At 34.7% G+C, this 72,089-nt stretch overlaps 1 protein-coding gene, 1 non-coding gene and 1 pseudogene across 2 annotated transcripts; 2 read left to right on the top strand and 1 right to left on the bottom strand.

The window, feature by feature from the left end:
* The first annotated feature begins 18,889 nt into the window (after window positions 1-18,889).
* LOC128041034 (aquaporin PIP1-2-like) lies at window positions 18,890-20,052 on the top strand (annotated as a pseudogene).
* Window positions 20,053-26,168: 6,116 nt separating this feature from the next.
* Window positions 26,169-26,241, top strand: TRNAR-CCU (transfer RNA arginine (anticodon CCU)). The gene has a single exon. It is a non-coding gene; the product is annotated as a tRNA-Arg (tRNA).
* Window positions 26,242-26,340: 99 nt separating this feature from the next.
* On the bottom strand, window positions 26,341-30,258 carry LOC105765798 (laccase-22). The gene is made up of 6 exons (XM_012585048.2): window positions 29,981-30,258; window positions 29,757-29,908; window positions 29,410-29,654; window positions 29,204-29,332; window positions 26,766-27,686; window positions 26,341-26,668 (listed from the first exon to the last, which is right to left on the bottom strand). The coding sequence occupies exons 1-6, from the start codon at window positions 30,068-30,070 to the stop codon at window positions 26,538-26,540; spliced, it is 1,668 nt and encodes a 555-aa protein (XP_012440502.1). The 5' UTR covers window positions 30,071-30,258; the 3' UTR covers window positions 26,341-26,537.
* Window positions 30,259-72,089: the final 41,831 nt, after the last annotated feature.

The raw sequence follows: 72,089 nt of genomic DNA, 5'->3' as shown, positions 1-72,089 counted from the left end.
CCGTCAGTAGCATAGATACATGAAATACATTATGAATTTTGTCGAGTTCCGTGGTAAAGCCAATCGGTAAGCAACTGGTCCAATTCTTTCTATAATCTCATATGGTCCGATAAATCTTGGACTCAATTTACCCTTTCGACCGAACCGGAGAACTTTCTTCCAAGGAGACACTTTTAAGAATACTTTATCACCCACCTGAAATTCAATCTCCCTTCGTTTAAGATCGGCGTATGACTTCTGACGATCGGAAGCTGCTTTTAAACTATCTCGAATCAGCCTTACTTTTTCTTCTGTTTCCCGAATCAAATCAACCCCGTGTATTTTCTTTTCACTGAGCTCTGTCCAATATAACGGTGTTCTACATTTTCTACCATACAAAGCTTCATACGGAGCCATTTTAATACTAGACTGATAACTGTTATTGTAAGCAAATTCAATCAAAGGTAGATACATTTCCCAATTACCTTGCAACTCTAATACGCAACATCGGAGCATATCTTCCAATACCTGAATTACACGCTCAGATTGGCCATCTGTCTGAGGATGAAATGCAGTACTGAAATACAACTGAGTACCCAAAGCTTCTTGTAATTTGTTCCAGAAACGAGATGTAAATCGGGGATCTCTGTCTGATATAATGGAGACAGGCACTCCATGTAGTCTAACAATCTCAGATATATACAATTCAGCCAATTTATCTAAAGAATAATCCATACATACTGGGATAAAGTGCGGACTTTGTCAATCGATCGACAATTACCCAAATGGCATCTTTCTTCTTTGGAGACATCGGCAACCCGGATACAAAATCCATAGTGACTCTTTCCCATTTCCATTCCTAGTATAGTGATTGGTTGAAGCAACCCCAAAGGTACCGATGTTCACTTTAACTCACGACATACTAAACATCTTGATACAAACTCGTAGATATCACGTTTCATACCCGCCACCAATACATCTTTTTCAAGTCATTATACATTTTATTACTCCCGGATGTACGACATAGTACCGCTATGGGCCTCGTAGAATCTTTCAGATAAGCTCGAATTCTTCTAGACACATACTCTACCTCTAAATAATAAACAACCATCGGCCCAATCAAATTTCAATCATTACGACTCACAATGCACCCGCTTAGCTGTAATTTCTCATCATTCCTCCGAGCTTCACATATTTGTTGACGAAATGTCGATTTAGCTCTCAATTCAGCTATGATTGAACCATCATTAGACAAAGGACAACCGGGTATTCATAACTCGTAAAGCAAATAGAGATTTTCGGCTCAAAGCATCGCCTACCACGTTAGCCTTACCGGATGGTAATCAATAACCAAATCATAATCCTTTATCAATTCAAGCCACTGCGTTGTCTCAAATTCAAATCTTTCGTGTCATCAAATATTTCAAGCTTTTGTGATCGGTATAAATATGACACTTTTCACCATACAAATAATGCCGCCATATTTTCAATGCAAATACAATAGCGACTAACTCGAGATCATGTACCGGTAGTTTCTTTCATGTGGCTTAAGTTGTCTTGAAGCATAGGCTATTACTTTATCTTCTTGCATCAAGACACAACCCAAACCATTTAATGATGCATCACTATAAATAATAAATTCCTTACCCGATTCATTTGTACCAACACAAAAGCTTAGTCAACAATTTCTTCAATCGGTCAAAACTTTCTTGGCATTTATCATCCATTCAAATTTAACATCTTTTCGTAATAAACGAGTCATTGGAGAAGCTATCATAGAAAACCCCTGTACAAATCTCCGATAATACCCAGCTAATCCCAAGAAACTTCTAACTTCAGATACATTTTTCGGTGGACTCCAATTGACAATAGCTGAGATTTTACTTGGATCTACCCTGATGCCTTCTGCAGATACAATATGTCCGAGAAAACCCACCTCTTGAAGCCAAAATTCACATTTCTTGAATTTAGCATAAAGCTTCTTTTTCGCAGAATTTGCAACACTATTTTCAAATGTTCGCATGCTCAGTTTCATCCCGAGAATAAACTAAAATGTCATCAATAAAAACTACTACAAACCTATCTAGATACGGTCTGAATATCCGGTTCATCAAATCCATGAATACTGCAGGTGCATTAGTCAACCCAAACGGCATAACCGAAACTCATAATGCCCATACCGGTTCGAAAGTCGTCTTTGGCACATCGACTCTTTTACCGTGCATCGGTAATAACCCGATCGGAGATCAATCTTTGAAAATACTTGTGGCACCTTTCAGGTTGATCAAATAAGTCATCAATTCGAGGCAATGGGTACTTATTCTTTATAGTTACCTTATTGAGTGTCGATAGTCGATACACAATCTCAAAGACCCGTCTTTCTTTTTCACAAATGTAATGGAGCACCCCAAGGTGAATGACTTGACGAACAAAACCTCATCAACAAGTTCCTATAACTGTACCTTTAACTCTTTTAACTCGCTTGAGCCATACGATACGGAGCTATAGAAATTGGGGTAGTTCCTAATCGATCTATAGAAAATTCCACTTCTCTTTCGGTGGCAACCGGTAATTCCTCCGAAACACATCGGAAAATTCACATACAACCGGTAATCGCTCAGATCTTTGACTCGAGATACTTTAGTATCCAACACATACGCCAAATAAACATCATACCTTTTTCGACACACCTCGAAGTGACATCATCGAAATTACATCAGATAATTCATCTGTCTGATCGATTTAACCCGAAGTAATTCTCCATTCTGGCACTTCAGTACAACATATTTCTGTCTACAGTTTACTACTGCGTCATGCTGAGTTAACCAATCCATGCCCAATATCACATCAAACTCATCAAAAGGCAATAACATCAAGTCAACGGGAAACAAATACCTTTTATCATCAGTGGACAATTTTTACAAACTTTATCCACCATCACAAACTGGCCCAGGGGGTTAGAGACTTTAACCATAAATTCAGTAGGTTCAACAGACAAATTTTTAACAAATACTAATTTCGTGCATATATATGAATGTGTAGAGCCAGGATCAATTAATGCAATAACATTAGTGTCATAAAGAGAAAATGTACCGTAATTATATCAGAGAGGACGCCTCTTCACGAGCTCGAATAGCATATGATCTTGCGGGTGCTCTAACATCCGATCTAACCGCCGAATCTCTGGATGCACCCTATTACTCGCCCCCACTCTCGGTTTCTCTGCGGTCTACCTCGGTAGGAGCATTACCGATCTCGCACTCGTTATTTCTTCTCTTTAGTTGTTTCAGACAATCCCGAATAAAGTGATCGGATGTCGCACATCTAAAACAAACATTTTCACCGCTCTACACTCTCGGGGTGGCGTCTCCCACATCGAGAACATTCGTGCCTAGGAGGTCGAGTAACGCCTGCATTTTGCAACCTGTAGTGGTTTGAGCTCTAAAACCCTCGAATCTTCTACTCGCTTGACCGTAATATATATGTGGAAAATGTGATCCGCTAGAGAGCTCCCTAGGCCTCTTAGATGTAGATGAAATGATTTACTCATTTGCCTCTTCTTTGTATCCTGCGCTCCGACTTGACTTTGCTCTTCTCTTTTCTTTTAACAAGTCTTCTACTTTACAAGCTCTTTCTACCGAACAACAAACTCTCGATTTCCAATACACCCATCGATAGTCGGATGTCATCATTAAGCCCATCTTCAAATCTCTTGCACATGTTAGCTTCGTGGATACAAATTCCGAGCATACTTACTAAGTCCGACAAATTCGCGTTCATATTCAAATACAGACATTTTACCTTGTTTTAGCTCAAGAAACTCCTTCCTTTTCGATCTATAAATCTGGCCGATGTACTTCTTTCAAACTCCTCCGAAAGAAATCCCTGTAACCCTCTCACTCGGTACTATTGACACGAGGGTCTTCCACCAATGGTAAGTCAATCTCAAGAAGTGAAACAACACACTTTATACATTCTTCCGAGTACAAGATAATTATTCAAAACCCCGATTGTATTCTCAAGCCGCACTCGCTTTTCGCATCATCATCTTTGGTAGCCCGAAATTCTTCACCCCTTGCTTCCTAATCTTATCAACGGTGGTCTCTCCTCGATAACTATACCGCAATGGGAAGCTACATGGGGAACCTGTGATTCTTGAGGGGTGGAGGTCTTATAGCCGGATTCGTGACGAACGAACTCAAGAAACCAATCACCATGGCTTGTAAGAAGGCTTCTAGCTCCTCCTCCCCGCTCTATCTCGATGCGTGTCTTTCACTAACATTAACATCGATGGCACCGCCCTTCAAGGGAATAGGCGCATTACTCTCTACTTCATCTGTACTAGCTCGTTCGGGATCCATAACTATAAAAGAAAACATTTTAAAATCGTGTGAGTCGTCACACTATCAAAATATATAAGTATGGCATGTATAGGTAGACTCTTATTCATCTTGCATATTTCCGAGAATCGACTAAACCTGCTCGATACCAATAAAATGTAACACCCTTACCCGAGACCGCTTCCGAGTCGAGCACGAGGCATTACTTAGCTTATCTTACCAATTGAGCATAAAACTAGGTTTGAAAATTTATTTCACTATTTATAGCAAATCTGTCCAATCGCGCAGCAGTTACTAAATTAATTATAACTTGAGCTACAGAACTCGAAATTTAATTCCGTAAATTTTCCTAAAACTAGACTCATATATCTACTCACCATAAAATTTTTAGAATTTTGGTTTAGCCAATTAGTACATTTTATTAGTTAAAGTCTCCCTGTTTCACCATTCGACTATTCTGACCTCTTGTTACTAAAAATAACTTTTCTCGTTATAGGATTTTCATATGCTATTCCCACTTGTTCCTACAGAAAATAGACTCATTAAGGAATCTAAGCATGTAAATTTCAACTCATAACCATTTTTGTACAATTTTAATTATTTTCTAAACTCAGAACAGGGACTCCAAAACTGTTCTGACCCTGTCTCACGAAAATTCACATATCTTAAAATATAAATTTCATTTTCTACACCGTTATTTTTCTATGAAAATAGACTCAACAAGCTTCAATTCCATATATCATTCACCCTCTAATTCATTTTATACTATCTTGGGTGATTTTTCAAATTCACGTCACTGTGCTGCCTGAATTCTGTTTCTTTGCAAAATTTTATCCTTTCATGATTTCCATGCATAATTTATCACCTAATCTTTCATAACAACAAACACCTTCATCCTTAACCATTTTAATGACCATACATCATCAAATACTTACACATCACTCATTAGCAAAATCATCATTACAAACATACAAAAAACTAAATCCCTATACATGCCATAACTCAAACGTGTTTCGATATAAAATATGAAGCGCTTGTAGTTGATAGTGTGGACGATCTCCGACTTCTTTAGGATCCTTGAAGTAGCTTTGCAATACTATAAGAGAAAGAGAAATAAAAGAAGTAAGCATAAAGCTTAGTAAGTTTACTAGCAAATAAATAACAATATTTAACTTAAATAATTAAACTCAATGTCTATATCTCTAGTTTACTCTTTAGTTAATCTCATACTAGTTCTCTTACTTGTTTACTTAGAATACTTGTGTGCATAACTTACTCAATCCTTGCTGCATCGTTGAACATCAATTGATAGTATAATAAGTTCTTAAGTCTTACAACTTACCGAGCTTGCCATTTATGCTTTAAACCGAACTTTCATGAACATGATTCATTTACAAGCCCGTTGAGCTACATTGGAATAATAAGGATACTCGGGTCTCTTCTCGATAATAACATGCCAAAGCCATGTCCTGCATATGGTCTTACATGGGATGTTCTCATGTTGGTGCCCATGCCATGTCCTGCACATGGTCTTATAGGGACCTCTCATCTCGGTACAACGCCATGTCCTGACATGGTCTTACATGGGACCTCTCGTCTCGGTGCCCATGCCATGTCCTGCACATGGTCTTACAGGGACCTCTTATGATCTTAAGGATGCCAATGCCATGTCCCGGACATGGTCTTACATGGGATCTCTTTACCCAAATGTCATGACATTCGTATCCAGTAACATCCTTATGTATCAACGGGACTTTTAAATTTTAACTCTCTATCATTTCATGCTTAGATCATCATCAAATAAATTCATAAAATAAATTCATAGTTGCTGGAAAATAACAGCATTGATAATAAATATGGAAATATTGCATTTATTTACCGTAAACTTACCTCGGTACCAATTATAGCCAAATTCACCAACTTAGTCTTCAACTTTATTCTTCCCTTTGTCTAACCTCGAGTTTCAGTACTTCTTGATCTAAAATAGTAAATTTAACTTATTTAATACTCACATTCAACAAAACAGCCCTTGACTCTAACTTTTCAAAATTACAATTTTGCCCCTAAACTTTACATAATTACATTTTTGCCCCAAGGCTCGGAAATTAAACTTCATCTCTTATTCTTATATTTTATAACATTATGAACATTTTTCCTTCTATGGCAACATCAAATTCCCACTCTAACATGTACTTATGAACATTAGGTATTTTTACCGATTATGTCGTTTTACTCGTTTTCACTTAAAATCGCTTAGCAAAGTTGTTTAACATAATTTCTAGCTTCATATTCTATCATAAAACATCAAAATAAACACTTTTCACCTATGGGTATTTTTCCAAATATAAACCCTAGGTTAAATTATTGCTAGAATAAGCTAAATTAAGCTAAGGGATCTCAAAACGTAAAGAACATTAAAAACGGGTTTGGGATCACTTACTATGGAGCTTGGAAGCTTGAAAACCCTAACTATGGCTTCCCCTTGCTGATTTCGTTCATATGAAGAAGATGATGATTTTGCCATCTTTTCCCTTTTAATTCATTTTAATTACTAGATTACCAAATTGCCCCTAACTTAAAAATTTTCTATTTCACTTATCTCATGTCCATTTTGTCTACCAAGTTACCAATGGTATAATTACCATATAAGGACCTCCAATTTAAAGTTTCATAACAATTGGACACCTCTAACAGTAGAACTCAACTTTTGCACTTTCACAATTTAGTCCTTTTGACTAAATTGAGTGCCCAAACGTCGAAATTTTCGAACGAAATTTTCACGAAATCATTTTGTGAAATTGTAGACCATAAAAATATAAGAAAAATAAAATTTTTCTCATCGGATTTGTGGTCCCGAAACCACTGTTCCGATAACCTCAAATTTGGGCCATTACACCTGTGTTCTCCAAAATAGACTTACGTTTTGGGTATCATCAGTTGAGGGTTAATGCATAAGATGGCATTTAGGACTTGTTATGGTCACTATGAGTTCCTAGTGATGCCATTTGGACTGACTAATGCACCGCAAGGTTTCATAGGTCTGATGAACCAAGTGTTTGAGCCCTACCTGGATTGGTTTGTAGTGGTGTTCATCGATGACATATTGGTTTATTCGAGGACTGAGGATGAGCATGATAAGCACCTTAGGATTGTTCTTCAGATTTTGAGGGAAAAACAGCTCTATGCTCAGTTTAGGAAGTGCGGTGTTTGGTTACGTGAAGTAACATTTCTGGGTCATTAGGTGTCTGTTGAGGGGATTCGAGTCGATCCTCGAAAAATTAAGGCTGTATCAGATTGGAAGCAACCTAAGAATGTGTCTGAAATCCGCAGCTTTTTGGGGCTGGCAGGTTCTTACCGACAGTTTGTGGAAGGATTTTCACTAATCCCAGCACCCCTGACTAAGTTGCTACGTAAAGGTGTACCGTTTGACTGGACTAATGCGCAGCAAGAGAGCTTTGAGAAGTTTAAGACTGTACTGACTGAGGCTCTTGTTTTGGTACAACCTGAACCTGGAAAGGAGTTCACAGTTTATAGTGATGCATCACATGTCGGTTTGGGATGTGTGTTGATGCAGGATGGTAAGGTGGTTGCATATGCTTTTCATCAGCTTAAGACACACGAGGCGAACTATCCGACGCATGATTTAGATTTGGCCGCCGTGGTCTTTGCATTGAAAATCTGGAGGCATTATCTGTATGGTGAGAAGGGTATTATCCACACTGATCACAAAAGCCTCAAGTATCTCCTTACTCAGAAGGAGCTGAATCTAATGCAACGAAGATGAGTTGAACTGCTTAAGGATTACGACTGTACCATTGAGTACCATCATGGCAAGGCCAATATGGTGGCCGATGCATTGAGCCGTAGGGCTATGACTGATCTGAGAGCGATGTTCGCTCGACTTAGCTTGTTTGATGATAGGAGTTTGTCGGTTGAGCTTCAAGTCAAGCTAACTTGGATCGAGTAGATTAAGGGTAGGCAGCTGGAGGATGAGTCTTTGGGTCTTCAGTTCCGATAGATTGAGAGTGGTAGCACTACGGACTTTGGCTTGAACTCTGAGGGTGTGTTGTGTTTCTGAGGCCGGATACGTGTACCGAATCATTCAGACTTGAGGTAGTCTATTTTGAGAGAAACGCATAGTAGCCCGTATGCTATGGACCCTGGCAGAAATAATATGTATCAAGATCTTCGAAAGTTGTATTGGTGGCCAGGGTTGAAGCGAGAGGTTACAGATTTTGTGGTTAGATGCCTAACTTGCAAGTAGGTTAAGGCTGAACATTAGTTGCCTTTGGGATTACTTCAGCCGATTAAGATTCCGCTATGGAAGTGGAAGCGTGTAACGATGGATTTTGTTAGTGGGTTGCCTTTAACACCCATTAAAAAAGACTCAGTGTGGGTCACCCTGAATTGATTGACTAAGTCTGCACACTTCATCTCAGTTAGGACAAATTATTCTTTGCAGATGCTGGCGAAGCTCTATATTTCTGAGATAGTGAGACTGCATGGGGTACCGGTTTCAATCATCTCTTATAAAGATCCTCGTTTCACGTCTTGGTTTTGGAAAAATGTTTATAAGACTCTCGATTCAAGGTTGGACTTCAGTACTACATTCTATCTTTAGACCGATGGTCAGTTAGAGAGGGTGATTCAGGTACTGAAGGATATGTTGAGGAGCTGCGCTATTGATTTCCGAGGTGAGGATTATTTGCCGTTAGCGGAGTTTGCCTATAATAATAACTTCCAGTTTAACATCCAGATGATACCTTACAAGGCACTGTACGGTCTTAAGGGTCGCACTCCTTTATGTTGGACTGAGTTGGGCGAGTGACGTGTTCTAGGTCCTGAGTTGGTCTCTGAGAAATAGTATAATGTTAGATTGATTAGGGATCATTTGAAAGTGGCTTCTGACAGGAAAAAGTCTTATGTAGATTTGAAGAGGCGTGAGATCTAGTATTTTGTGGGGGACTTTGTTTTTCTCAAGGTCTTACCACAGAAGAAAGTACTGAGGTTTTGTCGTAAGGGCAAGTTGAGCCTTAGGTTTATTAGACCTTACCGTATTCTGAAGCGAGTGAGATCAGTTGCTTATTGGTTTGAACTACCTCCGGCGTTGGATCGTATCCATGATGAGTTCCATGTCTCTATGTTAAGGCGTTATCGCTCAGATCCTACTCATATTGTCCCTGTTGAGGAGATTGAGGTTAGGTCAGACTTGACCTTTGAGGAGGAGCCTGTCCAGATTCTGGATCGTGACTAAAGGTTCTGAGGAAGAAGTTTATTCCTTTGGTGGGAGCCTGAGGATGCGATACGTCAGCAGTATCCTTATTTTTTCTGATCAGATAAATTTAGATGTCGAAATTTTCTTTTAGGGGGTAGAGTTGTAACGCCCCAGAATTTTTATTTTTGTTCTTGCGAATGTGTGACACAACTGTGTATTTGCTTCAGTGGTTAAGTGTTCTGGGTGTGTGAGAGGTCCCATGTTCAAGCCAAGACTTGGACACATTTTGGTATTTTTATGAAAAAAGTCTTATCTTTGGTTAGTAGGCTTTTAAGTAAAAGTTGGCAAAAAATTAATAGAATGGACCTGTTGGTCTGGTGGATAAGTGGAGTGTTGGTGTGAAGGAGGTCCTGTGTTCAATTCTCTGTGATGGCATGGAGACAGTATTTTTGCTCCAATTTCGGCTATGAGTTGTGTTGGGGATAAAATTCTGAGTAGTTGTGTTTTAGTGTGTTAATAATGAGTGATTTTAGGAGATAATGGGGGAGAGGTTATCAGAAAATAATCTGATTATCCTTTTGTTGCAGAAAAAAAAGTAGAGTTTCAGTTTTCTCTCCAATTACCCAAACTTTTTCTGACGTTTTCTTCTCCTTTTTTTCCCTCCTCTGTCGATTCTTTCCCCTAGTTGTTGTCGAAATTTCCATTAGTTTTTTCCCTTTCGTTTCTTTCATTGTTTTCAAATTTATTTGGTTGCTAGTCGTTCTTAGTTAATCTCTGAAAGAGGGATTCCTTTTTGGTGTTTAGGAGTTAATCAAAGGGCTGGTGGTTTTGAATAGACGCTGTAATTGTGCGAAGTCGTGGTTACTCAAGCAAGGTAAGGGTTTTTTTAGGTTTTTAGTCGAGTTCCTTCCAAAATTGGTTGATTAAAAACAAATTAAGTGATTAATTTAGAGATTTGTTGGTCGATTTTTAGGTTCTGGATGCTTAGGAGTGCTTACGCATCAGAAATGACACCAGGTGTGTACCCAAAACGCAGAAAATGGGATTTGGTGAATAGCCGAAATTGCCTGCTGTCGAGAAATAAGAGAAAATGATGCAAAAAATTGTAGAGAAAGGAAATAAGGGTGTTATAAACTTGGAAATCAACATTCTCCACTAAAATGGTTTTGGACAGCAGCAGTAGTCTAACTTTGAAAAATCATCAAAAATAGTGGAAATTGAGTTAGAGGTTGAATAAAATACGAAATTAAATTTTATTGAGTGTAGTTTTTCATGGAAGAAACAGTGTAAGTGATGAAATTGTAAGTTATGAGATATAATGAATTTTGTGAGAATAGGTCAGACTGGGTTCGAATTCCCCTGTTCTGACTTTGGAAAAATCATCGAAAATTGTAAAAAAATAATTAAAGGCTTACATTTATATGTTTAAATCCTTAACGAGTCTATTTTCAAGAGAAACAAACAGAAACATCATCCGAATTTCGTACTAAGAGATAAATAACTTTTAGTAAGGAAAGATTGAAGCTATCAAACAACAGAATCGGGTAGATTTGAAGATTTTACTGTACTTATTTGATAAAATATAAAATCTAAAAATTTTACGGTAGAAAGGTATTTGAGTCTAGTTTCGAAAACATCAAGCGGATCTTAATTTGGAATTCTGTAGCTCAAGATATAAATAATTTATAGACAAAGACTCAAGTAGACATCTTTTAATGAACATATAAGTAAATAGTGAAAACATATATGAATATTTAGCTAGCATGGGTTACATTAAAAATGGATCACACGGCCAAAGCCAATTTGGGCCGAGTGGGCCACACAGGTACACACGGGCGTGTGGGCCCATTTTTACTGGAATGTTTCTAAGGTTGCACGGGTTGCCCAAGTCGACTGTGAAGCTACTGTAAGGTCGGCAAGCACTACTTAAACCCCTAAATGTGAAATTGACTGAATGATATTTGTACTGAGCATTTTAATACCTGAACCGAATATATGTACTGAAATTGCATAATAGCATATCATCCATTGTATGTTGCATTGTATTGGGCTGGGGGTTGTTATTTGGAGGAAGTGTACTGAAAGACTTTAAGTCTAATTTACTGGAAGGTCAGCTGCAAACTACTATTTTGTGCCGCATTCAGTACTACTTAGAGTGTAGGGATGGGTGGGTTGATTATATCCCCACATGGAACGTAGGGTTGGACGGAGATGGTGTGTAGAGGCCGGATGGGTAGGATTTTGCTCTTGCATAATCATATTCCATCGGTAATTGTGATGGGCTAAGGCCCTATTGCATTTTTGACATTGTACTAAGATGGGCTAAAGCCCAAACTGTCACTGATACTGAAAAGGGCTTATGCCCAAGCTGTTCAATTGTACACTATGAACACTGATTATTTGCTTGTTTCTGCGGAATTACACACTGAGTTTACGTAAACTCACCCTTTTTTTTAATGTGCACAGGTAATCCCCAGAATTAGACGGATCGGTGCGACGGAGGACTCAACGGTGACCACAGAAATTTTTGGACTTCATGGTTTTCAATTTACGTTTTATGATTTAATTATTATTGATTATTTGAGTTATAATTTAAGGACCCTCTGTGACTTTGGTTTTAAATTTTGGGTTTTTATTTATTTATTTTACGTTATGGATTTCTACCTGCTAGTCGTTGGAAATTTGGTTTTCAAAAAGTTAAAGTAGTTTCTAAACGCATGATCACTTAAAATATTTTACTAAAGCTTCCGCAACGAGGGATGTTTCAAAACAAATGTTTTAAATGAATAAAGACGACTTCCTAAGTTCTAACAAAGGTTTACTAAAGATAATAACATGAAATGTTTTCAACGTAACAACAAGGTTTCAAAAACACTATTGTATGACATTGCCATAACATCTAGGCTGGGTCTGGGGTGTTACACCTTCTTCCTATCTATACGAGGTGATTCGAAGGCTTAGTCGGTTTCTTCTTTTCCTTAGCTTTCTGTTTCCTCTTAAAGGTCGAGGAGCCCATAGTTAAGTTTGCCTCAGGTTTCTCCTGAACTAGTTTACCACCATTCAACATCAACTCATAGGATTGTAATTCCTTTATGAGTTGAGTCCAGGTAAGTGTCTTGTTCCCCAAGTTGTAAGCAGCCCTAAAACCAATTAACACTTTGGTTAAGGATTTGAACACTATTTCAATTTGAGTGTATACATCTAGTTCAACCCCATTGTCTTCCACTTTCACAAAGAATCAGATAAGCTTAAGCATATCTTCTTTGAACGAAGTGTCGATTTTCTATTGAGAATTCATTAAATTTGTAGTAGCGGATTATAGAGCCAATGTGACTTGGCCTCCGAGCAAATCCCTCAAAATTGTCATGATCTCTTTAGCAGTACGAAAATTCTCGTGTTGCTTTTGCAACACACTACTCATGCTTACTAACATATAACAGCGAGCAATCCAGTTAGAATCTCTCCAGCAATTTCTCGCTTTGGGCTGAGCTTCAGGAGGGCACGTTTTGTCAAGAACGAAATTTTTTTCTCACAGCTAAGAACTATCAGCAAGTTCTGCTTTCACTCTTGAAAGTTATCCCCATTTAATTTATTCTCAGTAAGAATGCTAATAAGAAGAGTAGGAGATATATTTGAATTGAAAAAAATAAAGATTTCACTAATTACTATATTTGTATTAGGCAAATATTTTTCATTTCAGCAACATATCAAGAATGCAGTATAATGCATGCATCTTGTATTAAAACCTTGAAAAAAAATCCATTGCTACAATCATTCTCACACCCATCAACCATGTCGCCTTGGGGTCCCATGATTAACTAGCAAGAACATGGATTACATCGAATTAGTTCATGTATCTTAATTCTCAAAACTCCATACGAACTAATAACCTTTAACGTTTGGCTATCATCTCTAGGTTAAATATCATTTCTTGGGAAAATATTTAATAAGAGAGGATCTTGAGTGTCTAACCATTGACTCAACATCCATCATGAACATACTTCATTTGTGAGTCATCTTGGGACAATCTCTCTAAAAGTCATGCATGACTAGTTGTCCTTAAAAGGAAATCCCATCTAGTGAACCCACGTGACAAAGTTTACCTTGGGGTGTAGCCAAAGTAGGAATCAGCTTGAAATTTTATCATGCTATCACTTAGGGACCATCAATGAAGGCTATAGGTCTTGTTCAAGGACTTTCTCTCACTCAATATTTTAAAAACATACAAGGTTTTTTATCTCAAATTTCAAGAATGATCATACAATTGTCCTAACGGCATTCTTACCTAGTCTAAATGACACGCTTCCAATATATGCATGACATGCTATGACAATTTTATAATATTCACATTCATTCACAAGAATCAATCAATCATAAAAAAAATGATTCTCCATAGTTTTTCTTTTAAGGGAAAAATCGAAGAAGTGAATGCGAACCGTGCACCAGGTAGGGTCCTAGGAAAGGGAGGTGAGTCAAATTTGACCACTTAAAAATCAAGTCTTTCCTAGCCAGAGTCAATCCTAGACATGCACCTTTTCATTACCATACTTCTCACAGTTATCGAATAACCTAAAGAAGTGAATAGAACAATACAACATATGTATTTCTTATTACCACACTTCTTATTTTTAATCGATCAACTATGGATCATCTCATATATATATTACAATTATAACATTACATAATATAAATGTCATAAACAATTATAAAACAAATATATAATGAGATAGATAATTAAAATAAAATTGCCAGCCAAGGTTTCTATGGTGTTATTTCTAGAAAATAAATTGAAAAATAAAATTATATAATTTTTCACCATAAGGCATTCCTTGGGTCTTCAACTGTCATCGCATCTTTTCCTCGTCATGGACTCCTTTTGGAAAAATTATATTTAAGTCCTATATTCATTTCTGGCTCACAAGAATTCTATGAATTTTTAAAAAATATATCTCTACATAGAGATGAAAGTCTGCAGTCTATTTCTTAAGAACCAAAAAACAATTATATAACAAATTATAATATCGCATCCATTCTCATATATAACTCAAAACATGCATAAGATCTAAAGAATGTCACTTTCTATGTAATCAAATCATTTAAGAAGAAGAGAAATTTACTTTGATTATCTGCTTATACTTATAAATAGAACACAATGTGGCTCGATATCAATTGTTCAAAAACAAGTTTAGAAAACGCAGCAGAAAATAAATTTAGGGAAAAACCAAAGTTTTTAATTTTTTCCAAAACAAGATATTGTTTATGATATCTAAAGTAATAAACACTTAATCAAAATTTTACCTTTTCGATTCGTTTAGAATAAGCGCTTTGACCAAGTACTCTTCTCCAATATCCCAATATCCTCAAGCTCACGTCTGCCGACTATGAGCTCGCTTCGAATTAGAAAATTTTTCACAAAAATTACCAGTGGGGTAATTTTATAATTTCTCTAAAATTTTGGGTCAAGTTGTAAATCAGAAAAATATCTCTAGAAATTTTCTAGAATAATCTCTTTAGAGAATTTTCTCTCTACAACTTTCTCTTGAATTCAAGTGTGTGTAAATTACCCAAGGCTCTTTTTATATTGGGAGTGTTTAGAGAGTTCAACTATGATTAAACTTAATTACTTTAATATAAAATTAATATAATATTTATCAATATAAATATTAAATTAAATTTAATATTAAGATAATCGATTTAATATTAAATTAATAAAATATTATTCAGATAAGCATTAAATTAAATTTAATATTAAACTATTAAAATAATATTATTTTTGGAATCGTTAATCTGAAATCAAATTCTTTGGTAGAGTCCCAGTAGGAGTGTAACTCTTCCACTACTCAACCACCGATGACCAACCGTCGGCATCGTCGTGTCCGGTAATGCAGGTGCGACACCCTTATGGCACCCCGAGTTGATTCAACTACTGTCGATTATGCCCGGGTTAATGATGACTCGATCGATTTGGTTTAGCCACCGATTGCACCTTCAGCCCGGTTTGATCAGTTTTTAGGTCTTGGTCTCAGTTTTGGGCTCCGGCCCAATTTACGATCTCAGGTCCAATTTTCAAATTCAATTACCCATTAGGTCAATTGTCTAACTTGAAAATTAACTACCAAAAATATCATATTAATTTTAATTGATTTGATTCATTTAATTTTACTTGATCAAAATTAATTTTTCCAAAAGTCACTTAGATTTTCCAAATTAATATTTCAAGAAAATTCTTTAATCAAATTCTCTAGTTGAACAATTCTTACGACCACCTAATTTAATTCCACATTGAAAAAATCGACTCAATTAAATTATTCTCAAAGTAGTAGGATTTTCTTCTGATTCAAATACAGTTCGATCAAGCTTTTGTTGAGCTAGCGAAAGGACCAGTCGGATATATAAAATTAGGCTCTAGCGATTGCAATTATGTCCAGAAGCATTGTTCTGATAATTCACAATTACTTAATCATTGATTCAGTCCACAATAAGTACCATGATTGAAAACTCCTTATTATATACTCTTTACGAAAGCAATTCATCAAACTACTTTGTCCAATAACCTCGTCATGTGTGTGTTACCCTCATATGATATCCTTGATTCCTTTGAGTTAAATTTTTTCACTCAATACAATCTTATTTTGTCTTATTGTCAGCATTGTGTCTTCCTAATGATTAATATGATCACTGTTAACAAATGACTTTGATAAATTGCTCGTTTGAGAACTAGCAACCCATGGTCGCATTCCATATTTATCAATCGACGCAATGCCGATGAGAGGATATCATTAACTCTTTAATTGAGCTATGAATTCCACTGTTGTTAGTAAAACCATGCCATACACAAGTTGTGTACCTAACATACTGGCTATAGGCTCGATCATCCTTAGAGCATAAGCCTTCACTTATTTCAAAGTACATGAGTTGCATACGAGCGGTCAATGACTAACTCAGGATTTAGGTAAATCACACCATGAACGTCATAAGTGAATAAACTCACAAACGGATTTAGAATTAATTTTTCTTGGGTTCAGTCCAATATATCATTCTACTAATGAATACATCTATGCCTCTACTCGTGGAGTCAACTACTCCGATAGCCAAGACTAGCCATCTCCCCAATTGGAATTGTAGACAACATAATAATCCTTCTCAATATTTGAACCAAATGCTTACTTCGATTCTTTTACAAGATTACAAACTCATTTAGATTATCTACTAAAGTAAGTTGTCTTTCTTGTAATGTAAACGTTCTTTACAATGCCACTTATCTTCAGTTTGAACTTTAGACAATCAATGAGCTAATATTTTCTTATCACAATTTCGTTATACATGCAAAATATATAAGACATAAATACAAAAGACATAATAGTGAAATGTAATATTAACTTTATTTATTAATCGTTCAAATAAATTGAAAATAGTTGCATGTTTACTACAATATGGTGCAGATCTTCGATGTCTTGGGGTGTCGATGGAATCGTTTGCCTAAACCTGAACTTCCGCAGCACTCTTTCCAACTCGTGCATCTCCACCGTAACATACACTACCAATGGCTCCTTCACGTGCCATATATTAGGATTCGGCAAGAATTTAGACAGGATGCATTCTTGAATTCTCGGATCAGAGTATAACATCCATTCAAACTATATTAAAACAATAAAAATTTTAGTTATATATACCATTTATTTTTTAATCAACTATGTCACCATTATATAATTCAAATTTAAAAAATACATACCTCTGATTCCGATCATTGGTCTAACAGATGCCGTATATCTCGAATCTCATCCGGTAGTCTCATGTAACTCGGCCTATAGTTCCACCTATTGAAATAATATGTTAACACAATAATTTAAAATTTTAAAATTTTTTTATCGTAAATGTATTATATAATGAATTTTACCTTGTTAAGAGTGGGAATATATAAGGGTGGTCTGCCCGAGGACTTAAAAATGACAGTCGGTACCACGACCATGATTACAGTAGTATGCAACTACCAATTTTAAATTTTTGTGGTTCCATCGCCCAACACATCTCCTGGTATAACATCGCCAACATGGTTGACCCCTAACTGAGTCCGTCCTCTTCTCTAAAGTCGACGAGTTTTAGCAACCGCCTTAAATGGACAAGATTTCATGACTTATCGAGCATTAGGAGACCCTCCATGATTATAAGAATGTATGCCCAAACATGTTGTTCTCTTTCGACTTCTGTCAAATCTGCATCGAGCCTACCAAAATTTATTATTAATGAATTCATATCTATCTAGGCTCTATAAATCATTTGTGGAGCCCTCCCCAAAAGTTGCTTGCTTACGTCTCTCAAATCGGCTCCAACAACTAACCCATTCACTACCAGCCCATCTATCGATAACATGAGCTATAAACGTACATCCTCGAGAGTGATAGTACACTCACCGCATGAAAGATGGAATGTGTGTGTCTCGGGTCTCTACCTTTCCACCGATGCGCTTACAAGTGTGGAGTCCAATTTACACCCCTTACCCATAAAAGCCTCATGCAAAAATCCCGCATCTCTCATCTAAGGTTCGATTAAAGGTGATGGAGGAGTTGGTAGATTATGAATATACGTCTCCAAAATCCGATATTCTAGTTATATGAAAAAAAATACAAAATATTAAATTTCAATATAACAAGAAAATATTTAAATTAAATTAGATTAAATATAAAAAATATTCTTACCATTTGCAATTGATCGACTGAAATGTACTTGTCAACCAAATGGATTAGAGATTTTTTTCATTACTAATTTCGAAAAACAGGAAATAAATTGTAATAGAAAAAGTAATTTAAGAAAATCTTAATACAATTTTAATAAAAAAAATAGTTAAGAGAAATTAAGAGAGAAATTTGAGAGAGATTTGAGAATGTGAGAGAGAGATAGTTGAGATTGAATTGAAAAAAATAAGAAAATTGTATGGGTTTATATAGAAAAGAGAAATGAGTCATTAAAGGGGGAGTAGCCATTGGGAGAGGTGACCGTTGGGGAAAACGTTTCCAACTGGAAGCATTTTCATGCAAATCAACTGAAAGCGTTTCTCGCTGAAAGCGTTTTCATTGTTTTGGCCCATTACCATAACTTTAAAAAAAAACGATCTAATCTAATAAATTTTTTAAAAAATTGGGTATTCTTCAAAATTTTAGTAAAAAAAATTTTGGCGTAAATTGGATAACTTTTGGTACTCATTTTTTCAAAGATCCCCTACTCTCCATTTTTGCATCCAGTTTAGGCCTAAAACAAGATCGCGTCGTTGACTCAAGAAACATGGAGTCTTCCTTATTTAGCTTATAGTATTTGGTTTTTAGAGTCTAATTCTAAAGATGAACTAAGAAGAAGGAGAATGTAGGGCAAAGAAGAGGATGTTAGATTGAGAGCCAACAAGTTTTTAGAGAGGCAACCTATTGAGACTGCAGCTCAGACCCAAGATGATAGAAAAGCCTACACCGAAACAGTGGCAACGACATTTTAGGATCCTCATGAGTTGACCTCTTGGTCTTCTTACAGTGAGGGGATTGCTGAGTTCATGGCTACTTTCCTTCTCTTGTTTATCTCCATTTTTACTATTTTGGGAATTTTTTAGAAAACAAATAGGTGTTCAACTGTGGGGTTTGAAGGCATCGCTTGGGCTTTTGGTGGTACCATCTTCGTTCTTGTTTTCTATAGTTCTAGAATTTTAGGTAACCACCTATCTCTTTATGTCTGTCTTTCTTTCCTTTGTTTGATGCAGTACGGTGACGGTGGTGGATAGGCGATCACATCAACCTGGCGGTGACATTTGGGCTGTTCTTAGCAAGGAAACTAACCATGACAACTGTAGTTTTCTACATGGTGATGCAATACTTGGGAGCCGTATGCAGTGCTGGTGCGGTTAAAAGGATTCATGGGGAACACATTCGATTTATATGGTGGTGAAGTCAACGTTGTTTCTCCTAGTTACACCAAAGGAGATGGGCTTGGTTTTAAAATTATGGGCACCTTTATTCTGGTTTACACCATCTTGTCAGCCACAGATGGCAAGCGCAGTGCCAGAGACTCCCACGTCCCTGTAAGCAATGAATGATATGAGTGGTTAATGCTAAATTTATAGGATTGTGTAAAGGAGTGTGAGTGTAATTAACTTTGTGTTAGTGATGCTAGATTTTGGCACCCTTGTCAATTAGGTTCGCGGTGCTCTTGGTACACTTAGCCACCATCCCAATTATTGCAACAAGTATTAACCCTGCTCGTAGTCTTGTTACAACATTGTTGTACAACATGGAGTATGCTTGGAAAGACCAAGTAAAGCCCAGCCCCCCTCACAACTTTCTAACTGCTTTTAACTTTATTAGTATTTTTTTTGCCCTCTCAGAAAAGTACTAATAGATAGAAACTAATTGTGTTTTGGTTTTGTTGCAGTGGATTTTCTAGGCAGATCCATTTATTGGTGCAGCACTGGCAACTCTATACCATATGCTTGTGATCATACCCATTCCTTTTAAATCGATTGTCAAGATTATGATATAAAGGAAGGAAAATTCAAATTTTCTTTCATAATATGCTTGAATGGGAGGGATCCATTTAAGCTTAAACATGGAGTGTTAGTGCTGATGGTCAATGCACCCATTTTAGAGTATTTATATATGTGATTCAAAATGTTATTTTCATTGACAGGCTACCCATAATCTATGAAAGTTTATATTTATTACTGAGCTGTAAAATTGGTGAAAACCCCTACCTTTGTTGGAGATTTGAAACACAAATCTGGTTTCTGAATTGAAAATTATTGGGAGAAACTATAACACTCCATACCCGGCCTAGACAACAAGGCCAAGACTGGAGAGCTACATAGAATATTTACCAAAACATAACTCTCAAAACTTAGTTTTAAAGTCATCCAGAAGTTAAAGAAATTTAACAGCATAAAGTTGAATCTGAGGTTCACAATCTTAGTAATTCAAATTTCCCGAATATACTGAAAATAAACTAGTAACATGGATAATAACAAAAACTAATAAATAATATGACCGAGCTCCCAATCCGCCGACCTAATCAAGCCTATGTATTACTTGTAATTCAATCAATAAACAAAATGAATTAACAATGTAATAATGAAATAATTACATATTCAGTAGAGTTGTGAGTAAACCAATAAGGTTCCAAGTTTAGATTCTGAATCAGACTCAGAAAGCAATTCGTTTAATTAACAAACTAGAATAGATCAGACAGACCAGACAAATAATGAGTCAAATCATTGCCAGATACATAACAGATTAGAATAGATGCAATTATCCTGCCCTCATCCGCTACACACCATCTCCGACCAACCTAACACACCAAAATGAGTAATTAATACCCATCTAGCCCTACACACCACATAGTGTCGGTATGACACGTTTCAGTAATTGCAGGCTAGCTGCTAGATCAGATTACAGATACCAATGATTTAATCACTAATTCATAACAGAGCAATTCCTTCTTTATACAAATTCCCACCCCAATACAGATGCAGACCTCAGATGACAATATATAAGGAGATTTATATGATCATTTAGATATAGTTTATACTTACACCGAATATAACATCTTATTAATGGTTTTCACACTCAACACGCATACAGATATTCCATACTTAGTCTCAAATCACAGAATGTCAAATTATACAGTCTAATTCAGTTTATGCGGACCATACGGAAGGCCTACATTCCTTTCAAATGATACCCAATACCCGAGGAAAAATTTCAAATATTGATCCACACGCCTGTGTGGTTTCACACAGCCTTGGCTCGTGTGGTCCTAATTCGCAAACAGTGAGTTATATGGCCTAGGCCCACGATTGTGTCCTTAGCACGTGTGAACTCTGCACTAAATATTACCACACACGGTCTGGACACACGCTTGTGTCCCTAGCCCTTGTGTCTCTAATTCGTGAACAGTGAGTTACACAGCCTAGCACAAGACTTTTTGGCTCACACGACCTACCACATGGCCTAGTACATGGCCGTGTGGGGTCGACAACCATATTTCCTGACAACTAAATTTTGCAATAAGTCGAGTTTTCAGAACATTCCTGAAGTAGTTTGAAGTAGAAACAACTTAGAAGACTCCTAAGGCCTAAAACAACCATCCAATGTGCTTGTAAAATGACTATTCAATATATTGGTTGCTGTAAAGCTGACCCATTTTCTGTCTCTCTTATCCACCACCTGTTGATAACAGTTTGTACCCTTTTCTTTTTAATTTTTTAAGTGGGCTCTATAGAACTAATAACTAAAAAACAACAAAATGAAAGAACATATAACTCACAGGAAGAATAAGACTGCAAAGGGATGATGATATTATTCAATGAAATGACTGCATATTTATAAGCTTAGCAAATACCTATTTATAGGCAAAACAGATCCAATAAAAATTTGGTAACAACCAAACAACTAAATAACCAAAAATAGCTAATAAATAAATAAAGAAAATATGGAGATAAACTTGGTCAACAAATGACCACGTGTTGGTGTTTTTGTGTTGATATCTTTAATACTCCCCCTCAACATCAGCTTCTTCTTTGTTTGCCCTGCCAAGCTGATGATAGAAGCTTTCAAACTTGTTGCCACTCAAGCCTTTTGTAAACAAATCTGCAGCTTCATTTTCCGTTCTAACATGCTTCAACTCAATCTACTCTTGCAAGACTTTCTCTCGGATAAAGTGGTAATGCACCTCCACATGCTTAGTTCTTGCATCAAAAACTGGATTCTCTGCCAAACATATTGCTGACAAATTATCGCAATACAGAGGAATCGGATACGTTACTAGTTGATGCAAGTCCTCTAACAGTTGCATAAGCCAACTGCTGAAGAAGAAATATTCCTTCTTGAGAATAATCAACCTCTATACCAAGAAAATGCTTGAGCTTTCCAAGTTCTTTCATTTGAAAGTGAACTGACAAGTTCTCCTTGGTTCAAAAAATTTCTTCTTCACAATCTCCTATGATGATTAAATCGTCCACATATACTAGCATGATAGCTAGCTTCTCTCTTTTAGCTTTGACGAACAGGCTAGCATCCGCACTTGTCACCAAATAACCACTATGAGTAAGAAATTCAGGAATCTTACCATACCAATCCCGTAGTTTTTATTTTAATCCATAAAGCGCCTTCCGTAGCTTACACACACACTCAAGATGATCTTGATTCTGAAAGCCCATCGGCTGGTCCATATAGATCTCTTAATCCCTCTCCTCATGCAAAAAAGCATTCTTCAAGTCCATTTGCCAGAAATTCTAATTTTTGAAAGCTACAAGTGCTAATAGGACTCGTACAGTTGTAAGCTTTGCAACTGGACTGAACGTTTCATCATAGTCTAGTCCATATTATAGAGAAAACCCTCGAGTTACCAGGCGAGCCTTGTGTCTCTCTATTGATCCATCTGTGCAGCGCTTTTTCTTGTATACTCATTTGCAAGAAATAGGCTTAACATCTTTTGGCTTTGGAACGAGCTCCCAAGTCTGATTTCTATCTAGCGCGATAATTTTTTCTTCCATAGCTTTAATCCATTCTGGATTCTAGAACGTTCCTCGAATGTTTTCGGCTCTTTTGTATCTGCTTTTTCCACTATGGCGGCAGTGGATTACTTTGGATTTGGCTTTCTGATTCTTATTGACTTTCTTAGTGAAATTGGTGTTTCCACTGCATTAGGCCCATCTTGTTCGCTTGGTTGTAGATACACACCAGTTTGCCAAGGACTTTGAGCTACACCTTCTTCGACATTGCCTTCGTCATCTACATCTTTATCTTCATCTAAACCCAATTGGATTTGAGAAGATTGCACCATATTTTTAAAACCATCTGACTCTGGCAATACTTTCTTGTTTGAGGACCACCATGAAGAAGCCTCATCAAACACCACATTCTGGGATGTGTAGCACTTTCCAGTAGTCGGGTTACAACATCTCCACCCTTTTCTTTGACTGTCATATCCTACAAAAATACATCTAACAACCTTCTTGTCCATTTTTCTACGTAAATGATCAGGTACAAATACATAGCAAACACATCCGAAAACTCTGAAATAACTAACTGAAGGTTTCATATTCCATAATTTTGAAAAGGTGAAATAAAACATAACCTTTGTTGAGGAAGCCTATTGATCACAAATGCAACAGTCCTCATTGCTTCTGCCTAAAAACGTCCTGGTACATTCTTTGCGTGAAGCATGCTTCGACAAATTTCTGTTAGATACCTATTCTTCCTTTTTGCTACGCTATTCTGTTGTAGAGTGCTAGTACATGTGAACTGATGGCGTATTCGACATTCTTGAAGGAAATCACAAAACTCGTCTGAAGTATACTCTCCTCCATTGTCACTACGTAGACAACGAATTCTTTTGCCAACTTTCACTTCTGCTACCTCCTTGAACTCTTTGAACTTTGAAAGAGTTTGAGATTTCTTTTTCACGAAGTAAATCCACACATACCTCGAGAAATCGTCAATGAAGTTCAGGATGTATTTCATCCCACTAGTGGAAGCTTGTTTAACTGGTCCAAACACATTAGAGTGGACCAACTTTAATAGTTTCTTCGCTTTAAATTTGGACTCTTCGTACGGAAACTGGTGTGCTTTTCCATACTGACAACCTATACACAACGTGTCTTTTCTCACTTCAAGTTGTGAAAGTCCCTTCGACATTGACCTCTTCATCATCACATCTAATTTGGACTAGCTAACGTGACCTAGCCACATGTGACACACTTCTGTCGTTTCATTCCTTCTTGTCTTGTCTACGTATGCAGTTTCTGCAGACATTATGTAGACTGATTCCAACCTCTGTCCCTTCATCACCAGTTCTTTTATAACCTCCAAGTTCTGATACACCTTCACATCTTGTGGACCAAAGAGAACAAAATGGCCAGAAGATGTTAACTGTGCCACCAAGAGAAGATTTTGTTCATACTTGGGACATGGTAGACATTTTGGAGTGGCACCTCGGTATCACTATGTTGAGGAGAGACTACCGTATTACCGATGTGAGCTATCGGTAACTTTAAGTTGTTCGCTGTTACAACCACCCGGCTTCCCTTATACTCTGACAGGTTTTGCAGCTTCTCTTTATCACCCATCATATGATTTGAGCATCCCGAGTCGACGATCCAATCTTTTTTGTAATCAATTTTTTCAGATGTTGTTGTAAATGGTGTCTCAGCATCCCATTCATTTTCGCTTTTGGAAGCAGCTACATTACTCTTTACCGATTTTTTCTTCGACCAACAAGCTTTCACAACGTGACCCTTCTTCCCGCAATTGTAGTAGTTCCTTTCAAACTTTTTACCGTTGTCTTGATTCTTCAAAGCTCCCCCTGCACGAATGCTTTCTTCGCCTTGATGACTTCTTGCCTTGTCATTATTCTTTTTGGATCTACCAGTGATATGTTGCTTGGAATTCCACCTGTCTGTATTGGCATAGAGTGCCTCTTCTTCCTTCTTCAACGAGACTCCTCCAATTTGCTTAGCTAAGGCTTCTTGACCAGCTAGCAAATTTTTGAATTCTACAAGCGACGGCTGAGTTTGCCATCCTTGTATGGCAGCAACGAAACACCTGAATTCTGGCTTCAACCCATGAATGATGATTCGCTTCATCCTAGTATCACCAATAAGAGCCTCTGGATCTAACTTAGAAATCTCCTAACATAGCGTCTTAACTTTATGAAAATACTGTGAGACTGTCATGTCGCGTTGTGACACTGACAGCAACTCACTTTCTAAAAGTTGGAGCTTCGTATCATTCTTTTTTGAGAACAGTTTGGCGAACATATCCCAAGCTTCCTTCGGATTTTGGCATCACGTATATGCTCTAGCACATCTTCTTCGACTGTGGTCTTCAAGGCGAACATCGTTTTACCCATTTTGATTCTCCACTTCCGTAAGACACCATTCGTGTCTTCTGCTTCTAGCGACATAACCTCATTTCCATTTACTACTTCCCACAAGTCTTGACCTTGCAAGTACGACATCATGCATGTAGACCAAGAATTGTAGTTTTGGTTGTTGAGTTTCTTGATTCCACCAACCACTTGAAGATCACCTATCCTGACAGCGCCTAGGAGAACCTAGCTCTGATACCAGATTGTAGAACTAATAGCTGACAAACGACAAAATGAAAGAACATATAACTCACAGGAAGAACAAGACTGCAAAGGGATGATGATATTATTCAATAAAATGACTGCATATTTATAGGCTTAGCAAAGACCTATTTATAAGCAAAACAGATCCACTAAAAATTTGGTAACAACCAAACAACTAAATAATCAAAAATAACTAATAAATAAACAAAGAAAATATGGAGATAAACTTGGTCAACAAATGACCACGTGGTGTTGGTGTTCTGGTGTTGATACCTTTAATAGGCTCCATATGCTTTCTAGACTTTATTGTCATGTAATATGCTTGTCTTTCACTCATAAAATTTTGAAACCCTTTACTATTGTTAGTGCTAATTCTGCTGAATGAAATGGAAATAAGCCTTTTTGACAAATAGTCGGTTTTGTCCAAGCATCTTCGTCATATATCAAAATCAATCTTACCGGTAACATGTAGGCTATAGTGAAAGTAAAAAGTAATTATTTAAACATGTAAAAGTAAGTTGTTAATAGAAGCGCCTGTAGCTCAGTGGATAGAGCGTCTGTTTCCTAAGCAGAAAGTCATAGGTTTGACCCCTATCTGGCGCGTTTTGAATCTTTTTCTTTTGTTTGTAAAATGCACAATCTTTATTTAATTAAAAAGAAACAATTTAACATTTTTAACACTCCATCTCCCCAAACGAGAGATTGAAAATAAAAGGGAGTCTTACTTGGATTCAGGTTATGTGTGTATAACTTAAAATGTTTACTAATCATCCTTGCTGCCTAATAGCTTCCTGAAATCTCTTTTATTCTTTCTTTTTCAATCACAAAAAATATATATATTTGATATCTCTACCCTCAAACTTTGATTCTCAAAGCCATGATGAAACTTTATCTTAACTCTAGCACTGTGGAAGGTCTCTCGGGGGTGGTACCACTGACTCGTCCGGCCCCTTCCCATTCTCCACCAGGAATGCCATCTTTAGCCCCCATGTTGTGTGTACTTCCAAATGGCAATGGAAAAACCACACCCCTACACAAAACCACCAACTCATGATTATTTTTCTTTTTCTTTTGTGTTCATGAATATTCAAACAAGCATTAAATAATTTTTATGGTTTGGTGGGTACCTGGATTATCTGCCCTGAATCTGATTGCGGTCCATCCTGCAGTTGGTACACTTATTGTGTTCCTTTCAACAGGATCAACTAGATTGTATTTCTTGGGATCTTTCGCTGGATTAAAATTTCCTAACCCTCTTCCAACTGCAAAGAAGTTAAATCCATGCAGATGGGTTGGATGGCTCTCTGGGGCTAACATAGAGTTCCCTTGAATCACTAGCTCCACTGTTGAATTATAGGCCAATCTGTAAACCCTGGTGCCATGCATTGTTTGTAGATTGGTTGGCTGAACACCGGTATAATCATAAGGCATCAAGGGTTTTCCAGGAAAATCATCGGTGAAAACCCCTTTTATCCCATAGTAATGTGCTTCCAGGATAGCAATGGTTGGCATGTCAAAAGTGATATTGTTAATAGCTGCAACAGCCCTAGAACCATTAGAGCATGTAGCACAAGGGTCAATCCCAACCCCAATGGTGAAAAGCAGTGCATGATCAACAGTTAAAGGAACATTTGCTGGATATTGTTTGGAATTCAGACTTCGAAGAGATTCGGCAAAAACTAATGTCTTCCATGTTGCATTTACAGGAGGCATGGTGGTCATGGTAGTCGGAATAGAGGGAAGGGTGTTGTTGTAGATTAAGTAACCTGTTCCAGTGAAGGTGTCAACAGAAACAACGGTGTCCATGAATGGAGAAATGGCTATTACGTACTTGCCAATGCCCCGATCAGTTGTAAGAAGGGCGGTTGTGGTTTGCCCTGGACCTAGAAATAATGTATCTGTTTTGAAGGGTTTAGTGTAAGCAGCATCAACTTCAACAACAGTCAGATCGTGTCCAGCAATTTTGAAGAATAATTCATCATTTAGAGCTGCATTGATAACTCGCAGCAAATAGGTCTTGCCATTTTCCACATGTAAATTATATGCGCCTGCATTCACACATTCATTTTACTTTGATTAAATAATATAATATTTAGTACACAATGAAATTTTTAGATTAAAAGTTTGACAATTAACTTAAAAAAGCATAGTAAAATATTTAAAAATAAATATTAAAAAAAAAAAAAAACATGTGGTAGCAAAACTAGAAATATTGTAAACGAGGTCACACAATATATATGGTAGGCAGAGACAAAGCCAGGAGTAGGTAGGTCGTGGTCTCGATATAATTTTCCTTTCAGTCTCTCTTAAAAATTAAGTTAGCTTTGACCAAATGGGAAGTCTGCATCTTTGCCCCTACAAAAAATTATTTATTCAATTTAGACTATTTTAATTCAATTTTTTTAAATTTTGGTCCTTCTAAATTTTTTTAAATTTTATCTCGATCTCCAATGCAAAATTTCTTACTTCATCCTTGATTTGAAGTAAAAGCTAAAATATTACAAAGAGACTTGTAAAATATATCCTATTTTGTTTTAATTTAAAATATATTTAAAATTAATAAATAATTTATGAATATTAAAAAAAACTCAAAGGCCTTACTGGTTAGATTAGGATTTGGATAAATATTTCCCTATTCAAACTTGACTTGATGTGACATTAAAAATTTGAGTATGAAAATATTAGATTTAGATATATGCTTGTTATTAATATTGCAAATAATTTATAGATTTCTAGTAACAAATTCTTTTCATCTAAAACAACAATTTAACCAAACTTCAAAATTAAGAACTAAATTTATAAATATACCTAAAAATTAATACCATAATTAATGCAAATATATCTATTTTATTTATTGAAGAGGTAAGAAATAAATTAAAATTATAAAAGACTTAAATTAATTACCAAATTTAATGTATAAAACTACAAATTCTATAAAAATAAATCAAATTTAAACAACAAACACACACAAAAAGTTAAATAAAAATTTTGGGAGAAACCAACATGATTTACATCTTTATGGTGAGTATCCGCTTATACTTTTAGTTTTACATTTTTTTGTATTTTTATACTATTAATATTTTAATGATTCAACTGTCATATTTTATATTTCATTCATATAAATTATGTATGTCAATTATGATGTGAATTAATTTTTTAACTATTTATTTTATGTAAAAAATTTAATTGTTTAATAAATATTATATATATATATATATATATATATATAAAATTTTACATCGCTATGATAGAAATATCGGTTCAAAATTTTACATGCATAATAAATACAATTATATCAATAAATTCAATGGTTAAATTGTTAAAATATTAATTGCACAAAGCGATATGAAAATATGAAAATATGAAAAATCACTTTAGTAGATTTGTCCTCTATTTTTATATATTAATTAATTTTAGAGACTAAAATCAAATTTCAAAAACTTTGAGGTGTCCAGGCTCTAGCAGCCCCTACCTTCGCTATTATTTATATAGAAAGACTTGGACGACATATCTTTGATAAAAATAGATAGATGTATGTATTTATTTATATAAGCCATTATAGTACCTCCATAGGAACAGTTAGGAACTGGCCCAGTGTGCCCATTAATTGTGTGTGCATCTGATACATTTGGAGCTAAACCAGTTTGGAGTGCCTCGTTGATCACAGCTTCCGCGTCTGATTTCCACCATTCCCCTAAAATTCAATCAACAACTTCCACTTTATTAGCATTTTACTCTCACAATATATACGTCAACTCAACTCAAACTCACCTAATACGATTACTTTTTGCTTATCAGGCTTGGGAAATGGGTAAGGAACACCTTTCTTTGGCAATATAACAATGGCACCATGCATGGTAGACCTCAGCCACGAAATATGTGCATGCCAAAGTAGTGTCCCTCTTTGTCCAGTAAGGGTGAAGTTGTATAGGTAGCTCCGACCCGGTTGAATCGGACACTGTGTGATATATGCTGGTCCATCCGACCACCCTGTTCGAAGTTGCTTCACCCCATGCCTGCAATACCATTACCAACAAAGAAAGACAAAAGTCACCACACCAGGGTAGATATATTAGTTATCAACTTCAGCTGGGACCTGTTTTCATAAACTTGCTTACCAGTGAATTGTAACATTGTCTTTAATAAGATTGGTGACATTTACGAGTACATTATCGTCCTCTCTTGCATAAAGAGTTGGCCCTGGAAACTTCCCATTCACTGTTACAATAGGCTTGGTGGCACAAAGCCTTGTTGTGTTTTTCAACACCACCTGGTCCCCAACATAATGAAGATAAATTTCATAATTTGTAAACATTTCCTAACAGAGAAATGAAAAACTTACAGTGAAACTGTAGTGCCGAATCTCAGACTGAACCGATGTTGGAAATAGAAGAGACACAAACAGCAACATCTGAACCCAAGACATAAACATAGTTTCTTTCTATGTCTCTAAAACTCTTGTCTGTGTCTTCCAAGCTTGATTTATTTGCAGCTATATTTAGAAGAAATAAATGTCTGACTGATATACTATTCCTTTAAAACTTTCATATATAAAGGACTCAAGTCAATTTTACCTGGTTAGGTAACATCATTTACATCTGTATTGGAAATGGCAATTTAAATATAAATTTCTTTCTAGATGTCATGTTTGAAACTGAGCTAATAAACTCAATGAATTGCCATTGTTTTTCAACTGATTGATACTCCTATCTGCACATCTTTCTCTCTCTCTCAACTACATATATAAATATATATATAAATACATATATTGATCCTATTTTCAAACTCTTGTTTCTTATTTATTGCAAATCACGTTGAATTTCGTGTAGCTTTAGGAAACCCTTTCTCCTGTACCTTTCGTCTTAATATTAAAAAAAAAGATTATGAAAATAACATACCATCTATCGACTAAGATTGGAATATCATATGTACCACATTGTTTATTACAATTCCATTTTTAATGGCAATGGACCCTATAGTTTTTATATAAATTTACTAGGAAGTAGGTATTTAGAAGGTCACTATTATTTGTCAGGGCATAAATGATTATTATGTTTTAGATAAGATAGATATACCTTAGTCTTAGTCTAACCCTAACTTCTGAAATTGAGGTTAATAAATGTGGGCGTCAGATAACACCATCCCACTTTTTTCATTTGTATTTTTTTTATGTACAAGAGAGTAAAAGAATACGAGAAAAATTAATTTTGTAAATGCCGCCTGACAAAAATAGCTTCTAAAACCAATGCAATTTTCGTAATTTTTTTGTATTATTTGGATAAAATATCTGGTAAAATTGGAGGTTTAATTTAAAATATTTCATGTAATCATTTTTAAGATACGAAATTTAACAAATTTATTAGTTCCCCATCTATAACTCCATTTACTTCATGTTCGAATCTTCTTTGTAAAGAAAAACAAATTCAAAATAGGTTTTAAGAGAGAAAATACACTATTTGAAGGAATATTCACCAACTTTAAAAGGATCCTCATGAACGGTAAAACTAATATACAAAGTCCCTTAATTATACAATAAATAAAAGTTTTAAAATTTATTATTAATCTTGAAAAGAGTCATTAAAATAAACTTTTGAAGAGCGGTTTAAGATTTTAAATATTTAGTATTGCTGTAAAAAATGATATGAAAAATTAAAATGTAAGTTAATTTAAATAATATTCAAATATGAAATAAAAATTTTAAATAATTTAAAGCAATTAGTAAAATCATTCATAAAATTTAATTTCAATACATAAATCATATTTTTAATATTGAGATAACATAAAGGATGGAATAGTTGATTAACTTGCAAAGTATATTGTTGACACCATTTTTTTGATTAAAACGGGGTCGACTTGGATTTTGAAAAATGAAATCGAATGTGGGAGTCGCCACTAATCTTTTTTTGAAGGTGTGATCGGATCACCTTGAAAAGTGGTTGTTTGACTATTGTATTTTCTCTCTTCGACATGAATACAAAGGAAAAAAAAAAAAGAAAGATCTGAACTTTTGAAGTTTTTTTTTTATTTTTGCATTTTAGATCTAGGGTATTTATTATTATTATTATTTTTCATCTACGAAAATACAAAAAAAAGGAGGAGAAGGGGAATACCTGGAGTCGCTCGCAAGTCCCATCGCCGAAGCCCTTTGCGACCGCCGGAATCATGCCGAGGGAGGGCGCGGGGGTCAAACCCTAGTTTGACCCTTGACACTTGGGCTTGGGTCTGTTGGGCTATTTTGGGCCTGTTGGGCTTCGGGTTTTGGTCTAGGCTATTGGGTTTTTGGTTGTAATTGGGTGTCTGGTATTGGGCCATGGATTGTTTTTGGGTCTGTTTAGGTTAGGTTTAGTTTGGTTTGGGTTTTGGGCCTCGGGCTAAAATTGGGCTTGCACATATATGTTTTCCCTTTTGTGTCTTTATTGTCATGTTAGTATTATATGAGTATTAACAAGTATTCAACTCAAATTATAATAACAATATTTAAAGGTAAATCATTGTTAAAATTATAATATAGCTTTTAAACAATGAATTTGACTAATACATTATATTTATAATTTGTAATAAAATAAATTTAGGGTTCAATATAAGTGTAAATGCCGGCAGAAATGTAGAAAGATAGAAGGAAATAGGCAATTATGGTGGTTGGTAGTGGTCAATGCATTGATGTTGATAAATAAAAATAGAAAAGGTTACAGTTGAGAAATGGCTTTCAAAGAGAGATATATTATGGGATAAAATCAAAGCAATGGTCAGCTGTTTTGAAACTTATGAGGAATTCTATTGCATGGGTGTTTTTGCACTCTTCAATATAATACCTCAGCCTGCCTATGTGATGTCACAACTGCTGGGGTTCATATGTCTTCCAACATAACTATATTTAATTTTACAAAGGACGATTAATGTACATACATGGTGCTTCCATATTTTTCATTTCTTTTTTATTTTTTTTATTTATATACCATGCATGTGATTATGTCAAAATTTGTATTCAGCCCTTTTCACCCCTTCATGACATAAATTTCTTCTATTTTACTCCAAATTGCACCTCATTATTATTCCTTTTTCCTTTTACCTTTTCTTTTCATCAGGATTATAAAGGGTTGAATAAAAGCTTTTTAAACATAGAGTTTTTTGTAAAATTTATTACTGTTTGAATAGGATCGGATTGGCCTGTCAAATTAGTTGGACAAATAATTAATTGATCGGATTGGTTGCATCAGGAATAAGTCAATTGGACCGATTTGGAGAATGGTATCAGATTGATTAAACCACTGATCGGTATGAATAATTTTATTTTTATAAATTTTTAATATTTTTTTAATTAAACCAGTGGCCTGACCAATTTGACCGCCAATTCAATTTTAAAAGCATTGTACTAAAATCTAAATATATTAATGGTTTTATATATTATAATTATAAATCAAATGTTTAATTACAAAATCTATTAAAATCACTAAATTATTCTATATATTATACTTTAACTTTATTAATATTTTTAATATTATTCATAAAAATATTTTTCTATTTTTAAATTAAATTAGAAACTATATCTTAATTAAAATTTTTAAAATAATTCTAAAATTGATTAAAATAATGCGTTTTAAACCATAAGCAAATTTAACTTTATAAAAGATTGAGTTTTAGTTTAATTGGCATAGGTATTATTGTCAATACAAAAAGCCGTGGGCTTGAATGTGCCAAAGCGCATTATCCTCTTATTTATGTGTTGGGAGAAGATACTGGTAATTCTAGGTATTATATATATATATATATATATATATATATATAAAACAAATATAATCAAAACTTATAATGAGATTATTCAAAAAAAAGCTTTTAAAACTTTTTAAAATGTCATACCATTTTTTTTCCGTAAGACATTTTCCAAATTGATAAGGCTTTGTTCACTGAAACGCCCCCATACCCGACCCGAAAATCAAGTCAAAGCACCAGGATGTTACTTTCTCTACTACATTCGTCACTTATCAAATGCTTTCTTATAAACTTTCATAATATTTCAATTTAGTCCCTTTTTATCACAAAAGTTCAATATTCACTAATTAATCATATTAAATCAATTTTCTTTCTTGTTACATTTTAATCACATAATTTATCTCAATATCTCATTTCACATATTAAATTTCTATGTATTTCACTTCTATTATTTCATCAACATATTTTCTCAAGTTTAACAATTTAGTCATTGTCATCATAAAATTCCATATTTTTCCACAAATTCACTTTTTATGTATACTTCATAATCTCATAACACATTAATTAAACTTTTATCATAATTTCCTTATTCACATATTAAATTGTTTTACACTTAAACTTTTGTACATTTTTCAATTCAATCCCTATTGTCAACTAATTTATTTTTCACCATATAAGCACTTTAATCAACTAATTCATTATAATATATTAATTCACATAATAAATTTTCATGCATATCACTTCTCTTGTTTCAATTACAAATTTCACAAAGGTTATAATTTAATCCTTAACATCATATGATTCATTATTTACTATAATTTCACCCTAACATCGCTTTGTAATTAATTCACTACTTATCATAAATCTCAAATGGATGTTTGTTTCATTGAAAACAATTTTATGAAATATTTTCAGAAAATATGCCAAACAATAAAAAATATTTTACTTAGATTCATCCAAACACTAGAAAATATTTTTTTCAAAAAGTAAGTTATTTTCTAGAAATCATTTTCCGTAAGTCATTTTCAATAAAACAAACGGAGTCTAATTATTTGCATCTCTCAACCTTACATATTTTATTGATGTGAATGAGTTACACTATCATCAATTCTGGAAGGGTCTTGTGTGATGATAATTTCGACTTTTAATGTAATAATAAAAGGAAAGAATAAAAGAAAAAATCAAGACAACATAAAATGAGAGAATTTGTCATTTTATTTCTTGTGTATACATGGGTCTTTTAACATGATAGAATCCTTTTGAGTACAAAAAACAAATACAGACTTAATTGCATTATAGAAAACTTTTGTGTGATTGGGTTGATACTCACGTATTATATTATTTAATATTTAATATTACATAATTTACAAATAATCATGTATTGTTTGGTAGAGGTATAAATTTTACATCAATTTTTTTATAAGTAAATTGGGTGATACATATCACTGATGTAGAGGCAATATTTATTTAACATGAGGGTTTTGTATCTAATTTTATTTTTTTCCAATTATACTCTCGTATAATTAAATAAATTAAAACTCTCATCCTTACTCCAAAACTTCTTAGATTGACCAAAATATCTCAAATTAAATAAAATTTTTAATTTATACCAATATTCAAATTTCTCACAAAAGCGTAAAAATTTTGGTGTGAGCTTTAAATAAATTATAGAAATCCTACAACTTCTCAACTGCTCTTCTCTTCTTTACATAATCCAATATAACGTAAAAATCTAAAACCCATTTCTTTACTAGCAAAATAACGCCTAAAAGTTTTTTTTAATTAGGGTTTTGGGACGATTTTAAATTTAATTAGGGATATAGGCTGATTTTGTTGGAAAGCGTGTCTACTGGATGCGCTTTCTAGCTAACGGTCAAATCCTAATGACTTTTTAAACATTGCCGCCAACGGTAAAAAAAAATTAAAACCCCTAACGATAACCCTTTTTACCCTATAAATATCCCTCAAATTTTATTTTTTTCATTCACATCCTTCTCTTAACTCTCTCAATTCTCTCAAATTCTCCCAAACCCTCTCAAGTCTCTTAACTCTCTCGTTTTTAATAATTTTTGATATTTTTATTTAAAAATATTATTATTTTTAATTATCTCATTTTTATTCTTTTAAATCGATTGCTCACGAATGACCGTCTCCCTAATCCGCTTCGACGACAAGCATATTTCTACCGCCCAATTAGTAATGGTAAGACCAAAATTTAAATTTTGTTAATTTCAATAATGTTTAATTTAATTTTTTATTATAATTATAATTTTTTTGTGTAAATAGGCAGATGATTGTGTTCTGGAGGGCTTCATCCATAATATGGGAAAGCGTGCTATTTTTGAAATTTATGGTCACTTGCATGCGGCTAGATTCTTACATACGTCTCATATGTCCGGGGGCTGCAAACTCGATTTGCAACTAATCAACGAATTGGTGGAAAGATAGAGACCTGAAACACACACTTTCCACCTTCCATGCGGCAAGTGTACAATCACACTTGAAGACGTAGCACTACAACTCGGTCTGCCAGTGGATGGGCCAATCATCATAGGATCTGAGACCGTTTTGGACAAAGTCACCCTTTGCCGATCACTATTGGGGAAGGTCCCGAACAAGTTCAAAACTGGTCAGATATCAATGAACTGGTTGAAGGATAATTTTGACGAGCTCTGTGAAGACCCTCAAGACCGAATAGAGGAGGTGATAGAACAATACGTCTGGGCATACATCATGAGGTTAATCGGGGGCATTTTAATGCTCGACAAATCTTGAAAGTTGGTGCACATAAGGTTTCTACTGCATCTAGTGGATTTTAAAGACTACAAGAAACTAAGTTGGGGAATCTGCCATATTCTCCACGTTATACCGAGAGATGTGTCAGGCTACGAATTCGAGGTCGGCGTCGATCGATGGTTGTCTGCTCCTGCTGCAGTCGTGGGCTTGGTAGCGACTATCGTTTCTACATCCTAAGGCAGCCGACCCATATATGTTCCCATTGGCGACGAGGAAAACATCATTTATTAACAAATATGTAATTTGTACAATAATTTTTATTATTATACGTTTCAACTAAAATATCGCTTGTATAGGTGGAACCATGAGTCAAGTTAGGTGGGATTGCCCGAGATTCTAGAAGATATTAGGTTGTTGTTAGATCAACAGTCGAAAGCCAATGTTAGTTACCTATTCTTTCGAACATATATTAATTACATAATGATTCATAAAAAAAATTCATAAATAACGATATTTAAGATTTTGCTTATCAGTTTGAATAGATTAGGGGTGAGCATTCGATTGAATTGAATCGAATCGAATCGAAAATTTTTGAGTTAATCGAGTTTTCGAATCTCATTTTATCATCCTAACTTTATTTGAAGTTTTCTCGAATCGAGTCGAGTGAGATGGAATTCGAATCAAATCGAATCGAATATATTTATTCGAGTGAAATTTTAAAAAATAATTTTGGGTCCTTGTAACTACTGTCTCTCATCATAATAAAATTTGTCCACCTTAATCAATTTTTGTATTAACTTTCATCACCTCATAATTTATTTATTAATTTTTTATATCTTGGTTAGCTTCTTTGCTTACTTAGTTGTTTCATTTATCTTGATTCTTGTCACTATGTATTTTGGAATTAAAAATATATTAAATGTAAAAATATGATTTTTTAATAAAATGTATTTTAAAAATAAAATGTGAAATTGATACCAATATAAAATTTTAATACTGAATACTTTATGGCATAATTAATAATTCAATTTTAATATAAATATTCAATATGACTAAACAATTCAATAATATAAATAATATAAAATATGAAATTTAATTTAATAATATAAATATTAGATATAAATAAAATTATTACTATTTATGTTTAGTGATTTTTTTTTGGATAATTTTGATTTTTTATTTGAGAGTAAAGGGTGAGAAATAAAAGTTTAGCAGAAAAATAAAAAGTTTTGGGGAATAAAAGTTTTAGGGAAAGTAAATAGGGGGAGTAAAATTTGGAGGGAAAATATTAAAAAAAATTGGAGGGGGGAGGGTTTGGGGTAGATGAGAGGTGGGATGGGAAGGGAATAAAAGTTTTAGCGGAAAAGTGGGAGGGAGTAAAAATTTTGGGGGAAAATAAAAGGTTTTGAGGGTTTTTGGGAGTAAAATTTTGGTGGGAAATGGATTTTGGGTAGATTGGGGGGTTGGGAGGGGAGGGGAGTAAAAGTTTTGGGGGGAAAGTGGGAATGAGTAAAAGTTTTGAGGAAAAAGTAAAAAGGTTTGGGAGTTTAGGGTAAAAATGTAAAATATTATAGTTTGATATTCGAATTATTCGAGTTATTCGAATTCGAAAACTTAACTCGATTCGAACTCGAAATTTGAAAAAAAATTCGAGTTGATTCGAATAACTCAATTAACTCGAATAACTCGATTTGTTTAACTCGAAATTTGAAATTTTTTTCGATTTTTTCGAGTCGAATCAAGTTTTGCTCACCCCTAGAATAGATGTCGTACGTTGACACCAATGTCATATCCTACATCCCACCGGAAGTGTTGGGAAATTGGCGAACGTGGGACGCGAAGGTGCTGTTGATAGTGTACGTGACGGTGAAAAATACACGAATCGAACCAGGTGTTGAGGCAGTTTAGGTGGAGACAACGAATTCCACTGCCATTGCAAGACCTGAAGGAACTGCCACTACACCAAAACAGGCTTATAGCAGCACTTTTAGCGGCGTTTGGAGCAAAAACACTGCTAAAAATTGAGAAATAGCAGCGTTTTAGGAAAAGCACCGCTAAAGAGTGAGCATTAGCGGCGGTTAGAAAAAAACGCCGCAAATAATACACCCAGACAGCGTCGTTTTGTGGCCTTTCGGGGGAATTAGTGGCGTTTTTTGTAAAGCGCCGCTAAGGCTAAGACTTTTAATGGCGTTTTTTGAAAATCGCCGCTAATCTAGGTGTTTTAGCGGCGTTTTTGTTTAAGCGCCGCAAAAATAATTTATCTTAATTGAACTATTATTTATATTATTTAAATCAAATTAAACTTATTTCTAATAGAATATTTAAAATCTTCAATAAAAATAACGGTATAAATAATTTGAAATAAAACACATGGAAAAATTAAAATAGTATTATTTAAAATAATTTTAAAGTTTGTTGGGTACATTCTTGATTGTTTTTAATTTATATATTAAAATTTGAAATTATTATCGTAATTAAAAGAGATAGTATTAATTTAAATTTAAAATATTGAATTAAGCGTATCACTATAGTTAATTTAGGGTTTTAAGTTTTAGGGTATATATATATGGTATTATTAATTTAAGATTTTAAGTCGGTTTAGAGGTTACTATTTTAAGGTTATTATTATAATTGATCAGAGTATATATATATATATATATATATATATATATATATAATATTGAATTTAGGGATATGGTTTAAGGGCTGAGATATAATGTTTAGGGGTTAGGGCTGGGGTTAGCACTTAAGGGTTATTAATAAGGAGTTAATTAAGGATTTAGGGTTTAGCTAGGGGTTGGGTTAGAGAACGTAGGGTTTAGATTAATTAGTATTTCCAAATTATATTTTAAATATGTTCTTATATATATAATTGTAAAGAGGTAATAATAAATTTGTTTAGGATTTTTCGGTTCGGTATATGATTTGGTTTCGGTATATTATTAATTTAAATACAATTTGAATAGTAATGCTCAAATAATTCATGAATAACACTTAAATACTTAAATAAATTTGTGAATTTGAATTGAAATCATCCAAAATATGCATATACGAGTCGGTATTATTCCTATTTTGATCACTTCAATAAAAATCCCATATATATATATATATATATATATATATATATATATACTTGTTAGTACTCCTTGTTTGTTTTCATTAATTTATCTATTTGATGAAGAATATAATAAATTAGTTAATTAGACAAATTTATTCATTTATCAATAAAATAAAATATTATAAATTTCAAACTTTATACAAAAAATAAATATTATAAAGATAATATTGTTTATTGCTACTTTATACAAAAAGTTTTACTATTAATTATTGTTTAATCAATTATAACTATTTTATGATATTTATTAAAGATTTAGGGATTATTTTGGATGGCCGTGCTATTTTAAGGATTAGGGGGTACAGATTTAGGGTTTGGGATATAAGATTTAGCTAGGGGTTTAGGGGTTTAGGGGTTACAAGTTACAAGTTAGGGGTTAAAGATTTAGGGTTCAGGGGTTCAGGGGTCGGATAAGGATTTTAGGTTAGTTTAGATTAATTTCTTTAAATAATATTTTAAAAAATCAATCTAAAGTACCAATTGATATATTTAAATATTATTTTAAATAGAATTCATAAATAAGTTAAAAAATATATTGATATATATTATATGGATGGTTATATATTTAGGTATAATTATTTATTTTGGAAATATATATATAGGACCAAATACATAAGAAATGAAATAAAAAAACAAAAAATTTCAAAACGGCGCCGTTTTTGAATGAATAGTTAAACTTTTAGTGGCGTTTTAACTGTTAAACGCCGCAAATGTGGGAAGCAGTAGTGGCGTTTGTACAAGAAACGCAAAAGTGTCTTTAAAATTTGAGTAAACGACACCGTCTGTCTACACGATTTTTAACTTATAAAAAGTTTAGAATTATTTACTTGAAACGTCACCATTTGGCTTGTTGTACGTTAAGTATTAGTGGTGTTTTTACATAAAACGCCACAAACTGTGCAATTTGAGAACCAAAAAACAGCGTCGTTTCTGCTTACAGGTTTAAATTTTTATGGCGTTTTCGCAAAAACGCAGGAAATTTTGGAAGCAATAGCGGCGTTTTTTCAGTAAACGCCGCAAAAGGGTATTAAAATAATGTCTAAACGGAGCCGTTTCTGTACACGATTTTTAACTTAGAAAAATTTTAGAATTATTTATTTAAAACATCAATTAAGTATTCGTGGCGTTTTTACACAAAACGCAACTAATAATACAAATTGAGACTAGCAAAACGGCGCCATTTCTGTTTAAAACTTGAACTTTTAGTGGCGATTTTATATCAAACGCCGCAAAAGGGTTTTAAAAAAATGGGTAAATTGTCGCTTCATGCAAAGATATTTTACTTAGACAAATTTTAGTGGCATTTGTGCTTAAAACGCCAGAAATAATGTAATTCCAGACCACGAAAACGGTGTTGTTTCTGTTCACAGCTGTAATATTTAGTGGCGTTTTTAGGAAAACGTCGGAAATGTGGAAGCAATTGCGGCGTTTGTACCTAAAACGCCGCAAAACAATGTTAATATAATGGCTAAACGACGTCGTTTCCGTAACCGATTTTTAACTTAGAAAAATTTTAGAATAATTTATTTAAAACGTCACCGTTTGGCTTAAAATAGATTAAGTATAAGTGGCGGTTTTTATTAAACGCCACAAAAATGCAATTTCACACTAATAGAACGGCGCTGTTTCTGTTAAAAGGTTTAATTTTTTGTGGTGTTTGGTCTATAAACGCCAGAAATTTGGAATAAGTAGTGGCGTTTTTTCAAGAAACGCCGCAAAGTTGTTTTAATATTTTTTCTCAACGATGCCGTTTTTGCAGATGTTCTTTAACTTAGCATTTACTCACTCGACAAAGACAGAAAGAAAAGGCAAGTGTAGAGGCCGATTGGGAAGGGGAAAAAACCTAAGAAAAAATTCTAAGGAAGAAAGGGGAGGACAAGTTAGAAATCATCAAAGAGGAAGCAATGATTGCGTCATTCTTGACAGTAGCTACAGAATTTCTGGTTAAAAGGTATGCGTTTAATCCTTCTGAATAACATCGTCTTGATTTAGGGTTTTGGGTGCGTTGTGTTTTGTGAATTTGGGGTTTAGGAAAAAAATTTAGATTTTAGGGTTTGCGATTTAGGTTAAAACACCATTCTTGTTTGGGAATTTGGGGAACTTGTGAATTATTTATTTAGCAGTTTAAATAGAAGGGTTTATTTAGGAAAATTTTGTTTATTTAGGGGTTGCCCGAATACAAATATGGGTCCTCAACACAGCCTGTTGTTTCTCCATTAAAGCGATTTTTGGAGAAGCATAAAAGGGTAAGGACAGGCCTTCTGGTTGTGGTAGTCTTTGGTGCTTCTATGGTCATAGGGGATGGTGTGGTCACTCTAGCAATATCAGGTTGATATAATGGGTAACTAAATTTGAATATCTGAAACTACTGGATTATCATCTTTATGGCTGTGGATTCTAGAGTTTAATATTCATTCCTCTTAAACATATGTGGCAACTAGGACAATAAGCAAAACTATTAATCATGTCAGTATATATGATTGTGGATGATGCTGGTGAGCTTGAGAATACATTCCCTTTAATAGCTCTGTTGATATTTTGCATATGGACTAGACAAGAGATACCAGTAAATAACTCGTCTGGTCTTACACCTAAAAGACTCAAATTAACACAGATTTAAACCCAAGCTAGCTGGTGAAGGTTAAACAAACCATTTTCCTAAAATTTTCTTGGCTGAACCATTATTCGGACCATGCAATCATTGTTGCAATAGTGCATTATTATGTTTGATTCGTTTAGTGTGCTTATTTCTCAGCTGGACATAGTTGATCTCCCATGACATAGTTATGGATACTAATATCAGAAGTTCTTTAATGAACATAGTGGTGTCATCGTAACTTCCACATTTGCTCATTTCTTTAAGTGGTTGCATTATTCCTCCTATCTGGAGTATATTATTTGTGGTGGATGGTTTGACATGTCTCAGTGCTGATATTTCATTATTCAAATAAGATTTTTAATTTTGGATTTTGTTATATTTAAGCTTTATACTAATTTTTTCTGTTTATTTGGTACTAATTTACTTATGTTTTCCTTTTTATTTTTATTTTTTGCAGTAGTTTGGTTCGAAGTCGAGGAAATTGAGGTATTTATTCCTATGTTTCCCACCTTGGTTTTCTTAAAAAAACACCTCCAAATGTTTAAATTTTGGATTTTGTTATATTTTATCTATGTACTTTAATTATTATTTTGAGTTTTAAAAGGAGTTTTAATTAAGATTTTTTTAAGTTTGTGGGTATCGGTTTTAATTATCATTTTGATTTATATGTTGCTAGCTCAATTTGGATGTTACTTTGCAAAATTTTTCCATAACGCAAGGTATAAATTATGATTGTAATTCTTGTACGTATTTTTTACCCAAGCAAAAACAATTACGCAAATAATTAAAATTCTTAAATCACTTTATATATTTGAGTAAGTGAATAAATTATGGGCGAATAGTGGATTCGTTTTAAAGTGAACAAATTATCGATTTTCAATTTTATGTCAATTAATAAATTATCGACGTTAGTTCTCATTTATGCGATTGAATGTTAATGTTTAATAATATATAATTATTCAATAAATTGATCGATTAATTGATTGAATGTCAATGAATTATCAATTTTTGTAAGTTAATTTGGTTAAATTTATTACTTAAATATGTTACTTAAATACATTACTTACTAAAATTTAAGTATATATTACATTACTTACATAACTTGTTAAAATATATTATAATTTTAAAATAATTATAAATAAGATACATAAAAGTGCTATACTTACATCATACATATCTTCCTTAACCAAAATTTGTATGTACAAGAACTTACATAACTTGTTAATATTTATATAAACTTACATAACTATCACATAAACTTATATGTAAACTTACATAATACATAACTTACATGTTACCTTACATAATACATAACTTATATAAAATTTTATATAAACTTACATAATACATTACTTACATATTAACTTACATAAGTTATCTACAAGCTTGTGGTTAAACTTGCATAACTTACATAATAACATAACAACTTACATAATACATAGCATACATAACTTACATAATACAAAACTTACATAACTTAAATATCTTACACAACTTACATAACTTACATAATACATAATAACCTACAACTTACATAACATACATTACTTTGATAACTTACATAGGTTACATAATGCATAACTTACAACTTACATAACATACATAACTTACATAACTTATACACGTACATAACTTACATAATTTACTTAATACATAAATTATGTAAAATATGATATACCTACATAACTCATTTATACTTACCACTGAACAACTTACCCTTGTAATTTCTGGTGAAAATCAGACTTCAAGAAATAAGAAATGGACCGGTCTTGGATGAATTTGTCAAGGGTAAGCGACGGTTATCGAAATGGAGTACAGACTTTTCTAAATTTTGCATTTCAATATGCAAGCCAAGAGAACATGATTCTTTGCCCGTGTAAGAAGTGTGTCAACATAAACTGGCATTATCGTGAAGTTGTATAAGAGCATCTAATTGTTGATGGGTTTATTCGGGGTTATAAACAATGACTTTTTCATGGAGAATGCCCGCCTAGTACTTCCTCTTCAAGGATGGATGTATGTTATGATAGTATTGCTTACCATCAGTCTGTTAGAGGGGATGACATGGAAGGGATGTTGCGAGATGCATTTAATATTCACAATCATGGTTTACAGTCGTTCCCAGCCGACTTTGTGGCATTTGATGATTGTAATCTTGGTAGAAATGCTTTTACCGAACCCGGAAGAAGTGTACATCATGAAGAGCCGAATGAAGAAGCGGCGAAGTTCTACGCGCTACTTAATGACATGAACGAAGAACTGTATGAGGGATCAAAATTCTCAAAATTGTCTTTCTGTATTCGTCTTTTTCAGTTAAAATGTTTGGGAGGGTGGACCAGGAACTCTTTGACAATGCTGTTAGAGTTTTTGAGAGAGATGTTTCCCTTTGCAAAAATTCCTCAATCTTGCAAAGATATGAAGAAAATAATAAAAGATTTAGTTCTTGGGTACACCAAAATCCATAGTTGCCCGAATGACTGCATGTTGTATTAGGGAGATCGAAGAAACCAACAGTGCTGTCATGTATGCGGCCACTCCCGTTGGATAAGTAGAAACACAGAAGATGGGAATGAAGATGAAAATGATGCACAGTCAAGAAAGAAGCCAGTTAAGCTTTTGCGGTATTTTCCGTTGATACCAAGGCTTCAAAGGCTTTTCATGTCATCGAAGACAGCGGAGTCAATGACGTGGCACCATGATGGATGAACCGATGATGGATTACTAAGGCATCCGACAGATTCTTTAGCTTGGAAATCATTTGACAATAAATTTCCAAGCTTTGCAAGCGATCCTAGGAGTGTGAGGCTTGGGCTAACATCTGATGGATTTAATCCTTTCAAGATCATGAGTCCTGCGTACAGTACTTGGCCAGTAGTGCATGTTCCTTACAATCTGCCTCCGTGGATTTGCATGAAGCAATCTTCCCTTATCTTATCTATGATTATCCCTGGGGAGAAAGGGCCCGAAAATGATATTGACATTTATTTACAGCCGCTTATTGAAGAGTTAAAACAATTATGGGCTGGTGTCGAGACATACGATGTGCTGAGAAAGGAGAACTTTAATTTACGTGCATATTTGATGTGGACCATTAATGACTTTCCCGCTTATGCCAATTTATCCGGTTGGAGTACCAAGGGTCGTTATGCGTGTCCTTGTTGTGCTGTACAAACATGTTCGCAATGGTTGTACAATGGGAAGAAGTTCTCTTACATGGGGCATCATCGGTGGTTACCGAAAAATCATAGATTTAGATTTCAGAGTTCTGTATTTGACGGCACTGAAGACTTCAGAGAAGCTCCTTCGCAGACCAGTGGCTCTGAAATCTTGTTCATGTTGGAAGATATGAATTTCATTTATGGGAAGATGAACCAACCGCCAAACATGCAAAGAAACAGAAGATCAAATGATGAAGCTGATGATGACTCCGACGAAGAGGACGATCCTAATGAGGCAGACTTGTGGAAAAAAAAGTAATTTTTTTGAGTTGCCTTATTGGGAGCATCACCTTTTACGATGCAATCTTGATGTTATGCACATTAAGAAAAATGTCTGCAAGAACATTGTGGGTACAATTTTGAATGTCGACGGAAAATCAAAAGACAATCTTCAGAGTCGACTTGATTTAGTCCAAATGGGAATTTGGCCTGATCTTCATCCCAATCCACTTCCGAATGGGAAATATCGGTTGCCGCCTTCTATTTTCTCAATGTTCAAGACGGAGAAAGAATTGTTTTGCATGGTGCTGAAGGATATAAAGGTTCTAGATGCGTATGAATCAAATATATCTCGATGTGTTAGTGTTAAAGATCGAAGATTATATTCACTAAAATCACATGACTATCACATCTTGATGCAAGATTTACTGCCAGTCGTTCTACGATGTTGTATGTCCAAGAAGGTGACGTCTTGTATAATTGAACTATCTAATATAATGAAAGCAATTTGTGGCAAAGTTTTGGATGTTCAAGAACTTCAGAAGGTACAGGATCGAGCCGCTTTAACTTTATGCAACATGGAGAAAATCTTCCCACCTTCATTCTTCACCATTATGGTTCACTTGATAATCCATCTCCCGCACGAAGCAATTCTTGGCGGACCCGTTTTTTATCGATGGATGTATCCCATAGAAAGGTGTTAATTAAAATTTTTAAAATTTTCCTTCATTCACCTCTATGCCTTTAGTTACAACTTTTAACCGATGTTGTATGTTGTGTTTAGGTTCCTATCCAAATTAAAGTCTTACTGCCTGGTAGCTGTCGTTATGACCACCGAATTTAATTCCTCTACTCAACCAATATTAACTGGTAATATAGAGTAAGTACAGGATCGTCCCACGAAGAAGCTCGCAACAAACCTATTTGAAGTGATTTAAAATTAAATTAATGTAAAAGCATGCAAAATAAAAAGGAAAAGTGGGGGGGTTTATGTGTTACGATTGATAAAAATAATCTCAAATAACAAATAAGCTTTGGCTCAAATTAAAACTGCTGAGATGAAAATATCAAGAGAAGAATAATGCTTAGTCATTGACGCCTTAATCCACCCAAAGACAAGTCCTTTGAAACCTGAAATTGAGAAATCAAATTAGCAGCAAAGGTGAGAAAAAAAATCGCCACGAAGCAATTTCCTATCCTTAGTAATTTATTCAATTAGAGAACGTTCATGATTGAAACCTTCCTTAAATTATCTTTGTGTCGACTTTGTTAAAGGAATTTAAGAGATTTAGAGACTTCGCCTTGCCTTAACCAAAGAAAATCCACCAGTGACTTCTAAGATTAAATCCGAAGTTGTCTTAATTAGCTCAGGCCAATTAATTATCACTAATTCTAAGCTTAATTGAGAAATTCGATTCCTCAATTTGCACTTAAATGATGATAGGGAAAATTCCCAATTTAATTAGGTGATCACTCCAATTGAATTAGAAAAATTCCTTGAAAGATAAAATCAAACAATTCAAGAATGCCGAATTTGATTTGATAGCAAAATAAATTTTTCTAAGTACTTGTGCCAGGTTTCATGAGTGTCTAACTAAGCTTAAATAAACTAGCCACTCATAGCAAACGAAATGAGACAAAAATCAATTGTAAACAACACAAATTACAGACTGAATTTTGGAGAAGAAAAAATTCCCAAATCGTCGAGCTTCTCTTCTCTTGATTAGTTGAAATTCTGGGCTGCTACTTAGATTTCTGATTCGGCTTTTGCTCATTCAATTTCAGATTTTCCTTTGCTCGAGTGCCACACTTTTCTGCTGCTTTCCTCTGCTGTTCGACTGCCCTTTTAAAACTGCTGTACGCCTCTTTTTATGGAAGAATTAACGGCCTCCAGCAAAAAATTAAAATAATTCATTCCTATCCCCTTTATCCTAGCTGATCCCATTGCATAAAAATAGCTTCAACCTAAAAGAGTTCTATTTTATTTGAACTCTTCAAGGCTGATTTAAATTTCCTTGAATTAATTGAGGTCGGCCACCGCTTAGCAAGAAGGGAATTTGGGGAATTAAAAATGATTCCCTAGCTGATTTTTTTGTCGCATGTTTGGCTTCCAATTGGACCGACTGCTCCTTCATTGTTTTAATTCATTTCGGTCTGCTGTTTCTTTATTTGACCGAATTTTTGCTGCCAATTAAAATTCAATTCCTTCAGCCAGCATATGATCAACATTCAGCAGCTTAATTATTCCAATTTGAGCTCATACGGAAATCCAAATGTCATTCTCCTGCACATGACTTAAAATTTTAACATTAAATAATTGAATTGGAGCTAAAACACATTATTACGGCATGGGATGTTCTTGCTGTAATTTAAACTAATTCGACATTCAATTTCTCAAAATTTAATCAATAATTTAAATAATTTAGTTGAATAAGTTAAGCTCAAAATTGAACTTAACAAACTCCCCCATACTTAAGTCATTGATCGTCCCTGAGCAATCAAAAAAAAAATCAAGAAGAATTTCAGAAATATCAAGACTAATAAAGAGTTGTCGCATCGCTCATGCTTGGGATGAATACCGAAATCAATAGTTAAGATTTTTGGTTTATTCAAGAGAGGAAAATATAAAGGAAACTAATCACGCGTCTTTGATCAATTCTCACCTGAAAAGAATAGAATTGTTAACACTCTTCACTCATTGTGTTTAGGGTAGTATAATGCTCTCAAATTGAAATCAACTGTAATTAACCCCATAGGCTTGCTTGTCCATCTTACCTTAACATAAAACATAAAATTTCATAAATATAATCGAGACCAAATTATGGTTGTAATGGGGCTGAGGTAATGTGCAGTGGACGGGAGGAATTTATTTGGATGGTGGAGCTAATTTCCTTAGACTAGTTAATCGTCCGGAAGTCATCAATTCTGTTATTCTCTCTTCTTCTTCTTTTTTCTTTGTTTTCAATAATTCAAGAAGATAACTACATCAATCAGCCTTTCATTGTTTCCATGTCCTTTGGTTCAACCGATCCATTCCCTTATGATCACATAACGCTACATTTATGAAATTTACTCGGAAGGTTGTAACTTGCTGCTTCTTTCTCACAAAAATCAGCCTTTAATTACCAACTAAACATCACCCAAAATTGGCCAGCATATGCCGAAATCAGGATGAACTTCCAGACTAAATTAACTAGCCTAAAAAAGGTGAGTGGATTCGGCTTTATCTTAATTTCTGGAGGTACAAAAAAAATGGGAAATTAAGGCTTCAAATTGGCTAACTAATTGGAATAATGTCAAGGTTGGGTTTTTTTTTTAAATAAGTACTCGTGGGTTAATTCCTATAGCCTCTTGAATCATATTTAATGGAAATCAAATGTATTACTATCTTTAATAAGATCTAAAGCAAGTTCTAGAGTAATTGATAGCCGATAACAATAATCACACATGAATGAATAAGAACCTCTCAAGTTGGCATGGATATCCCAACTTACGCTCTAGGCTCAAATTCCTCACAAGGACCACATAATTGATCAATTGAGCGGATTAATTTTAAATTTTTTTTAACAAGAACTAACCAAAATCAATTAATTGAAAACAAAATTTAACCCAACCAATCGACATACAACCACCCCAATCAGTTTGAATTCATGAAATACATCTTCATTCTTTTATTTAAATATTTTTCTAAAGGAAATTCGACAAGACTTATTCATGAAAGTTGCAAGCATCAAATATGTTAGAAAATCAATGAATTGATTCTCCCCCATACTTAATGTTTGCATTGTCCCTAATGTAAAAGAAAAATTTGAAAATTAAAATTAACTTAATGGAAAGAAACAATAATGGTAAAGAAAACTCCCCTAAATATGTGGGTTGCCTCCCACAAGCGCCTTTGTTTTAAGTCGGTGGCTCGACATCACACTTCTCATGGATCCTCAAGATTGATCTCCTCCAACCAAGTTGCTTGCTCTCCTTCATGAAAATGTTTCAACCTGTGACCATTCACTTTGAAAATTTTATTACTTTCGAGGCTCCTAATTTCGATTGCCCCATGATGATGCACCTCGGTTATTATAAATGGACCAAGCCACCTTGATTTTAACTTACCGGGAAACAACTTAAGCTTAGAATTAAAGAGTAGTACCTTTTCCCCCACCTTAAATTCTTTGCGAATCATCTTTGAGTCACGAAATGCCTTCGACTTACCTTTGTAGATGACCGAATTGTCATACGCTTCTAGGTGCAACTCCTCTAATTCTTGCAGCTTCAACTTGCGCTCTTCACCTGCCAAACTAAAATCCAAATTGCACTGCTTAATAGCCCAGAATGATTTATGCTCAAGCTCAACGGGAAGATGACATGCCTTCCCAAAAACAACCCTGTAAGGTGACATCCCAATTGGCGTTTTGTAAGCCGTTCGAACAGCCCACAATGCCTCATCTAACCTTTGACTCCAATCCTTCCTATTGGGCTTAACAATTTTCTCTAAAATTCCCTTGATCTCTTTGTTACTACTCTCGGCTTGCCCATTGGTTTGAGGGTGATAAGCTGTCGACACTCTGTGGGTGACACCAAATTGTGCAAATAAAGCTTTTAAGGTTCTATTACAAAAATGTGTTCCCTTGTCACTAATTATAGCCCTTGGTACCCCATATCTATTTAAAATGTTGGTCTTAAGACATTTCACCACAGTTTTAGCATCATCGGCCCTAGTTGGAAATGCTTCCACCCATTTCGACAAGTAATCAACACAAACAAGAATGTACAGATAACCGAAAGAAGAAGGAAAAGGCCCCATAAAATCAATACCCCATACATCAAATATATCACAAACATAAAAATTATGTAATGGCATTTGATTTCGGCTACTTAAATTTCCAGTTTTTTGACATGATGCACATGTTTTACAAAATGCATATGAATCTTTATGAATAGTCGGCCAAAAAAAACCACACTCAAGTATTTTATGAGCTGTTCGCTTAGGCCCAAAATGTCCCCCACCTTCTCGAGAATGACAAAAATTAAGCACCGACTCTATCTCACTATCATCAACACAACGCCTAATTATTTGGTCACTACAAAATCGCTAAAGATATGGTTCTTCCCATAAGTAAAATCGGGCTTGACTTCTAATTTTTTCTCTTAAATGTCTAGGCGCATTCGTAGGGAACTCTTTAGTCACTAAGTAGTTTACTATGTTGGCATACCATGGCAAAACACTAGACAAACTATAAAGTCGCTCATCGGGAAATAAATCACTAGGCTCATCCCTCAAAATTCCAGTCTCTATCCTACTCAAATGATCGGCCACAAGATTCTCCTTACCTTTCTTATCTTTAATTTCCAAGTCAAATTCCTTCAAAAGCAAAATCCATCTTATTAATCGGGGCTTAGCTTCTTTTTTATGCAACAAATATTTAAGAGCACCATGGTCAGAAAATACAACAACTTTGACTCCTAGCAAGTATGCTCTAAATTTTTCCAAAGCAAAAACAATGGCATAGAGCTATTTCTCGGTCGTGGTATAATTGCATTGAGCTGGGTTCAATAGCTCGCTAGCATACATGATAATATAAGACTCCTTACCATTTCTTTGTCCCAAAGCCGTACCAACAGCCTTATCACTGGCATCACATAAAATTTCAAAAGGTAATGCATAATTATTTTGTATGATAGGGGCGTGATCAATTCAATTTCAATTCATCAAAAGATTTTCTGCAATTCTCACTAAATTCAAATGCGACATCTTTACCGAGCAATGCACATAAAGGTGACGATATCTGTGAAAAATTCTTGATGAACCGACGGTAAAAACCTATATGACCCAAGAAGGATCGAATTCCTTTCACAGTACCTGGATAAGGTAAATTTTTAATTACCTCGACTTTGGCTTGGTCGACTTCTAAACCTTTAGCTGAGACGATATGCCCCAATACTACGCCCTTTTCAACCATGAGATGACATTTCTCAAAATTCAATATCAGGTTAGTCTCAATGCAACGCCTAAGAACTAACACAAGATGATGCAAACATTGATCAAATGAATCACCATAAATCGTAAAATCATCCATGAACACATCCATTAAATGTGAAATAAAATCTGAAAATATGCTCGTTATACCTCTTTGAAAAGTAGCGGGTGCATTGCACAATCCGAAAGGCATTCTCTTGAAGGCGTACGTTCCAAACGGGCAAGTGAAGGTGGTCTTCTCTTGATCCTCAGGTGCAATAGGTACCTGCAAATAACCTGAATAGCCATCTAAAAAACAAAAATGTGAGCGACCAGCTAACCTTTCTAACATTTGATCCATGAATGGAAGGGGGTAGTGGTCTTTTTTAGTGGCTTTATTTAGTTTTCGATAGTCTATACAAACCCGCCAACCATTCTGCACTCTCGTAGGAATCTCTAAACCTTCCTCGTTGGTAACTATTGTAGTTCCTCCCTTCTTAGGTACAACATGAATTGGACTTACCCACTTTGAATCGGCTATGGGATAAATGACATCGGCTTCCAACCATTTCAAAATTTCAGTCTTAACTACCTCCATCATTGGTGGATTCAATCGGTGTTGAGGGTCTCTTTTGGGGACTGAATCTGGTTCCAAAGCTATCTTGTGGGTACACAAAGTCGTACTAAGTCTCTTAATGTCGGCTAGTGTCCAACCGAAGGCTTCCTTATGCTCCTTAAGAACTCTAAGTAGCTTAGATTCTTGCATCTCGGTTAAGGCATTCGACACTATCAATGGTAGAGTTTGATTTTCCCCCAAATAAATGTACTTTAAATTTTCGGGCAGCTCTTTTAACTCTAATTTAGGTGGCGCAATCAGTGAAGGAACCTGCTTACCAGTCACCATAAGATTAGGGAGAATCGGCTTGAATCGTGTCAATTTGGGCGAGTCTAAAGCACAAACTGAGTCAATTAAAGATTCAGAAATGATAAATTCTTGCTTGTCGACATCAAAAATGCTCTTAGCGAGAACGCTTTTCAACTCGTCTTCTTCCCCTAATTCATAGACATCTTGAACAAAATTGTCAATTACATCAAGAGTAAATACAGAATTAATATCAGTGGGATATCTCATAGCATCAAATATATTGAATTTAATTATCTCACCATCAAATTCCATTGTTAAATTCCCTTTATGCACATCAATTTTCGTTCTAGCTGTCTTAAGGAAGGGTCTACCTAAAAGTAAGGGTACATCAACTGAGTTATCACTAGCTCCCATGTCTAAAACATAAAAATCAGCTGGAAAAACTAACTCATTCACTTGCACTAGAACATCTTCTAAAACGCCATCAGGATAGGCATTACTTCTATCTGCAAGTTGTATTATCAGTCCCGTGTCTTTTAATGCACCTAATTGAACTTTATCGTAGATACTCCTAGGCATGACATTTATAGAAGCACCCAAATCAAGCATAGATCTATCTAGTTTAAGATCTCCTATCTTACAAGGTATCGAAAACATTCCAGGATCTTTACATTTAATAGGAAGTTTCTTTTGAAATACCGCAGAGACATTTTCGCCTAGACTAATCTTCTCATTTCCAATTAATTTCCTTTTAGATGTGCACAATTCTTTTAAAAACTTAGCATATCTAGGTACTTGTTTAATTGCATCAATCAATGGGATATTAACTTGTACCTTACGGAAAGTCTCTAAAATTTCAGCATTGACGTCGTCTGACTTTTCCTTCCTCAAACGTTGTGGAAACGGTGCCTTTGGTACATAAGATCGAGGTTGGTTAATGTCGTTCTGACCTGCTTGTGCTCGAAGCTCGGGAACCCTCGTTTCCTGCTCAAAATTTGCTGCATCATGCAAAACAGTGGACTGTTGTAAACGTGATTTCCCTACTTCCTTTGGAGCTGCTTGCGACGGTTGTAAATCTGCCTTTGGCAAAGCTGAATTTTCCTCTTCAATATCACTAAATCGGACCTTTCTTACCTCAGTTTCGTCTTCCTCATTACTGTTTTGGCCCTTCTTTAGTATCGATCTCAACTCCTTCCCACTTCGCAAGGTTATAGCACTGACATTATCCCTTGGATTTGCCACAGGCTGTGATGGTAACCGATTATTTACTTGTGCTTGCAAGTTCCAAAGATTAACGTCAGTCGACGAGGCTCTGGTTTGCAACTGCTTCACTGTCGATTCCAAAGACTGGAATCTTCCATCGGTTTCCTTCTTCTGGTCAGCCATCATTTTCATCATTTGTTCAAGCATGGCATGGGTCTTAATTTCAGCACTAAGATTTTGATGGCTGGGTTATTGCTGTGACGAATTATATTGTCGAGAATTTTGCTGCTCAAATCCCGGAGGTGCGGCTCGGTTTTGGTATCTGATATTGGGGTGGTCTCTCCATCCCTCATTATAGGTAGCTGAATATGGATCATACCTCCTCTGATTTGGAAAGACGGCATTAGCTTCCCCTTCCTGTAATGTCGGACACATATCTGTGGTATGTCCTTCCAAACAACAAATGCCACATAGTGAAGCTTTCGTATTACCTCCAGTCATCAATTTACTTACCATAGCCGTTAAGTTAGCTAACTGAGCCTCCATCATACTTGACTGGCCCTCATCCATTCGTTTACCCAAGTCGGATCTCCTGAGACCGAATTGTTGTGTATTTTGCGCCATATTAGCAATCAAATTCCGGGCTTGTTCAGGAGTTTTATCAACCAATGCACCTCCACTCGCTGCATCGATCATTCCTCGATCTTGTGGTGTCAATCCTTCATAAAAGTATTGCACTAAGAGCTACTCACTAATCTGATGCTGTGGACAACTCGCACATAGTCGTTTAAACCTTTCCCAGTATTCATATAATGACTCACCTACCAGTTGCTTAATTCCACAAATTTCCTTCCTGATTGATCCTATTCTTGATGCCGGAAAATACTTCTCAAGGAAAGCCTTATGTAACCCTGTCCAAGTTGTGAATGAACCTGGTGGCATGTAATATAACCAGTCCTTTGCCAAACCTTGTAACGAGAATGGGAAGGCTCGGAGCTTGATTTGTTCCTCTTCAATGCCATCTGGCTGCATAGTTGAACAAGTAATTAAAAATTCATTAATATGACGGTAAGGGTCCTCACCTGGTAACCCATTGAATTTTGGCAACAAGTTCAGGAATCCCGAATTAAGCTTTCTTGGCCTATCAAGGCGGGATACGTGATAGATGGTGGTTGCTTGACCAAGTTAGGAGCGCCAATTGCTTCAAAGTCAGTTAGCCATGTTGATATCCTCGAAGCAGTAGGCTCAACGTGGGAATTGGAGTGTTCAACTGGCGGCGGTGGTGTTAACAGGAAATTTCGATGTTCGTCGTCCACTCCTTAATAACATATACTAAAGGGTCTAATCTACCTGCAAAGACAAAAACACGAAAATAAAATAAGGTCTGAAAATCAAATAAATTTGACTACGTCGCTTCCCCGGCAACGGCGCCAAAATTTGGTAGCTATCGTTACGACCACCGAATTTAATTCCTCTACTCAACCAATATTAACTGGTAATATAGAGTAAGTACAGGATCGTCCCACGAAGAAGCTCGCAACAAACCTATTTGAAGTGATTTAAAATTAAATTAATGTAAAAGCATGCGAAATAAAAAGGAAAAGTGGGGGGGGTTTATGTGTTACGATTGATAAAAATAATCTCAAATAACAAATAAGCTTTGGCTCAAATTAAAAGCTACGAGATGAAAATATCAAGAGAAGAATAATGCTTAGTCATTGACGCCTTAATCCACCAAAGACAAGTCCTTTGAAACACGAAATTGAGAAATCAAATTAGCGACAAAGGTGAGAAAAAAAATCGCTTACGAAGCAATTTCCTATCCCTAGTAATTTATTCAATTAGAGAACGTTCATGATTGAAACCTTCCTTAAATTATCTTTGTGTCGACTTTGTTAAAGGAATTTAAGAGATTTAGAGACTTCGCCTTGCCTTAACCAAAGAAAATCCACCAGTGGCTTCTAAGATTAAATCGAAGTTGTCTTAATTAGTCATGCCAATTAATTATCACTAATTCTAAGCTTAATTGAGAAATTCGATTCCTCAATTTGCACTTAAATGATGATAGGGAAAATTCCCAATTTAATTAGGTGATCACTCCAATTGAATTAGAAAAATTCCTTGAAAGATAAAATCAAACAATTCAAGAATGCGAATTTGATTTGATAGCAAAATAAATTTTTCTAAGTACTTGTACCGAGTTTCATGAGTGTCTAACTAAGCTTAAATAAACTAGCCACTCATAGAAAGCGAAATGAGACAAAAATCAATTGTAAACAACACAAATTACAGATGAATTTTGGAGAAGAAAAATTCCCAAATCGTCGAGCTTCTCTTCTCTTGATTAGTTGAAATTCTAGGCTTCTACTTAGATTTCGATTCGCTTTTGCTCATTCAATTTGATTTTCCTTTGCTCGAAGTGCCACACTTTTCTGCTGCTTTCCTCTTGTTCGATCGCCCTTTTAAAAGCTGCAGACGCCTCTTTTTATGGAAGAATTAACGGCCTCCAGAAAAAATTAAAATAATTCATTCCTATCCCTTTATCCTAGTGATCCCATTGCATAAAAACAGCTTCAACCTAAAAGAGTTTTATTTTATTTGAACTCTTCAAGGCTGATTTAAATTTCCTTGAATTAATTGAGGTCGGCCACCGCTTAGCAAGAAGGGAATTTAGGAATTAAAATGATTCCTAGCTGATTTTTTGTCGCATGTTTGGCTTCCAATTGGACCGATTGCTCCTTCATTGTTTTAATTCATTTCGGTCATTGTTTCTTTATTTGACCAAATTTTTGCTGCCAATTAAAATTCAATTCCTTCACCGAGATATGATCAACATTCAAGACTTAATTATTCCAATTTGAGCTCATACGAAAATCCAAATGTCATTCTCCTGCACATGACTTAAAATTTTAACATTAAATAATTGAATTGGAGCTAAAACACATTATTATGGCATGGGATGTTCTTGCTGTAATTTAAACTAATTCGACATTCAATTTCTCAAAATTTAATCAATAATTTAAATAATTTAGTTGAATAAGTTAAGCTCAAAATTGAACTTAACACTGCCGCAACAAGCGATATCCAGAAGGATCGATTGCTGAAGGCTACTTGGCAGAGGAATGTATGACCTTCTGCTCAAGATATTTGGAAGATGTTGAAACAAGGTTGAACAAACCAAATAGGAATGCTGGACTCACGGACCATAAGTTAGCCGATACTTATTTGTTCCAAAGTTTTGGAGAACCGATCGGCAAAGTTAAAATTGCAGAATTAGATCATTTATCGTGGGTACAAGCACATCGATATGTTCTGTTTCACCACGAATCAATGGAACCTTTACGGAAGTAAGTTCTACAAATTTGATAAATATTTATCAAACTAAAAATTGTTTATCTTCTAACAAAATTAACATTTTTTTAACATAGTGAGTACAAACAAATATTGAGATCTCGTTCTCACTCCCGAAGAACACAACATCGAGATATCAATAAGTTGTTTACAGAATCCTTTTATGAATGGTTAAGCCAAACGGTATGCAGTTGGAGCTTCTGCTTACAAATAATTATGTTTTCTCATAACATTTTTAATTACTCAGTTTACTTTCCATTCAATAGGTTTGGAGTGGGAAGAACGTAAACGATGAAGTTAAATGGCTCTCCCAATGTCCAAATCGAGTGGTTAAAAGATATAGTGCGTTCCTCATCAACGGATTCAGATTTCATACAAAATATCGCGAGAGGTTGAGGAGAACGCAAAATTGTGGAATAGTTGTTAATTTTGCAATTACAAGTTATGCTAGTGCTAGGGACAATAATCCTGTCGAGGGAAATGTGGAATATTTCGGACATCTCACTGACATAATTGAGTTGGATTACTACGGCAAATAGAAAGTTGTCTTATTTCGAGGTGATTGGGCCGATGTTAATACAGCTCGTGGAATTAAGCAAGATCAATTTAGTTTTACAATGGTGAACTTTGATCGATTGATTCACACAGGAAAACAACTGATAGATGAGCCGTATGTATTCTCATCTCAAGTCAAACAAGTTTTTTACTCAAAAGATCCAACTGATGAGGGTTGGTACGTTGTACTCCGTAACATACCTAGAGACTTGTTTGACATGGGCAGTGGAAGTAGAGATAACATCGACGACAGATCAGAAACTTTGCCCTTTCCAGAACAAAACTTAAACGATAATATCCCTAGTACTAGTGCACAATTTCAATGGGTTCGTCAGGATATGGATGAAGATATTTACGAATAATGATGTAGTTAGATTTTACGATTGTTTAATTATATGTAATATCATAATTTAAATCTTGGTCTTATTATGTATTTCAACTATTTTATATGTGCTGTTATTGTTGTAATTAGTTATTAAGTTTTCAACTATTTTATGTGTATTGCAGATAAAATGCCTAGAAGAAAAATTCTAAGGGGAAGCATTGTTCAAAATGATCCAAACTCGACAGAAACAAATAGTAATGAACAACAGACAGCAATTGGATCTTCGAATGTTCCGATTACATCTGACGAGCTTACAGAAGTTCAAAGTAAATTTACATTTAATTTACATGCGTGTTGACTTATAATTGATTTATTTTTCAAATTCTTATATTATAATATACCATTTGTAGCTGAAAATGGTGGGACACGCAGAGGTCGAAGACGTACGCTACTTAGAGAGTTACACGAGTTAGATCCAGTCGAGCGTGTCAAAGTTGGACGAAACAGTTTTGATCAGCCTGTTGGATCAAAAGCTCGACTTTTAGCAGGATACATGGGCATTTTAGCACGAAATGCGAATATGTTGCCTATCAACTACGAGTCATGGCATCAAATGCCTGATAGCAACAAAAACCAAGCCCTCGATAATTTTAAGGTTAACAAAATGTTCATGCCATCTGTAATGCTTGGGAAATAGTTTCATTTATATTTACTTTATTAACTTGTGTTTTTTTGTAGGCGAGGTTTACTTTAGAGGTCTCGGATGCTTATGTAAAGAAGGCATTGGGAAAAAGATGGAGAGACCATAAAAATACTTTGAAGAAATATTATTATAAGACAAAACAACCCTCGATGAGAAATTGCAAAATGTCCCTTGTATCTTTGAGGTACCAATGGGAAGATGCGGTTAGATTTTGGCATTCGAAGAAAGGCGAGGTACGACGTACTTCCAAACTATTGTAATTATTTTGGTTTATAGTATTTACTATTTACGTACTAAAAATTTTATAACGTAGGATCGTGAACGAGTTGGAATAAGCAGCAGGCAGAAACAAAAATTCACTCACACAGCCGGGTCGAGAAGTTTTGCATGTGTAGCTGAGGCGAAGGTATTTTTAATTTTTTAATATTCTCAAATATGTATAACTTTCCATTAAATAATATTTTTACTATTATATTGTAGGAAAGGTCGCCCGGTCAAAAAGTTGGACGCTTTCAACTTTTTGAAATTACATATAAGAAGAAATATGGATCTGCTATGACTCCAGAAGTTGGTGAAATTATGGTACGTTTACTTAATACGATTTGGCTTGTTTTAGTTATTTATAGTGTTTATTTTCTAATGGTTTAATTCATTGCTTATAATGCGCCTATTGTTATGTTGCATTTGTTTTTTTAATATATATTGAGTAAGAAACTATGTGATTTATTTATTAGGAAAAACTAAAGGATAAAAAGGCAGAGTACGAAGCGATTGCTTCTAGTGATAGTTCTGTTCATCTTGAAGACATTGATAACCAGATTATTACTGAAGTTTTGGGTCCTGAAAGGTATGGTCGGGTTCGATTTCAAGGATCTTTTATCAGCCCAACCCAATATTTTCGATCTAGCTCGTACCAATATATGGCTTCGGGGAGTCAATCTCAAGCTGAAGTTCAGAGGTTAAAAGACCAGATGGCTCAGATGTAAGCGACCACATTTGAGGTTCAAAGGAAATATGAAGAACTTCAGCAACAACTTAAAGCAGAGGCGGCAGCGAGGGAAGCAGAGGCTGCAGCAAGAGAAGCAGAGGCCGCAGCGAGAGAAGCAGAGGTTCAAAAGAAATATGAAGAACTCCAGCTACGACTTCAAGCAGATGCGACATCGAGAGAAGCAGAGCAGAGCAAAAAGTACGATGAACTTCAACAGCAGCTTCAGATTATGATGAAGATGTTTCAACAGTTGCAACTTCCGCCGTCATAGTGTATATTGCATAAATATTTTTATCATTTTAACTTTTAACGTTTTTGTAATGAAAATTATGAATTCACTTTTATTTATTGATATTAATATTATTTTATTCGTTTAATTTGAAATATTATATAAATTTATTATTTTTGGTTGGTTTAGATCTGGTTGCTTTTTATTTGTTGTTGCAGGAGGGCTGAAAAAATAGAAAATTTTATTTTTAAAAAATCCCAAAATTAGTGGCGTTTATTAAAAAAGCGCCGTTAAAAGTCATATCATATAGTGGCATTTGTGAAGTAAGCACCACTAAAGAACACTACTTTTAGCGGCGTTTTTTCCTATGCGCCGCTAAAGAACATTATTTTTAGTGGCGTTTTTTTCCTAAGCGCCGCTAAAGAACATGATCTTTAGCGGCGTTTTTCCCAAGCGCCGCTAAAGAACATGATCATTAGTGGCGTTTTTTACCAAAGCGCTGCTAAAGATCATGTCCTTTAGCGGCGTTTTTTCCCAAGCACCGCTAAAGAACATGATCATTAGCGGCGTTTTTTTCCTAAGCGCCGCTAAAGGACATGAGCTTTAGCGGCGTTTTTTTCTGTAAACGCTGCAAAAGTTAGCGACGTTATCATTAGTAGCATTTTTTTGCGGCGCTTCCTCAAGTGCCGCAAATGCCTTTAGTGGCGTTAAAAAGCGCCGCTAAATGCCTAAAAAAATGCTGCTAAAAACCTATTCTGGTGTAGTGTGCACAAGGTGGACATGCGAGGGAAGGACAACATCGACTGGTCGGTGCGACACGAGGAGCACATCTAAGCATGGGATTGTAGGTTGCAATCCATACCCATTCGCGAACAATTTTTATCAGCGAACACAGCGGCAGTTAATGATTACTTGGCATGGTCTCAAACAATTTATATATATATATATTTTATTTTAACTCCATCATTCACATTAATTTCTAGGGAAAGTATACTGTATGTTAATCCATTCTCTCTCCCCGCTTATATTGTTTTATTTGATTTTAGATAATTTTGATTAATCAATAAAAGATGTTGCAATCTAACACTTATTTTCATTATGCTACAGATAGTAAAATAGTTACTCGTTTGTTAACAATTGCTATTACCTATCATTGCCATGTTATTTTTCCTCCAAATGATGCTTTATGCAACTAGATTCATATTAAGTGTCTTCCATTAGTATCGTGATTGAATTTGTCATTTGATAAATTTGTTCTAATTAATATTTAAAAGGGTAAACTACACCCATGGTCACTTTTGTTTACCTTAGGTTACATTTCGATCACTTATGTTTGAAATGTTACATTTTAGTCACTTACGTTATTGTGTTGTAACATTTTAGTCCTTGAGTAGTTAATTGTCGTTAATGGTGTAATGGTAGTGACGTGCACGTTAAATCATTATTTCAAACAAAATTTTAGGTTAAATTATACAATTGGTCCCCATAATTTTTCGTTTTGAGCAATTTAATTTTTTATGTTCTTTTAACTTTCTTTCTTTCTTTTCTTTTTTTTTCCATTCTCTTCTACTTCTCCTCTTTTTCTACCTTCTTTATTTCTTTTAACATACCGGAAGTCGAATTGGTAGTGAAAAAGAAGCATGGTATGGGTTTATGGGTTTTGGTTATAGGCAAATGATGACAATCGACTTCCTACTTTTTTTCATTGCCAATTCGACTTCCTAATATGTTAAAAGAAATGGAAATGTATGAAAACAGAGGAGAAACAAAAGAGAATGGAAAAAAGATGAAAGTTTAAAGAACATAAAAAAAAAAATTAAATTACTTAAAACGAAAAAATATGGGGATCAATTGTATAATTTAACCTAAAATTTTGTTTGAAATGATGATTTAACGTACACGTCACTATCACATACACCATTATTTATTAATGGCTCAAGGACTAAAATGTTACAACATGATAACGTAAATGACTAAAACGTAACATTTCAAACATAAGTGACTAAAACGTAACCTAAGGTATACAAAAGTGACCATGGGTGTAGTTTACCCATATTTAAAATTATTAAAATTCTTTATTAAATGCTATTGAGCTTGTCATGATTGAAAATTTGTACTAGGATTAGGACTATTAATTTTAACTATTGCTATTTGTGACTTTATTTGATAAATGGTCTTATTTTTTTGTTTATGATATTGTTCAATATAACTTGTGTTATTGAACGATTACAACTAGATTTTTAGTTATATGGCTACCAAGTGATTATTATTATTATTATTTTGAAATGTCACACCAATAAATTTAATAAAAAAATTAACAAGTTTAACAATTGAACCTAAATTTTGAAAATTGAATAGTAGAGAGACTAAATTCCTAAAAATAAAAGTCATAAACTAAATTTTAAATTTGTGAATAGTACAGAACTTATGACATATTTTAAACCAAATTAAATCTCAAATGCGAGCATGCTAGAAAGATCGAATTAAAATTTTACCATTATCTTATAATAAAAAGAAAATGAACAAGGTGGATAAGGTTAATTCGATTTAAATGAACAAGAAAATTAAAAATCGATTTAATTTAATTTTGTAACATTAAATAACTTCACCGGACTCATATTTAAAATATTAAATAAATTCACTTAAGTTGATTTAGGTTAATTCGATTTTATCAATTAAATTAGTTAAGGTTGGGGTTAACGGGCTAAGTAAGTTTTATTGGTCTGTTATTGAAATTTATGATCAAATTCATCCACTTAACTGATTTATCTATATATTATTTTTAATATATAATAAATATATAGTATTATTTTAGTTATTATAAATATATTTATAATATAAAATAAATACATATAATATAAGTAAGTTAATCCATTTAACCAACTAAATGGACCGATATTAAGTTAGTTAAGACTATGAAATTTGATTGTTCTTATTATAGGAAGAGAGTGTCAATTAACTCGATTAAGTAAAAGCATCATCCGAACCGATCAACTTAATTATTTGTTCACCCTAAATATAATTAAGAAAACCATTAAATATTTTCAAAATGAGTATATATATATGTATAAAGATACTTTTCGACAAGGGATTTAATCTAGAATAATTCTAGATAAAAGACATACGTAATTTACACAGTGAAACTCGAACTTACATACTTACTCTCCATACCTCAATCATATCATTTCAACCTTGAAATAAAATGACACTTAATATATATATATATGGAATAATATTTGATGTCCGTTGGTGAAAAGTCTTATACACCATTAATAAATAATAACATGACACGTCATCATTAAATTAAATAAAAATATGGAGGACTTGTAAATAAGTACTAATATTTTTATTTAAATATAATTAAACCTTAAATATTGTAACTATTATAAATAAATACTAATAACTCTTAAATTTAAGATCTTGAGTTTTAAGGATTTAAGGTCTAGGATCTTGGGTATAGAATCTAAGATATAGGGTTTTAACATTTATTTATAATTAATTATTATTTAATTATATTTAAATAAAATCATTAATATTTATTTATAAATATTTCATTATTTTTATTTTATTTAATGATGCAATGGGCATCAAATATTCTATATGTATATAACTAAAACATTGGTTGAGTTTTTAGTTAAATAGATGATTAAAAATAAAATTTATAGGTAATCAAATAAATATCTCTTACAGAAGAAAAAGTGCTAAAAAGGGCAGCATTTAGTTAAAACTTAAAAGTACCGTAAAGCTAAGAAAAAGGGTAATTGTCTCACTCACACAAGTGTCAACGTTGTCAGATTTAGTCTCACACAGCAATAGCCAAAGCCACCTTTAGTCGACTTTGTTCTACCATAATACTGGGTTTAACCCATTTTTTACCCTCATTTCATTTATGTTCCTTTCTCTTTTGTTTCTGTTTCTTCAGATCAGTAGAAGGTACCTTTTTTAATTCCCTTCTCAAGTTTCAGTGGTTAACCCTTTTTCTTGTTTTTTTTAACCGATCTTATTATTATTATTATTATTGTAATACCCGATTTTTGCCTCGGGTATGAATAATAAACGGGCCCAAATGAAACTGCCCAATTACAACAAAACCCAGACCCGATTAAACTACAGAGGCCCAAATTAGTGGCCCAGAATAGGCAGAAACCCTAGGGTTTCTAAGGATCCCTATGGCCGCCTCATACTACTCGCGCCGCAACCATGTCCTCCATGCGAACGGGATCTTCGCAATCTTCACCTGCAAGGAAACAAAACAACAAGGAAGAAAATAAAACAGCAAAGATAGAAAGAAAATCAAAGATTCGTAAATCGAATCAAACAAAATTTATTTCTGGATTTCTTTTTCATTCGGCTATAAAAAGCCATTAACACACTGTACCAAAAGAAAAATTTTTGGAAAAAAGTCAAATAAAATAGAGGTTTTTACTTTCACAATACAGAGATCAAAAATCGAATCAAAGGTTGTTACTTGTAGTTTTTATTTATTTTTCTGTTATATCTATTTATTTTTATCATTTATAAATAATATAAATACGAAAAGGAAAGAAATAACCTCTATTCGAGTCCTAACCGCCACGGATGGCTGAGGAAGTTGTCACCGAGGATTGATGGCCGAAAGCCGAAAGGTTTTCTCGAGATTTGGGCCCTCTCCTTCAATATTTTGGCAATTTCGGGGTTGGATTCGAGTTTAAAGGCTTTAGATGGGTCAGATCTAAAATTTTCGGCTTTCCAACCACCGCATACGGCGGCGCCGTTGCCGGTGGCCGGTGGTCGGTGCGAAGGGCCGATGATCGGCCGATGGCCGAACTGGACGTCGGAGCTCTGAGGGTTGAGAGCTTTTCTGTGGTTTTTTTTTAGAAATGAAAGGAAAATAATTTTTTTTGAAGGTTTTTTGGCTTAAAAAGCCAATTAAAACAGCGCCGTTTAAGGCTCGGGTTGATCCGGATCCGACCCGACCCGACCCGACCTAGCTTTAGGATCCGCGTGTTTTATACGGAGGGGCAAATTGCACTTTTATCCCCTCCGCCCTTTTAATGTTTTACAATTAGGTTTATTTATTTAGTTTTTAAATTAACCCTTTAATTTGTTTTCAATTTCAATTTAGCCCTACTGGAACAATGTCGTTTTAGAGGAGAAGGGAAAATTTCCCTTCTAGCCCCTCTATGTAATTCGTGCATTTAATTTAGTCCTCCAGACTTTATTTATTTACGAATTTGCCCTAATTTTTTATCACAGTTTAAAATTAGTCCTTTTTTTTAAAATTAATTAATTTCAAAATATTTTTTTTCTTTTTCTTTTTTAAGTTTATATGTGTAATTATTATGTTTATGATTATATATTTATTACCTTATATATATATATATGTACGTATATATATTATACTTTCTATACATATTTTATAATTTCTATTTATATATATATATATATATATATATATATATATATAATCATTATCTTTATGGTCTATATTTATTAACTTACATATATATGTACGTATATATATATTATACTTTCTATCCATATTTTTATAATTTCTATATATTTTTTATTCTCATAAATGTATTATATATATAAATATTTTATATAAATTTTATAGTGTTTTTCATAATTTCAATGTATATATTATGCTTTTTTCTTTATATTTTTCTTTATTTGTTTGTTGATTTATGTTTTCATATTTTTTATTTTGCTCATTTATTTTATACTTTGCATATCATTGTTTTTTTTATTTGTTTATCTTATTTATATACAATTCTCGTAGTTATTATTGTTATTTGTTATTGCAATATTTATACATGCATTCAATATAACATTACATCATTTTTACTCGATTTTAAAAAATAGAAAATTTTCCAAATTGAGATAATGCTCGTATTTAGGATTTTCAAGGGAATTGAGCCCTAACGTATTGGGTTCCGATTTTCTTCGTTAAATCCAATAATCTAGCATTTCTCTTTAATCAAAAAAATAAGAATTCATTATTGGGAATTCAACACGTTGTGTCCTAACGTATTGGATGTGACGCATTGATTTCTCGAAATGAAGATTTTTTTTCTAAAAAATAATAAAGGAAATATTTTGAGTTTGGGATTTTGAAGGAATTGTGCCCTAACGTATTGGGCCGCGATTTCTTAAATCTTGAATAAATGGATATTCTTTTTACACGAGTATTCTGGCCTAATTCATTTTGAGGAAATAAAAATGTTGTGCCCTAACGCATTGGGTGTGGCATTTTCTTTCTTTGAAATGATAAAGGTCTTAATGCGTAACGTTTTTAAGTTTTACTAAGGATTATATATTTTCAAACCCTCGGCTTCAAGACATTAATTAATTAATTTGGTACCAATTTTGGGCGTTACGAGGGTGCTAATCCTTCCTCGTACGTAACTGACTCCCGAACCCGTTTTTTAATCTCGTAGACCAAAGCCGTTTTTTAGGTGATCGAATCACACCTTAATAAAAGATTGGTGGCAACTCCCAATTTTCATTTTTTTTAAAGTCGACAACCTAAAATTTTTATTTTTTCAAAAAAAATGGTTTAGACAGCTTGACGACTCCACTGGGGACTTTTTAAAAAAAATAAGAGAGTCGAGCCACAAAGTTGATTAATTCTTGTCTTATAGTCGAGAAAATATTTTTTATAAAAAACTCATGACATCCTTCATTATCTTCTTGTTTAAATATTGTTTGCATTATACATTTCATGAGTTGAACAATTTTACCCTTTTAAGTAGGAGTGAGAAGCTATGCCTTCGTGAGGTTTTCACCTCCGTGTAGGGTAGTGGATTGCTTCCGGGATACATCCGTACCTATGTCTTCGTGAGATTTTCATCTCCGTGCAGCCATAGGGAAATGTATTCCCCTGAACCGAACTCGATCCATATGAGCCTATAATGGGTGAGGATTGAGGAATCTGCTGGTTCGGGTACCTTTACCCTAGAACCGAACCGCATATAATGAGCCTTAGGAGCTTACCTTAGGTAGAACCACACTAAACCCTGGTAGATATCCGAATAGATGTTTTACTATTTCTTGATTATTTTCTATGTTTATATATGTTACTGACCTTTTGTGTTTTATTTTGATTGCATGACATGGCATTTCATTTCATCATAAAAAAGAGGTGTTGATTCACGTTCAGTTGTTAAATAAAGAGCTTGTCATAATAAAATGTGTTTCTTGATAAAGTGAATGACAATATGGTTGTCCGAATATGGTCCAAGAACACGTGATAAGAGAAGGATGATAATTTAATGGAGGACTACACGACTATGGCTCCATTGCCTAAGGATTCAAGATGACAAAGATTATTCGAGAGCCGCTGAACTTTCTTAAAGTGAAGCCAACGAGCATCACGAGGATGAGTGAGCAACGAATTGTGGCCCGGATCGAGCAAAAAAGGAGATAGAAGAGACGTCCTTTTTGAAAAGTTCGTGAGATTTATCTTAACGCTCGAATGAAGAAGAGGATCGAATGTCTTCGCCTATGAGGGCAAGGCCGTATAAATATTCATTTTATGTAAAGAGATTTGTTTTCTAGTAAAGTTCTCTAAATAGAATTGAATCAGAATCAACGTCTCTTTATGCATTCATTTCATGCATTCGCATTACATGATAGCATTAAATTCCACTAAAAGATTCTAATTAATTTAAATCACTCCTCAGTTAATCTGGAAACCAATCAACCTACCAAACACTGCTACGGTACTCGTTCGAAAACTAAAGACATGGATCAAAGGATAGAAAGGCTAGAACAGTTCCAAAAGGAAATGCAGGAGCAGTTTCAAAAGCAAATGAATGAGAAGCAAAAAATGATAGACAAAATGATGGAGTCTCAAGGGAGTATGATGGCCCAGTTAACTCAATGGTTCAACAAGGGAACTGATAAAAGAAAAGGCTCTGTGCTCAATGTTGAAGAAGGAGACAATGAGGGACCTGTCTATCCTCCAGACTTTACCTCCCAGCAAGTTGAGATATACCCGCGTAGGTCCTCTGTTACCATTAATCCTCAACAATTTCATGGTGACGCTGCAACGCCAATGAATTTTCAGGCAGGATCAGGCTCTAACCCCGAAGCCAACCTTGTTAATCCTGCTATCCCTGATTTCGATGAGACGACTAGAAAGGAGAAAATGAATGATGAATTGCCAAGACAGCTAGAGGAAAAGTACAAATGGCTGGAAGAGAAATTTAGAGGGATGGAATGTGAGAAATGCTACTATGGGATGGATGCTAAAGAATTGAGCCTGGTTCCGGATTTAGTACTCCTTTACAAATTCAAAATGCTAGAGTTTAAGAAGTACAATGGAACTAGTAGCCCCGAAGCTCATGTTACCATGTTTTGTAGGCGGATGACTGGGTATGTTAATAATGACCAACTACTGATACATTGTTTCTAGGATAGCCTCGCAGGGGCAGCATCCAAGTGGTACAATAAATTGAGCCGTACCTAGATTAATTCATGGAGAGATCTAGCACAGGCGTTCTTAAAACAGTACAACCATCTGACTAACATGGTACCTGATAGAATTACTCTGCAGAACATGGAGAAGAAGCCTGGTGAAAGTTTTAGGCAATATGCATAGAGATGGAGGAAGGTTGCCGTCCAAGTTCAGCCATCTCTTCTAGAAAGAGAGATGACGATGCTTTTCGTTAATACATCGAAGGCCCCATTCATCACACATATGTTAGGGAGTGCAACAAAAAGCTTTTCTGACATAATCATGAATGGTAAAATGATTGAAAGCGACATAAGGAGCGGAAAGATTGATGCTGGAGGAAATAACAGAAGGCAAGCCTCAAAAGAAAAGTAAAATAAGGTGAATAGCGTGAATACGTACGAAAAATTGATTGCTAATCAACAGAGTTCATCAAGACAAGAATTAGGTGTGAAGCCAGGTACTGAAAAGCTCCAGCTCACGCCAATTCCAATGTCGTACAAAGAGCTGTATCAAATCTTATTCAATGCGCATGTTGTTTCTCCTTTACATGTGAAGCCTCCACAGCCCCCGTATCCCAAATGGTATGATGCAAGTGCACAATGTGATTATCATGCAGGAATTACGGGGCATTCTATAGAAAATTGCATTACCTTTAAAAAACTGGTTGAAAAGCTTATCAGTATGGGCGTTGTCAAATTTGGCGATTCATCCAGTGCAAAAAATCTGCTACCCAATCACATTTGACAATGGGGGTGAATGGGATGTATGAAGAAATGTTTAGAGGCGTTCACATCAATGCCATTTTTGAAGACAATTTACAAGGGTCCTTGAAGATATCCGCCGTTATTAACTTAGAAGTGTTCTAAGTAATTGAACTGCGGAAGAGATCTCTGTAGTTTTTTAGAGCTTATTTAGAGTAATGTTCAGAACAATTTTGTTGTTTTTAGCCTAAAAATGATAAAAATGCCTTTGCGAAATAGGCTTATGTCTGAACGTCATTATTCTAATAAAATACATCTTTGCATCCATTTTTTGAGCCAATATATTTTATTATTTTTAAATAATTATTCTTTCATTTTGGATTTTCTTCCACATTCATAATTATATTGTACAAATAATCATTCTTAAATTCATACATTCTTTGTATATTCTTTTGTACTTACTATAGGTCCTTGGATATCAATGACATGAGTGACGCTGTTACAGACTAAGAATCTCCTTTTGAGTGAGATATGTGTTTAGAGGGATCTCATAACTTTAAAGATGACATAGATTGTAGCCTATTTCCGAACTTGCTAAGGATGGTAGAACAAGTTGAGAAACGAATCTTACCCTACAAAAAAAACATTGGGATACATGATTTCTCCTTATGTGGGGCATGAAAGTCATTTGGTCGATATCACCAAAAGAGTCTGACGATCATCGATTCATCTTTAGGATCGTTAATGGGTGGAAGCTACTTTATATGCCAATGTCACAAAGCTGACAGTTATAAAATTCTTGAAAAATCATATGGAACGCCAAAAGGATCATATTTGACAGCATAATATCAAAAGTTGGCAGTCTGTTCACGATTAATGCCATAAAAAACTGTCGGGGCAATACCTTTCTCTTGGGCCAATTGTAATTTTGCCTATTGAAGACAAGATTCTTTCTCTCTGAGTTTTTGACCCAATTCCGATTGAAGAGGAATGTTCAAAGTTATTCATCATGGTCAAATGTGCCAAAAGTAAATGATGTGAGCTCACAAAAAAGGGTCCACCCTAGAGAATTCTTTGAGAGAGACCTGGTATTGAAGAAGATCCTTCCCATACAAAAAGAACTTCATCCCAAGCTGGGAAGAACCATATAGGGAAGCCTTATCTGGAAAAGCGTTGATTTTGATCAGAAGGGATAACAAGGACTTGCCTAATCCTAGGAGTTCAGATTCAAAAAAAAAGTGATAAAAAAGAAAAAAAAAAGAAAAGAAAAGAAAAGATAAAGGAGAGGCCAAGGTGAAAACCTGCAAAGGGCATCTTGAGACCAAAAGGGATTTGAGTTGAAAACCCGAAAAGGGCGGCTCAAATATTTGATCAGAATGGGGCATGAGGTGATCAGAGTAGCTCAAATTTTGATTAGATTGGGGCATATGATGATCTTGCTATACTTGAATTAACAAGAAAGGGTAGGCGACGTCTTGGAGCATCGACAAAGCACTGTAGATCTCCTAAACACATGTCAAACTCAGATTGGACTTTAGAAAGTTTGTACAGTGAAGCTCAAGCTGCAATATTTGGGGCACCCAATTTATTTTGTTGTTCTTGGAATACTTCCTTCTTTTCCAAAATACACATTTCCAACCAATTTCTTTGTTATCCTTCTTTATTATTTTTGATAATTTATTCCTTTCGAGCTATGCTCAGAACTAACTTTATTCTTATCCGTTGTTATGACCTTTTTGCAAGCATGCTGCATTGAAATAATGATTAATGGACTAATAAAACTTTCACAAGGGAGGTTTTGCATATTACTCTAGAAGTTTATAAATAATACAGGAACCTAAAACATGACTATTGTTTAGAAAGCACCAAGTTTAAAGGCTGGAAATCTGAGAAGGAAGAGTCTAAATTAAGACTTTCTCTTTGGATTTTGTTGTCAAAAACATTGATTGAACAACATAACAAGATGTCAGTTTGGTAACAAAGCTTAAATGAACAAGCAAGTAATGATCACCAGACAATAGGAAGAGGTTACCTCAGAGAAGAGAGCCTTCATTTGCGCATGAGCCTTTGGTACGATACCCTGGGAATGGTGTAAGAGACCAGAAAAATTTAGATCCTGTATCCTTGAATTGTGATAGGAGAGGATTGAAGAAGCCTTATACCCTTGGATTATAATGGGAGAACGATGGTATGAATTTTTGCGCCCTAATGGATTAAACTTTGAGGTTTACAGTGGGGGAAACTTGGCTAAATGTTTTTTCAGAAAAGCCAGTCAAGCAAGAATGCGTTGTAGCACGTCAGTCACAAAGCCTTAATAAACTTCGAGCAATGACAACCTAAGCGGGATCATTCTTGGAAAAATAAATTTTGCATTCATGTAAACACCATTCACACATGTCTAGTTAGGAACATTTGATGCATTTTGATTATGCCATCCTAATTATTAGGCATAATTAGGTTCATTATACAGGTCATGTTCCCCAGAGAACAGATCAGTGAAAATAGCAGATCTTGCCTTCCTGCACCGATAGCGAAGCATATCGAAGACACCAGCCTTGCCTCCACGGGTTGCGGTGAGCGAGTTAAAATAGCAGATCTTGCCTTCTGTCGACAAATGAAGCGAGATCAAAGACACCACCTTGCCTCCCGGGTTACAATGAACAAAGTTAAAAAATAGCAGATCTTGCCTTCTTGCGCCGACAGCGAAGCAGATCGAAGATGACAGATTTTACCTCCCTGTGGTTACAGTGGAGTACATTGAAGCCAGTAATTCTACTTCCTTAGACAACAGTGGAATAGATTGAAGATTTCAGATCTTATCTCCCTAAGCAGTAGCGGAGCAGATCGAAGATGGCGGATTTTACCTCCCTGTGGTTATAGTGGAGTACATTGAAGCTAGTAATTCTACTTCCCTAGACAACAGTGGAATAGATTGAAGATTTCAGGTCTTATCTCCCTAAGCAGTAGTGGAGCAGATCGAAGATGGCGGATTTTACCTCTCTGTGGTTACAATAGAGTACATTGAAGCCAATAATTCTACTTTCCTGGACAACAGTGGAATAGATTAAAGATTTCAGATCTTATCTCCCCAAGTAGTAGCGGAGCAGATCGAAGATGGCAGATTTTACCTCCCTGTGGTTACAGTGGAGTACATTGAAGCTAGTAATTCTACTTCCCTAGACAATAGTGGAGTAGGTTGAAGATTTCAGATATTATCTCCCTAAGCAGTAGCGGAGTAGATCGAAGATGACGAATTTTACCTCCCTATGGTTACAACGGAATACATTGAAGACAGTAATTCTACTTCCCTGGGCAGCAGTGGAATAGATTGAAGATTGTGAATCCTATCTCCCTGGTCAGCAGTGGAATAGGTTGAAGATTGAGAATCCTATCTCCCTGGTCAGCAATGGAATAGGTTGAAAGTAAACAAATCCTATCTCCCTAAAGATGTAGTGGAGTGGATTAGAACGATGGGTTTTATCTCTCTGAAGATGCAGCAGAGTAGATCACATCAAATTCATCTTTAAGTGACAACAGATCA

This window comes from Gossypium raimondii, chromosome 5, assembly GCF_025698545.1.
Source record: "Gossypium raimondii isolate GPD5lz chromosome 5, ASM2569854v1, whole genome shotgun sequence".
Classification (NCBI taxonomy): domain Eukaryota; kingdom Viridiplantae; phylum Streptophyta; class Magnoliopsida; order Malvales; family Malvaceae; genus Gossypium; species Gossypium raimondii.
This window is presented reverse-complemented; position numbering and strand designations above follow the sequence as displayed.

Bases quoted from the DNA above. Each gene is read 5' to 3' on its own strand.
- LOC105765798 (XM_012585048.2), bottom strand. From the start codon at position 30,070: ATGTTTATGTCTTGGGTTCAGATGTTGCTGTTTGTGTCTCTTCTATTT. The intron at 27,687-29,203 runs GTACTATAATGG...GTGTGAATGCAG, and splicing joins TCCTAACTGTTCCTATGGAG to GCGCATATAATTTACATGTG. The intron at 26,669-26,765 runs GTACCCACCAAA...GGTTTTGTGTAG, and splicing joins ATTCAGGGCAGATAATCCAG to GGGTGTGGTTTTTCCATTGC.